The following is a 72,089-nucleotide window of genomic DNA, read 5'->3' as shown; positions in this document are numbered from 1 at the left end:
ATTATTATTAAAGCAGCAACATCAAACATTTAAAACTTCCCTAAACAGGGCTGCCTTCAGGTGTCTTCTAAAAGTCAGATAGTGTCCTGTTGTCCTTTTCCACAGGGCAGGCGCCACTACCAAGAAGGCCCCCAATGTCCATTGGGATGGGGCTCAGGGCCCCTCCCCCAATCTTGAGGGGGCAGAGGCCTGGTGATGTTGCCCCAATACAATGCAGCCTGGTGAGAAGTCACTAGGATAGGCATTCGATCCAAGAACTTCAAGCACCAAGAGGAGATCGCTGCCAGAACAGCAGGTGAAGCAGTGCCAGATTTGTGGTGAAAGACCAACTGGTTCACATAACATCTGTGAAAGAGCTGCAGCAAGCAAGTTACCTCTTGGTACGGTAGTCAAGCAGCAAAACATAATACAGGCCCAAGACTTGACTGAGGATTTCTCTGTGTGAGGCTCTGTAAGAGTCAAAACCATTTGTATGGACGACACTGTGAGCCTATTGTACTCACAACTGGCATTCCCCTCCCCTCAATCAGCCCCATTGTTGAAAGATATTTATTGGGTTTCTGATTTATAATGTAGTCTCTACAGAGAATGCATTAACTTTGCCTCATCCCAAAGTGAATGAAGTCAATGGGAAGACTGTGTTTTGGCATGTGTTTTTGGCACACCACTGCACACAAGGCTAGGTGGAGGAGAGAGAATGATTTGCATGCTAGTAGTAAGACACGGCCCTGGAAGGTCTGTTTGGTTATACTAAGAGAGAACAGAACAAGAAAAGCTCTGAGCCAACAAAGAGCTTGTAAGGAACCAACAACTGTCAGTTCATTTTCCCCAAGCAGCTATGGCCCTCCAGATGTTGGTGGACTACAGCTCCCATCATCCCTGACCCACCGGTCATACTGGCTGGGGCTGATGGGCATTGGAACCCAACAACATCTGGAGTGTCATAGGTCCCCCATAGGTCTTCTTTTTCTTCTTCTTCTTCTTCTTCTTCAATCACTCGTAGCCGAGTAAGATTGTCTTCCGTGAACACAGTTTTAACTGTGAGTCCGTAAGTATCTGTGGAGGCCAATTCTGGATCCACACGTCCTTCCACAGTGGGGACATAGGTTGGACGGGAGTTGATCACGGTGAGGGTTTGCCAAGCGTACCTTCCTCTTAGCACATTACTCCCTTTCGTCCTGAATTCAAGTGTCTTCAAAGCCCATGACACCTTTGGTAAAGGCTATTCTCCAATTGGAGCACTCACAGGCCAGTGTTTCCCAGTTATCAGTGTTTTTACTACCTACATTTGTAGGTAAGCATCAGCATCTTGAAGGCAACTCTGGAGTAGATGGGAAACCTGTGACACCAGTGAGGTATATTCCCAACAATTGGCCCCTGTTGGTCTCCTGGCAGTTGCATTCTGGATTAAGTGGACCATCTTCCAAGACTGCCACATACCGTATTTTTCGCCCTATAAGACGCACTTTTCCCCCTCCAAAAATGAAGGGGAAATGTGTGTGCATCCTATGGGGCGAATGCAGGCTTTCGCTGAAGCCTGGAGAGCGAGAGGGGTTGGTGCGCACCGACCCCTCTTGCTCTCCAGGCTTCAGGAAGCTATCCGCTAGCTGTGGGAGACCCAGCTCTCCCAGGGCTAGCAGAGAGCTTGCCTGTACCCAGAAGCTTGGGGCGCGCTGAGCTCCGCACGCCCCAAGCTTCAGGATTAGCACAGTGCTCCCCTAGCCCTGGGAGAGCCGCGCGGCTCTCCCACGGCTAGTGGAGACCTTGCCAGCACCCAGAAGCTTGGGGCGCACTGAGCTCCGCACGCCCAAGCTTTGGGATTAGTGCAGCACACCTGGGGGGAAAATAAATTTTTTTTCCCTTTATTTCCCCCCCAAAAAACTAGGTGCGTCCTATGGGCCGGTGCGTCCTATGGAGCGAAAAATATGGTATGTAACTCCTGTGGTAGTCTAAACATTTACACAATTGTACATTCTGGCATAGGGACACGGGTGGTGCTATGGGTTAAACCACAGAGCCTAGGACTTGCCGATCAGAAGGTCGGCGGTTTGAATCCCCGCAACAGGGTGAGCTCCCGTTGCTTGGTCCCTGCTCCTGCCAACCTAGCAGTTCGAAAGCACGTCAAAGTACAAGTAGATAAATAGGTACCGCTGCAGCAGGAAGGTAAACGGTGTTTCCGTGCACTGCTCTGGTTCGCCAGAAGCAGCTTAGTCATGCTGGCAGCATGACCCGGAAGCTGTACACTGGCTCCCTCAGCCAATAAAGTGAGATGAGCACCACAACCCCAGAGTCGGTCATGACTGGACCTAATGGTCAGGGGTTCCTTTACCTTTAAATTCTGGCATGGTCATTTTATCACACCCACATTGAGAGGGGGAGCTATTGACAAATAGAGCAGACTCCCTCAACTTCCCTAGCAAACAAGAAAATGTGTCCAGTACATTGCACAACAGCAGGAAACAGGTCAAACGGGCAGGTAGGAGGGCAGAAGAGCACATGTTTTGATCATTGCTCCATCAGCCCCACCTTCTATAACCAAAAGTTGCATTCTTGCTTGCTTCAGACCCAGAACAAGAAATAAAAATGATCCACCCGAGAGCAAGTCTGAGAACTAACGCAGATAGAATGTGAATTTTTCCATAAATTACTCAGATTCTCAAATATTTAGGCTGCAGCCCTAACCCCACACACCTTGGGCTCGGGGGGTAAGCCCTGCTGATTCCCAAGAGAGTTTAACTCACCTTCTGGAAGGCATAGAGACTCACCTTTCTAAAAAATAAAATAACAGAAGCTCAGATTCTGGGCCCCTTTACAGGTATGGGCCTTGAGACAATTCCTCAACTTGCACCATAGATGAACTGGCCTTGATTATAAATGTTCAATAAATCAGTTGTCTGGAAGTGACTGTTGTGTTTTATTTAATTCTGAGCAGAAGCAAGAATTCCCCAAAAGTTCTGGATCCCACGCAACGACTGCGTCTTTCTTATCTGAAAAAGCTGCATCTGGAAAGCCACCCGCCCGCCCCAAGCCAAATCTCCGTCTAAAATTTCCGTGCACAGTTAAAGGGATCAAATGTCCCTCCAGAAACAAGTCTCCTAAGTAACTTGGCTCACAGCGTTTTCATTCAGGTTGAATTAAAAGAGTGGTAAATCTTCTGCACACAGCCTGGGAACTTTGCTTCGCAAAGCATTCCCAGCGTATCCCATTCAGCTTGGGGAACTGCTACATTGGGTTGGGTCCCAAAATCTATTTCAGAAAACAGAACCGGTTGGTTTCGCACAGCAATCAGGTTTTTTTCCCCTCTAGTGGCAAAGCAAAGGGAAGCCATGGATCATTTTGATGTCCTGTCCTCAAACTACTGGTGTCAGAGAAGCCTGGAAGTAAATGTCGCCGTTCAGAAGACAGGTGAAACATCATTCCTTAAGGCAGACTTCCCCCAACCTGGTGGCTCTGTAAATGTTTTAGTAGTCCAGCAGTATCTGAAGAGCAGCACTGTCTTTCTATTTAAAGTAGAGTAATCAGTTCCAAGGGACGCGGCTGGCGCTGTGGTCTAAACCACTGAGCCTCTTGGACTTGCTAATCAGAAGGTCGGCGGTTCGAATCCCCATGACGGGGTGAGCACCTATAGCTCCATCCCAGCTCCTGCCAATCTAGCAGTTTGAAAGCACGCCAGTGGAAGTAGATAAATAGGTACTGCTCCGGCAGGAAGGTAAACGGCGTTTCCATGCGCTGCTCTGCTTCGCCAGAAGCGGCTTAGTCATGTTGGCCACACGACCCGGAAGCTGTACGCCGGCTCCCTCAGCCAATAAAGCAAGATGAGCGTGCAACCCCAGAGTCGGTCATGACTGGACCTAATGGTCAGGGGTCCCTTTACTTTACCTTTAATCAGTTCCAGACTTGTATCTGTGTGACAGAGACCTGGTTGAATGAGACAGATGGGCCCGTCCTTGCTGCCGCTTGCCCGCCAGGTTTCTCTTACGCACAGCAACCCAGGTCATGTGGGCGGGGAGGGGGGGTTGCAGTGATTTTTAGGAAGTCATTAGTCTGCACCAGGCGTCCTACTGGGAAGACCCAGTTTTCTGAGTGCATGTTCTGGAAGTTGGGCAATAGGGGCAGTACAGGATTCCTTTTGGTGTACCGACCTCCCCGCTGCACCAAGGATTCCCTGTCCGAGCTGCTTCAGGTCGTGGCGGATGTTCTCCTGGAGACACCTAGTTTGGTTGTCCTAGGGGATTTTAACATCCACGCCGACACGACCTTACAAGGGGCCGCTCGGGACTTCGTGGAAAGCATGGCCTCCATGGGGCTGTCCCTGAATAAGTTGGGCCCAACTCATAGTCATGGACATGCCTTAGACCTGGTATTCACCTCTAGCGACGTGGGTGATCTGACACTAAGTAAAAATGAAACCAAAGAAGTGCCATGGTCAGATCACTTCCTGGTGCAACTGGACTTCTCCGCGACCCTTCCCCTCTGCAGGGAGGTGGGACCAATTCGGATGGTCCGCCCCCGCCACTTAATGGATCCAAATGGTTTCCAGAGAGTGGTAGGGGATGCTTTATCCCGTGTTGATGGCCTTTCAGCTGACTCCCTGGTGGCCCGCTGGAATGCGGAGTTAACCAGGGCTATCGACTGTCTGGCTCCGAAGCGCCCTCTCCGATTGCATGGAGCCCGGACAGCCCCGTGGTTTTCTTCGGAGCTGAGGGCGATGAAACAATCGCTGAGACGGCTAGAGCGTCGGTGGCAGAAAACTCACTCCGAATCTGACCGGACACAGGTTAGAGCTCAACGTCGAGCCTACCAAGTGGCGATAGCGACGGCAAAGAAGACTTTCTTCGCCGCCTCTATTGCATCTGCAGAAAATAGTAGCAGGAGACTCTTTCAGGTGGTCCGCAATTTAACGGAACCACCTTTACCATCGGGGCCTTGTAAAGACCCCAAGATCTCCTGCAACGATTTTGCAAAGTTTTTTGCAGATAAAATCACTCATATTCGGAAGGAGCTAGACACCACCGTGGGAGCAGGGCTGGGGCGGGAGAGTGCTAGAGCCCTGTCTGGTCAAGTTGCATGGAATCAATTTCAATCCGTTACCCCCGAGGATGTGGACAGGCTGCTTGGACGAGTGAAACCAACCACCTGTCTCCTTGATCCTTGCCCATCCTGGCTTATAAAAGCTAGCCGGGAAGGGCTGGGCGATGGGCTCTGCGGGGTGGTGAATGCTTCCCTCTGTGAGGGAACATTCCCAGATCCGCTGAAAGAGGCGGTCATTAAACCGCTTCTTAAAAAACCATCTTTAGACCCGGCCAGTATGGCCAACTATCGCCCAGTTTCAAATCTTCCATTCTTGGGCAAGGTGATTGAGCGTGTGGTTGCTGAACAACTCCAGGCACGCCTGGAGGATGCGGACCATTTGGATCCCTTCCAATCAGGGTTCAGGCCTCATCATGGGACTGAAACTGCCTTGGTCGCACTGGTTGATGATCTCCGGCGAGCTAGGGACAAAGGTGAGAGTTGTTTCCTAGTTCTGCTGGATCTCTCAGCGGCCTTTGATACAATCGACCATAACATCCTTCTGGACCGTCTAGAGGGGTTGGGAGCTGGGGGCACTGTTATACAGTGGTTTCGCTCCTTTCTCCTGGGCCGTGTTCAGAAAGTGGTGGTGGGGGATGAGTGTTCAGACCCTTGGGCCCTCACTTGTGGGGTGCCTCAGGGTTCCGTCCTCTCCCCCATGCTTTTTAACATCTATATGAAGCCGCTGGGAGAGATCATCAGGGGGTTTGGACTGGGTGTCCATCAATATGCAGATGATACCCAGCTCTACCTTTCTTTCAAATCAGAACCAGTGAAGGCGGTGAAGGTCCTGTGTGAGTGCCTGGAGGCGGTTGGAGGATGGATGGCGGCTAATGGATTGAAGTTGAATCCTGACAAGACAGAAGTACTGTTTTTGGGGGACAGGGGGCGGGCTGGTGTGGAGAACTCCCTGGTCCTGAATGGGGTAACTGTGCCCCTGAAGGACCAGGTGCGTAGCCTTGGAGTCATTTTGGACTCACAGCTGTCCATGGAGGCGCAGGTCAATTCTGTATCCAAGGCAGCTGTCTACCAACTCCACCTGGTACGCAGGCTGAGACCCTACCTGCCCGCTGACTGTCTGGCCAGAGTGGTGCATGCTCTAGTTATCTCCCGCTTGGACTACTGCAATGCGCTCTACGTGGGGCTACCTTTGAAGGTGACTCGGAAACTACAACTAATCCAGAATGCGGCAGCTAGACTGGTGACTGGGGGCGGCCGCCGAGACCACATAACACCGGTCTTGAAAGACCTACATTGGCTCCCAGTACGTTTCCGAGCACAATTCAAAGTGTTGGTGTTGACCTTTAAAGCCCTAAACGGCTTCGGCCCAGTATACCTGAAGGAGCGTCTCCACCCCCATCGTTCTGCCCGGACACTGAGGTCCAGCGCCGAGGGCCTTCTGGCGGTTCCCTCATTGCGAGAAGCGAAGCTACAGGGAACCAGGCAGAGGGCCTTTTCGGTGGTGGCGCCCGCCCTGTGGAATGCCCTCCCATCGGATGTCAAGGTGATGGACAACTACCTGACATTCAGAAAACATCTTAAGGCGGCCCTATTCAGGGAAGCTTTTAATGTATGATATTTTAGTGTTTTTTGGTTTCTGTGGAAGCCGCCCAGAGTGGCTGGGGAAACCCAGCCAGATGGGCGGGGTACAAATAATAAATTATTATTATTATTATTATTATCTATTCATACGAACAAGCACATGCAAGTCTTATGCACCTCCTTTCTGTTCATCCATTTCTTCTTATGCAAGGTAGAGGTACCATCTTATTCACCGTAGGAAATCTTGTCGCTGAACGATTATTGTGAGTCTCCAAACTTAAGGGGTTAAGCAGTTAAATATGGCACTGCTCCTCTGACCCACAGCCTTGCTAGACCCCTCTGGTGTAACAAAGAGAGGTCCACTTCTGTTCTCAGCAGGCAGAGTGGGCAAGAGGATGAATAGGGCAGGATGAAGCTACATATGCGGCCTAGGACCCACGTACCTATGAGACCACCTCTGCTGGTATGCCCCACGGAGGAGGCTAGTTCACCAACACAGGAGCCAGATATATGGAGAAACGTGGCTCAAAGAAGTAGGAGGCCCAGGGTTCGCTCTGATTGTTTAGAAATACACAATCGCTTTGAGGTCCTCTCCCCTAGCATGGAAGACGAAGAGCAGACTCCATTTGAGGATCTCTCCCTCATTACAGTCGATCAGGTATATGAAGACGAGCAGCAAAGTCAGTCCTCAGGGAATGTGCAGGTGACCTTGGAACGGACAGCTCACAGAAGAACCCCGACCAAACCTAAGAGGAGGCGTGTAGTGGTGATAGGGGATTCCCTACTGAGGGGAACAGAAGCAGTGATCTGTGGGCCTGACAAGATGTCTCGGGAAGTGTGCTGTCTCCCCGGGGCTAAGATCCAAGATGTAACTGAACGACTGCAAGGAATCATAAAACCCACTGACAAATACCCCTTCCTCTTGGTTCATGTGGGAACCAATGACACTGCAAGCAATAGCCTCCAGAAGATCAAAAGAGACTACGAGGCTCTCGGCAGGAAATTGAAGCAACTAAATGCACAAATTGTCATCTCATCTGTCCTCCCAGTTGAACGACGTGGCCCAGGGAGAGAGGGAAAAATAGTGGAAGTGAACAGCTGGCTTCGCAAATGGTGTAAACAGGAACAGTTTGGATTCTTAGATCACGGACTGCAGTTTCTTGAAGATGGACTTCTGGCAAGCAATGGGCTGCACCTCACAACGGTTGGGAGAAATGTTTTTGCCAAAAATCTCAGAAATCTCATCAGGAGGGCTTTAAACTGACTAATGTGGGGGAGGGAGACAGTGCTCCTGAAGGTAGGAGTCTATCAATTGATGATGATCATCCAAATGTCATAGACCAAATGGAGCAAACAGCACGCAGACCTAGTGGTGGGAGGAAAAAATCCTTAAATAAGAGACACGGGGGAATGATTAATGGACTTCAATGTCTGTACACTAATGCGCAAAGCATGGGAAATAAAGAAGATGAGCTTGAGCTCTTGGTACAGCAAACTAAATATGACATAATAGGCATCACTGAAACCTGGTGGGATAAGTCCCACGATTGGAATGTAATAATGGGGGGATACAATCTATTTCAGAGAAACAGACCAGACAAGAAAGGAGGAGGAGTGGCATTATATGTCAGGGATGTGTATACCTGTGAAGAGATCCAAGATTTAGAACCTCAAAGCCAAAGTGAGAGCATTTGGGTCAAAATTAAGGGAGAAAAGAATAACAGAGATCTCATTGTGGGAGTTTACTATAGATCCCCAAGCCAAACGGAGGACATAGATGATGCCTTCCTGGAACAGATGGCCAAGCATGCAAAAGGAAGGGAGATAGTAGTAATGGGGGACTTCAATTACCCGGATATTTGTTGGATGTCAAACTCAGCCAAGAGCTTAAGGTCAAACAGATTCCTCACTGGCCTTGCAGACAACTTCATTGTCCAGAAAGTGGGAGAAGCAACAAGAGGAACAGCCATTTTAGATCTGGTCCTAACCAATGTTGATCACCTGGTTAGTGGGGTAGAAGTGGAAGGATCATTAGGCGCGAGTGATCATGCTCTTCTGAAGTTTACTATACAGCGGAAAGGAGCAGCCAAGCATACTAGGACTCAATTTCTTGACTTTAAGAAAGCCGACTTCATAAAACTTAGGGAAGTGCTGGGTGAGATCCCATGGACAGTAATACTAAAAGGAAAGGGAGTTCATGATGGCTGGGAGTTTGTTAAGAGGGAGATAGTAAAAGCACAACGTCAGGCAATACCAATGAGACGGAAACATGGAAGGTGCTTAAAGAAGCCAGGGTGGCTATCTAAAGAACTTTTAACTGAGTTAAGATTAAAAAAGGATGTGTACAAAAAATGGAAAAGGGGGGAAACCACCAAAGAGGAATTCAAACAAATAGCCAGCACGTGTAGACACAAAGTCAGAAAAGCTAAAGCACAGAATGAACTCAGGCTTGCTAGAGAGGTTAAAAGCAACAAAAAAGGCTTTTATGGGTATGTTCGTAGCAAAAGGAAGAACAAAGAAACAGTGGGGTCACTCAGAGGAGAAGATGGTGAAATGCAAACAGGGGACACAGAAAGGGCTGAACTCTTCAATGCCTTCTTTGCCTCAGTCTTCTCCGATAAAGAAAACAATGCCCAACCTGAAGAATTTGGAGCAAATGATTCAGCAAAGGAAACACACCCCAGAATAACTAAGGAGATAGTACAAGAATACTTGGCTAGTTTAGATGTATTCAAGTCTCCAGGGCCAGATGAACTGCATCCAAGAGTATTAAAAGAACTGGCAGATGTGATCTCAGAACCACTGGCAGTCATCTTTGAGAATTCCTGGAGAACAGGCGAAGTCCCGGCAGACTGGAGGAGGGCAAATGTTGTCCCTATTTTCAAAAAGGGGGAAAGAGAGGACCCAAATAATTACCGCCCAGTCAGTCTGACATCAATACCAGGGAAGATTCTGGAGCAGATCATTAAGCAAACAGTCTGTGAGCACCTAGAAAGGAATGCTGTGATCACCAATAGTCAGCATGGATTTCTGAAAAATAAGTCATGTCAGACTAACCTGATCTCGTTTTTTGACAGAATTACAAGCCTGGTAGATGAAGGGAACGCAGTGGATGTAGCCTACCTTGATTTCAGCAAGGCATTTGACAAGGTGCCCCATGATATTCTTGTAAAGAAGCTGGTAAAATGCGGTCTTGACTCTGCTACCACTCAGTGGATTTGTAACTGGCTGACTGACCGAACCCAAAGGGTGCTCATCAATGGTTCCTCTTCATCCTGGAGAAGAGTGACTAGTGGGGTGCCACAGGGTTCTGTCTTGGGCCCGGTCTTATTCAACATCTTTATCAACGACTTGGATGATGGACTCAAGGGCATCCTGATCAAATTTGCAGATGACACCAAACTGGGAGGGGTGGCTAACACCCCAGAGGACAGGATCACACTTCAAAACGACCTTGACAAATTAGAGAACTGGGCAAAAACAAACAAGATGAATTTTAACAGGGAGAAATGTAAAGTATTGCACTTGGGGGGGAAAAATGAGAGGCACAAATACAAGATAGGGGACACCTGGCTTGAGAGCAGTACATGTGAAAAGGATCTAGGAGTCTTGGTTGACCACAAACTTGACATGAGCCAACAGTGTGACGCGGCAGCTAAAAAAGCCAATGCAATTCTGGGCTGCATCAATAGGAGTATAGCATCTAGATCAAGGGAAATAATAGTGCCACTGTATTCTGCTCTGGTCAGACCTCACCTGGAGTACTGTGTCCAGTTCTGGGCACCACAATTCAAGAAGGACACTGACAAACTGGAACGTGTCCAGAGGAGGGCAACCAAAATGGTCAAAGGCCTGGAAACGATGCCTTATGAGGAACGGCTAAGGGAGCTGGGCATGTTTAGCCTGGAGAAGAGGAGGTTAAGGGGTGATATGATAGCCATGTTCAAATATATAAAAGGATGTCACATAGAGGAGGGAGAAAGGTTGTTTTCTGCTGCTCCAGAGAAGCGGACACGGAGCAATGGATCCAAACTACAAGAAAGAAGATTCCACCTAAACATTAGGAAGAACTTCCTGACAGTAAGAGCTGTTCGACAGTGGAATTTGCTGCCAAGGAGTGTGGTGGAGTCTCCTACTTTGGAGGTCTTTAAGCAGAGGCTTGACAACCATATGTCAGGAGTGCTCTGATGGTGTTTCCTGCTTGGCAGGGGGTTGGACTCGATGGCCCTTGTGGTCTCTTCCAACTCTATGATTCTATGATTCTATGACCTTAAGGTCCACAAATGACAACACTTTGGAGGTCCCAAGCCGCAAGGTGGTTAGACTGGTCTCAACTAGGGCCAGGGCCTTTTCAGTACTGGCCCCGACTTGCTGGAACGCTCTGTCGCAAGAGACTAGGGCCCTGCGGGACTTGACATCTTTCCAAAGGGCCTGAAAGACAGAGCTGTTCTGCCTGGCCTTTGGTTTGGACTCAGTCTGACCCTTATGTTTCCCTCCCCTTATGGTTTTGATCTATGGGCTACTATTAAAATGAGGCTGAATTTTAAATTGTATTTTAACCCGTATTTTAAATTGTTTTTTTCCCCCTATTATGTTTTTATTGTAATTTTACTGGTGTTAGCCGCCCTGAGCCTGGCTCTAGCCGGGGAGGGTGGGGTATAAATAAAATATTATTATTATTATTATTATTATTATTATTATTATTATTATTATTAGGGGTGGGGGAGGGAACAGGAGAGGAAGAGGAAACTCTGTTGTGTGAATAGTAGTCCCTTAGGCCAATGGAACTGCAGCGACGGATACATGGGCCAACCTAATTAGAGAACCAATGTGGTATAGGGTTTAGGGGGCTCCCCTCAAATCTATAACAATATACATATATGCAGTACATATGGAGGGGGCCCACACATATACATAAGAATATTGCACAGTTTAGTGTTTTGTGTTTTTTTTTTTATTGGTTTGTTTTTTTAGTGTTTTGTTTTTTTATTGGTATTTGTTTCTGCATACAGTGCATGCCACATTTCTGTAGTTTTTAGATATTTCTTTTCTTTTCTTTTTTCATTTTTTAAAAATATTTTTTATTAAGTTTCCATTTAAACACATATAATCACATCATTGTTATCCACTTTATTTCTTTGGCTTTTAAGAGCCTGTTGACTTCCTTCCCTCCCACCTCTTGGTTTTCAAAACTAACCTTTATAAGGTAAAGGTAAAGGGACCCCTGACCATTAGGTCCAGTCGTGACCGATTCTGGGGTTGCGGCGCTCATCTCGCTTTATTGGCGGAGGGAGCCAGCGTACAGCTTCCGGGTCATGTGGCCAGAATGACTAAGCTGCTTCTGGCGAACCAGAGCAGCGCACGGAAACGCCGTTTACCTTCCCACCGGAGCAGTACCTATTTATCTACTTGCACTTTGACGTGCTTTCGAACTGCTAGGTGGGCAGGAGCTGGGACCGAGCAATGGGAGCTCACCCCGTCGCAGGGATTCGAACCGCCGACCTTCTGATCAGCAAGTCCTAGGCTCTGTGGTTTAACCCACAGCGCCACCCACGTCCAAAGCTTTATATCACGGCATTTTATATATTTTCCAATTCTAATATAACTCATTACTAAATCCCTCAAAATTTAAATAAATATAGACAGGTAAAAAAATTCTTATTACAAGTCTTCAGATAACCCTATTAGTGTTGTTAGTTGCTCACAATGGTCTTTCAAATACACCGGTACCTTGGTACACAACCATAATCCGTTCCGGAGGTCCATTTGTAAACCAAAACAGGTTGTAACCCAAGGCGCGCTTTCGTCAATGGGGCCTCCCCCAAAAATTTGTTCGTAATCCAAAAAAAATGGGTTGTAATCCCAAAAAAAAGGTTGCAAACTTCCGGGTTTGACATGTTTGTGATCCAAAACATATGCAAACCAAGGTAGCACTGTATTGTATAATTTTACTCCAGTCTTTTTGATCGTGCTGGTTTCGGACTTTTCCCGTCAGCTTCACCAGCTCCGCAAAGTCCATCATTTTCACCTGCCACTCTTCCTTTGTTGGTAGTTTTTAGATACAGTGGTACCTCAGGTTACAAACTTAATTCATTACAGAGGTCTGTTCTTCCCCAAAACTGTTCTTAACATGAGGCGCGCTTGCACTAATGGGGCCTCCCACTGCTGCTGGGCTGCCAGCACGCAACTTCCACTCGCATCCTGGGGCAAAGTTTGCTACTGGGAGCATCTACTTCCGGGTTAGCGAAGCTTGTTACCTGAAGTGTTTGTAAGGAGGACGGTATGTAACCCAAGGTTCCACTGTATTTCTTATGTGTTCCAATATCTAAGAAGAAGATTGGTGGATAGTGGTCTTGTAGGAAGGTTAAAGCTTACTGGGAAATGCTATACAATGAATTGAAAAGGATGTTCAAAATAACTTTTACATAAAAAAAACCAACCCAAAATGGAAGCTTTTCTTTTGGGGAATTATAGGGACAGAACAACCTAAATTGTATAGAAATTTATTCATGTATGTGACTACAGCGGCAAGAATGTTACTTGCCCCAAAGTGGAAAGAAGCAGAAGTCCCAGCAAAGGAAGAATGGATACAAAAACGTACGGAATATGCAGAAATGGCAAAACTTACCAGAAGAATAAGAAATCAAGATAACAAACTTTTTATAAAGGAATGGAAATGGTTTATTGAATATTTACAGATAAATTGCAAACAGATAAAAACATTGGTTATTGTAATAACCCGCAGCTTCATAAGAGTATATTTAAAGTAGATAATTAAATGAGCAAATTAAATGAATTTGGATACGCAGAAGATCTTAAAAAATAAATTTACGGAACCACAGAAAGAGGGGGAAGGAAGTCAAACTTTGAAATGTTAAATTGATTATAAATCTAATAAAAGGTATAAACTTGAAAAGTATAAAAACTTTTTTGTTAAAAAAAAGAAGAAGATTGGTGGAACGAATGCTGTTCTCTGTTGCCAGGTAGTGTAGAATCACCATAAACAGCGACGATAGCAGCAAGCACCTCCCCTAGGGCATACCATGACCACTTTCCCATAATTGTTGACTCTGAAGTTCCTCCAAGCCATACCAGCATTCCTTCTGGATAAGCTTCAGCAAACAGGGAGCAAAAATTCAGAATTATGGTAATGGGCTCAGAGCAAGCCCATGGATCTCAGGTTATGTATCTCAGGTCAGGCATCAGCAAACTTTTTCAGCAGGAGGCCAGTCCACTGTCCCTCAGACCTTGGGGGGGGCGGACTATATTTGTGGAGGGGGGTGGAAATGAACAAATTCCTATGCCCCACAAACAACTCAGAGATGCATTTTAAATAAAAGCACAATTGTGCTCATGTAAAAACACCAGGCAGGCCCCACAAATAACCCAGAGATGCATTTTAAATAAAAGGACACATTCTACTCATGTAAAAACACACTGATTCCCAGACCGTCCGTGGGCTGGATTGAGAAGGCGATTGGGCCGGATCTGGCCCCTGGGCCTTAGGTTGCCTACCCATGTCTTAGGTTATACAGCATCAGTGACAGTGACAGCTATAGCAACTTTTTAAAAGGGGCTGGGATGGTGTCCAGGAAAGAGTGTGTCAGGGGGAAACCCATATCTTTTTTTATATATAATCATATTTATTAAAATTTCCAATAATAACAGGATAGAAAAAATAGAAAAGATAAAGAAAAGAAAGAAAAAGAAAGACCAATTTTAAACCCTTATTTTCATAACCTTCTTTCTGGGACTCCCTCCTTCCCCTCCCGACTGTATTCCCCTTTCCCTACGTTGGTTCCACAAGTTCTCATTCCCAATTTAAACCTAATATGTTGTACCTATTAGCCAATTTAAATTACCATCTTAACATCACTCCTCATCTTTAACAAAATAGAACAAAGATTTTTCCCCCAAGATCTGCCCCGTTTCCTTCCACGAATTCCCCCTTTTTTTTCCAAAACATGTTAAATCAAAATACCAAAGTTATATAGAAAGATAAAAAATAGAAGATAGAAGTAGATTCCAAAAGTTGGTTACATAGCCTTTGGATTCTAGAATTCCCCCTCCCTTCCCCGGTTTGGATTCCCCATGTCCATCAGTCTGTATGTTGTCGGCCTGGAGGTCTCAAGTCCACAGCCAAATTTTCCTCAATCCATCTTGCCGGTTTTCTTTGAATTTGCTTGTTTTGATAGTGTTTAATTTCAAAAATCCAGTCTAATAGAGGCCTTTAATTTCCCTTGGTCATTGTTGCTCCTCCCATTGTTCTTTCTGTGGCGTAGTTGGTCCTTTGCTCTTTTGTTTCTTACTTTCTCAGGTTTCTGTCTTGTTCAGCTGCAAAACCATTTTTATTCTGAAATCTAGTATCTCTACAGAGGTTTGTTATTCAGGAACAAAAACTTACGTCCAGTTCCTACCTTGCTTCAATAGAAAGATTCTATTGTGTTGTCACCTCTGTAGACAAAACAATATTTCAGTTTTGCTACTTTCCCAGGAGCTAAGACCAGTACACATCCCGGAGTAGTTTTCCACATACGCCACTTGTAATGTCCCAAAGCCCCTCTAGGGGGGTTGCAGTAACTTTGTGTCCTCTAATCCAAAAGTCAAGTTGTTGTTTCTTTTTTCCCCCGACATTTTTTATCCATATTTATATCCAATTGTAACAAAATTAACCAGCAAAATACTTGTAACAAAGTCCTCTTTGTATTCTCAAGATTTGACAGCTACTTTGACAGCTGTCAAACTCTCCATCTCTCTCTGCCAGGTTCTCCGAATCGCCCCGGTTCCCAGGGGGGGGGTTGCCTTTTCCCTCTCACCCTCGACTTTTCTCCTCCAGCACAATTCTTGTAGTATCCCATCGTGGATTTGATATTTTTTGTCAGCAATAAACTTCTGAATCGATCTTGGTTTCTCAGTCCTTGTTTTAGCATGTTTACAATCAGGGAGGGGATTGACTTCCTTTTTAGATCCCCCCCGCTCGTGCCGAATCCGAAAAAAATTCCTTTTTTTCTCCTTTTAAACCCGGTTACCCAATTACTCACGGGTTGTTGTTAAATGTCTGAATTTCCAATGGAAGAAGCCAGCGCTCTCCGACGAATGGCATGTGGCTGCGCTCGGCAGGGGAAGCGATAGACTCACAGTACCACGCCGCTCCCCGGCACCCGATCCGAAGCCTTTAAAAAGGCTCCTTCACGAGTCGGGAGGGCGCTGACGGTACCAGCCGAGTCCCCATGTCCACGGGCTCCGTGCCCATGGTTTTTGAGGGTCCCCGCGTTGCCGGCGCGGTAGGACCCAGCCCCTGTCGAGCAGACTCCCTCCGGAGCTCGGAGGGAGTCCGCCATTCGGCGATGGCGCCAACCCGGAAGTCTAGGGGGAAACCCATATCTTGACCCTTTGAGGCAGTTTCCTTCGAAGCCCCGTAGAAACAAGGGAAGATTATGCTTGGGAGAGCTCTTGCTCCTGCTTACGGGGACGCATAGCATTCTCCAGATTTCAAATGCTTGCAGCAACTGTACAGTTCATATTATGCTACTGAATACTCCCCGGAGACAATGAGAATGAAAAGAGATCCACTGTGTTCTCATCGCGCAGTCCCCATCTGTTGTCAGGAACAGGGGGAGTTATGGAAGCCTTCCCTCTGCCGTTACATCAGGAGGCTGTATTAATAAACTGCTAAAATGTAATGCAATCTGCTTCTCAGCACCTGCCTCGGAGCATCTGCTTCCTGACACTTTAATGGCAAGCAGGTTATTCATTAAGTGGCGCTTGCAGTATTGCCTTTGCTAATGAGGTTCTACTCTGGGGGTTCTTGGTTGGCTATTAAAAGCCCTCAAAATACTCACAGCCACTGGCTTGTAACCGATATCCAAAGAAGATCTGATGGCAAGTGTGTGGTTTTTTCCCTCCTGGAGAACCAGTCGAGGGAAGGGAGTCAAGTGACAAGCAGGTTTGGTCGCTGAAAACATCCCTCCTGCTCCAACTTTTCCAAACATGCATGCCGGCGCTGTAATTAATCTCAGTGAAATGGAATGTATCATCCTGACCAGTTCAGCTGGTGTGGGCCAAAGTGCAAAGGAACAAGCAAAAAGAAAAAGGAGTTCAGTCTCTCGCTTCAGAGGGCGCAGTTCGGTTTCCCTAAAGAGAAATTCTGACACAACTCCTCTTCGTGAAAGGAACGGGACCGTGGCAAGAGGCAATGATAGATTCCACGAGGCTGTAGAGAGTTCAAAGATGAGACGGGTTGCTGTTTTTTGAAATGCTATTCTGCTTGGCAGGATCTGCAATGTTTAGAATGTGTGGTGGGATTTGGGAACAGGCGCAAATGAAACTTTTAAACGCACACACACACAGTGCAGTTACTCACAAAGTGTGCAGAATAATTAAGTTGGTATGTGTGGGGCAGCCAACCCCCAAACCCAGAGACCCCATGCAGCACTGGTTCTGTGCCCCCTAACCAATATGTCGGAAGGGAAGGAAGGAAGGCATTATAAGAGAACAAGGAAGCGTTCGTGGTGAGTTCTAGCACCTCTTTTTCTAGAAAAACAGCACCACATGTGATTCCCAAGTAGCCTACCTCTCTTTTAAATCAGAACCAGTGAAGGCGGTGAAGGTCCTGTGTGAGTGTCTGGAGGCGGTTGGAGGATGGATGGCAGCTAACAGATTGAGGTTGAATCCTGACAAGACAGAAGTACTGTTTTTGGGGGACAGGAGGCGGGCAGGTGTGGAGGATTCCCTGGTCCTGAATGGGGTAACTGTGCCCCTGAAGGACCAGGTGCGCAGCCTGGGAGTCATTTTGGACTCACAGCTGTCCATGGAGGCGCAGGTCAAATCTGTATCCAGGGCAGCTGTTTACCAGCTCCATCTGGTACGTAGGCTGAGACCCTATCTGCCTGCAGACTGTCTCGCCAGAGTGGTTATCTCCCACTTGGTTATCTCCCGCTTGGACTACTGCAATGCGCTCTACGTGGGGCTACCTTTGAAGGTGACCCGGAAACTACAACTAATCCAGAATGCGGCAGCTAGACTGGTGACTGGGAGCGGCCGCCGAGACCATATAACACCGGTCTTGAAAGACCTACATTGGCTCCCAGTACGTTTCCGAGCACAATTCAAAGTGTTGGTGCTGACCTTTAAAGCCCTAAACGGCCTCGGTCCAGTATATCTGAAGGAGCGTCTCCACCCCCATCGTTCTGCCCGGACACTGAGGTCCAGCTCCGAGGGCCTTCTGGCGGTTCCCTCACTGCGAAAGGCCAAGTTACAGCGAACCAGGCAGAGGGCCTTCTCGGTAGTGGCACCCGCCCTGTGGAATGCCCTCCCATCAGATGTCAAAACGATAAATAACTACCTGACATTCAGAAGACATCTGAAGGCAGCCCTGTTCAGAGAAGTTTTTAATATGTGACATTTTAGTGTATTTTTCATCTTTGTTGGAAGCCGCCCAGAGTGGCTGGGGAAACCCAGCCAGATGGGCGGGGTACAAATAAATTATTATTATTATTATTATTATTATTATTATTATTATTATTATTAAGCCTCCCATTCAGAAACTGATGAGTGTCTGAGGTGTTTAGCTTCAGCAAGGCCTCAGTGCCTCAGGAGTCCTCAAGCCAGTCAGGAGAGGTGCTGGAACTGAGTTCAAGTGAGAAGTGAGTTCCAGCTGGAAAAAAAGCGCTGATCACATGTATGCTGCCTTGAGTTCCACAGCTGAAAAAAGGTAGTGTGTACTTTTCAATGTTTTTTTAAAAAAAATAAATCTGTTTTTTCTGTTTCTAGTTGTTTTATTAGACATCATCTTAAGATGGTTGGATAAAATGTGATTAATAAATCAGTGGTGGGAATGTTCTTAATAATAAATTTACTAAATAAATAGCCCATTCACTTGTTTTTTCTCATAGCCTTTAGTATCTAGCTTCCCTTGCCTCTATGACTACCACACAGCTGTTTTCCTTGACACTGACCTTTGCTTGTGTCTTTTGACCATGGGATATCTCTCTGACTCCCATCAACCCAACCCAGCTGCTGGCTTCTGCATCACAGCCAGCTGGGTTCTGCTTGTCATTCTGACCATTAGTCTTCTCTTAGACAGCTCTTTGCGCTGTCTGTTTCAAGGATCTATGTAAAAGCCCTTAATACGAAAGCTGAGTATCCAGTTTTCGAGTGCCGGTGCTTGCTTGATGCGAAACTGACAGCAGCAGCATGTTTTTGACCCATAAACATATTAACGGAAGACTTTGTAGCACGTCTTGGTAGGTTTCCACAAGCTGCATGAATATTCAGCACCAATGGGAGATTATTCATCCATTGTAGAGAATGAATATATATTTCCAAACTCCTCACTTGAGAATCAAGAAATTCCCATCTCAAGGTCTTCCAGATCAGCCAAAGTTCAAGTTCTTATTTCTTCACCTTGACAAATATACGAGGCAGACGAGTGTGATACACAGTTCAGAGCATCGCTGGGTGATTCAGTAGCAAAGTCAAGAGGAGGCGAAGGATGAGCAATATTATGTAAATGCAGCCGTGCTGATTTACAGCGCAAATGGTGTTAGATTTCAAGGAATAAAAATATAAAACCAAATTCCTACAATTGGATTTTAGGACGGTTAGTCATCCACATAAATAGAATAATGACGTGCCTGTCATTGAAAGGACCTTTTTATGAGAAGAGTAACTTTGGACTCCTGTTGAATGCTGATTTCCTCATTGAAACTCACCGGCAGGATGGAATAAGAGGGCAGACAAAACAGCAGTCACCTGTGGAATGAGCATCCCACCTGTTCACTGGCTTACATTGGGGTTCAGACATCTATTGCATTAGACGCTTTGGATGCAGGGTGAGGGTGTATCCATGGGTGTAGCGTGGGTTGACAGTACCCGGGGCAGTGCAGAAGGGGATGGGTGGGAAACAGACAGAGTACACATGCACATTCAATTGCCCAGAGTCCATGTCACCCAGGAAATTACAGCCGCAGAGATAAGAAAAGAAGAGTCATTCCGTAGTCTGGAGAGGTCATTTCCTGGTTTGTGTGAAGAAGCTGTTTGCAACGGAAGTGAGCAGCTGCATTGAGGCAGCACCAGGGGTTGAAATTTCGTGCCCTTAACAATTTTGCGCCCGGGGAAACAACCCCTGTGGGCCCCTCAAACTACTCCACTGAGGGTATCAACACTAGGGTGACCCCCACCATGTGACCAGTGCAACCAACAGGACAAGGTACATGTGCACACATGTGTGTCATGAGCCCCACAGTGCTGCTGGGGTTGGGCTTGGATTGACAGGCTATGACACAGGAGGAGGAGGAACAAGAAACAGGGGGTGGGGACTCGATGGTGGATGGAGGAGGTGGATATCTCCTCTTTCCATACTGACTTCATGCCAGCTCTCTCCTCCAACCTTCCTGCAAAGCAATGTGGGCTGGGGAGGACTTTGGTCAACTGAGGAGGGAAGCTGGAGGTTGCAGTATCTGAACAAGTGTCTAAACCGGAGGGTGCAAGTTTGTTGCCTAGAACCAATTGCCACCTTCTCAGATGGGTTCAGACCTTCTCACCCCAACAGAGCATGCATTTGTAATCTCAGTATTCCCGCAAGGCGAGAGAGCCTCGTGAGTGACTGCAACATGCCTCATCTTCAAAAGCTTGGCAGGAGGGACAGGGAAACTTATTGGGACATCTTTGTTATCTCCATCCAGTTCCAAACTACTTGCCCTCCCCAGCACCCGACTCACGATTCCTTAACACAGTGTTTATTGCCAGACCTGTACCACGACTTGCCTGAATAAAGAACTCCTTTTTACTTACAAGTAAGAGCCTCTGTCTGCTTGTGTTTGGGGTGGGATCCAGGACAACCTCTATAATTTATTCCCCCCTTTTAAGTGGGAGAGGATCCCATGCAATCTGTGCCACATGGTACACATGTGGTACTGTAGCATGACCTGGGAAGAGTGGGAAACAGCCCTCTGAATTTCATTCTGATAGCATTTTTAAAATTGCATTGATGCCCGTACATTCTCATGTTATCCATTAATACAATGGGATGGTGTCCATTTCATATTATACCAGCAAAATGCCCATGGATGGCAGGCTTCTATGTCACAAAAACTGTGCATCTTTGAGTGTTACATGACTAGGATAGGGTCTCAAACCTGGAGTCAAAGGTAGAGTGCATTTTTCTTTCTACAGCAACGTTGTTCCAAGTGCCACATTTTACTATCCTCTAAAGCAATGAATGGGACACAGGTGGCACTGTGGGTTAAACCACAGAGCCTAGGGCTTGTCAATCAGAAGGTCGGCGGTTCGAATCCCCGCGACGGGGTGAGCTCCCGTTGCTCGGTCCCAGCTCCTGCCCACGTAGCAGTTCGAAAGCACGTCAAAGTAGATAAATAGGTACCGCTCTGGCGGGAAGGTAAACGGCATTTCCGTGCGCTGCTCTGGTTCGCCAGAAGCGGCTTAGTCATGCTGGCTGTACACCGGATCCCTCAGCCAATAAAGCGAGATGAGTGCCGCAACCCCAGAGTCGGCCACAACTGGACCTAATGGTCAGGGGTCCCTTTACCTTTACTAAAGCAGTGAATGGTATCCATTTATATGGATGTTTTGATATGAGTGCTCAAGAATACCATGCACACTGGGACTAAACTGACTTCCTGCCCTTGGTGTCTGCATCCAATTAAGTGTTCGGTAATTTGCATAGCCCCACCCCTTTCTCTGCCCAGCACAACACTAGGTTTGGTTTCTTGGTCATACCACAGTGAACTCAGTTTTATGTCCCTCTCTAGGCACCAAATGAGAGAAGGAACAGCAATGGAAGGGACCACCAAGATATATACAGGAATATTAAGACCTGCTTCCTTATATCCTAGTGGGGAGTTATAGCTATGTAAGCATCCAGCCTACACTGTATTTTTCCTTTAAACGTTTTTTAAGTGCTTCCTAAAATTCTGAAATCTTTTCGGTTCTCTTTAGCATCAATTAAGCTGACCAGGTTTTAAACAATCTGCTTCTGTGTGTTGCTGCACAGCTGACAGCTTCAAAGGGAAGATTATCACTTCCCCAGATTGACATTTGCCTCGTTTACATTGTTACTTTGCAAATCATTAAGTCCTGGCAGCCTACGGTGGTGTTTAGTTACCTTGTGGGGGTAATCAGCACTTTGGAGAGCTCCTGTTACATTGCAAAGAAGGTTGGAATGCCCCTAAAATGAAATGTATATGTTGGTGCATGAAATGAGCAAAGAAACTCACCCTTTGATTTTGAAATTATCTATTGGTCTTGGAGGTGTGAAGGACTGGGGTGGGGGGAGGGAATGGAAAAATAGGGAGAGGGCCACCCCACTCCCAAATTTCTGGCTTTTTTTACCCGGCCTTTACATCTCTAATTGCCCTGCACAGATTTGACTGTTCTGTAATCACAGGGCTCTCCTCAAAAGGACACCCAAGGTCTCAACTTAGTTTACATACATCAATTTACTATTTATTATCTTACATTATGTTTCACCTTTCTTCCAGCATGGAACACAAGGTAGCGTACACATGGATAAGGTCCAGTCTATGACCAGATCCATGCCTGCTCAGTTGCTACAAGGTGGTAGCCTCGTGAGTCTTCAGAAGTCATACGTTGCATTATTTCTACAGTTCACAAGTGAAAGAAGTTATATCAGCAACTGGAGGAGGAGGAGAGGTCAGAGGTTGGAGAAAAAACTATAAGTGGAGGTGTCCATTATTATTATTATTATTATTATTATTATTATTATTATTATTATTATTTCTACGCTGCCCATCTGGCTGGATTTCCCCAGCTGCTCTGGGCAGCTCCCAACAGAATATTAAAAACACAATAAAACATCAAACATTAAAAACTTCCCTAAACAGGGCTGCCTTCAGATATCTTCTAAAAGTCAGATAGTTGTTTATTTCCTTGACATCTGGTGGGAGGGCGTTCCACAGGGAGGGTGCCACTAGCGAGAAGGCCCTCTGCCTGGCTCCCTGTAACCTGGCTTCTCGCAGCGAGGGAACTGCCAAAAGGCCTTCGGAGCTGGATCACAGTGTCCGGGCAGAACGGTGGGGGTGGAGATGCTCCTTCAGGTATACAGGACCAGGGATCTTTAGGGCTTTACCCATCCTTGGGGACCCCTAGGATACTCCCCACACCTACTGCACATGGAAATGGGTGTGGAAAGTGCAGTTGACTGGGACATAGCTGGGCAGTTTAAGGAAGCTCCATTCACCTTGGGTCTGCCCATCAAACCAAGCCTAGAGTGAGAAACCAGAGAGATGCCAACAGTTTCCAGGAACCCTTCCCTTTGTAAGACATTTGTCGGTGAGTTGAGAGTTCTTTTAGAGCCTGGATAAGAGCCAGCAGGCTGAGATGGAGGGTGTGGCTAAAAGAGAAGGAATCAATAGTCAGTTTTTATTTATTAGTAAATAATAAATATTTTTATTTGTGTTTTTCTTGTATCTATGTACTTACGTAATATAGTCGTACCTTGGTTTTCAAACAGCTTAGTTCTCGAACATTTTGGCTCCCAAATGCGGCAAACCCAAAAGTGACTGTTCCGGTTTGCAAACTATTTTTGGAAGCTGAATGTCTGATAGGTCTTCTGCAGCTTCCAATTGGCTGCAGGAGCTTCCTGCATCCAATCAGAAGCTGCCCTTTGGTTTCTGATCGTTTTGGAAGTTGAACGGACTTCTGGAATGGAATCCGCTTGACTTCCGAGGTACGACTGTAATTCCAATATTTTGTTATAAGTTGTCAGTTGTGGCTTCAGTTTTCTGTACACCACTTAGGGGTATTTTTAATATATTAAGCAGTTTGGAAAGGATGTAAATAAATAAATAATTTCAAACCCCTGTTAGGGAGTGGGTGGCACTGTGACCTAAATCACTGAGCCCCTTGGGCTTGCCAATCGGAAGGTCGGCAGTTCGAATCCCCGCAACGGGGCGAGCTCCCATTGCTCCTTCCCAGCTCCTGCCAGCCTAGCAGTTCGAAAGCACACCAGTGCAAGTAGATAAATAGGTACCACTGCGGTGGAAAAGTAAACAGCGTTTCCGTGTGCTCTGGTTTCCGTCATAGTGTTCCATTGCGGCAGAAGCAGTTTAGTCATGCTGGCCTCATGACCCAGAAAGCTGTCTGTGGACAAATGCCAGCTCCCTCAGCCTGAAGCAAGATGAGCACCGCAACCCCATTGTCAAGTTTGACTAGACTTAACCATCCAGGGGTCCTTTACCTTTACTTTACCTTTATCAAACCCTTGTGTACACTATCAGTCAGGGACAGTTACAGCTATGCATACAGCAAGCGATCACACCTTTTGAAGCTGCAGCTCATTTTGGGTTCCCATTCTGGGTATATATGGTAAAATACAGGTGTGGATTCCCACGGGTTTTGTACTGCATTGCAGCCAGCAAAGGCGCTCCCATTCAGACAAGGACTTCCATTTGTGCAATGGAATTTCCCCTTCTGCTACTCTCATTTCATGCCCCCCCCCAATTCTGTTCTGTTCTTGCTTTGGGGGAGCAAAGGGGACAGGTGAGGTAGGAGCAGAATTTTCGTTGAGCAAACAGATGAGAGATGACTGCAAGCAATTAACCCGACATTGTGAAATATCCTGTTCTGTACCAGTAATGTTGTTGTTGTTTAGTCGTTTACTCGTGTCCGACTCTTTGTGACCCCATGAACCAGAGCATGCCAGGCACTCCTGTCTTCCACTGCCTCCCGCAGTTGGGTCAGACTCATGTTTGTAGCTTCGAGAACACTGTCCAACCATCTCGTCCTCTGTCGTCCCCTTCTCCTTGTGCCCTCCATCTTTCCCAGCATCAGGGTCTTTTCCAGGGAGTCTTCTCTTCTCATGAGGTGGCCAAAGTATTGGAGCCTCAACTTCAGGATCTGTCCTTCCAGTGAGCACTCAGGGCTGATTTCCTTAAGAATGAATAGGTTTGATCTTCTTGCAGTCCATGGGACTCTCAAGAGTCTCCTCCAGCACCACAATTCAAAAGCATCAATTCTTCGGCGATCAGCCTTCTTTATGGTCCAGCTCTCGCTTCCATACATCACTACTGGGAATATCATAGCTTTAACTATACAGACCTTTGTCAGCAAGGTGATGTCTCTGCTTTTTAAGATGCTGTCTAGGTTTGCCATCGCCTTTCTCCCAAGGAGCAGGCGTCTTTTAATTTCGTGACTGCTGTCACCATCTGCAGTGATCATGGAGCCCAAGAAAGTAAAGTCTCAATATTTGGCTTGTTTACAGGGGGTGAGAATGCCACCACATATATTGACATGAAGCAGCATCTATATGGTATAGTGAACTGTCCATAGTGTTGCTCAGTCCTTTTCCATCAGAAGTAAATTCCACTGAGTTCAGTGGAACTTACTCCTGGGGAGTGAGTAGCAAGCAAGGGTGCAGAAGGCTGCAGAAGTACAGTTACAACAGTGTGGTCCTATTTTTTAAAAATTAACAAAAGGAGGCCAGGAAAGGCATTCTCCAAAAATGTGATCCTGCAAATAAAAGTCTCCTGGCCCTGATTAACCCACATAATTGATGCTTTTAAAAAAATTATTTTTATTGAATTTTACAAGAAGAGAAAGAGAAAGAGAGACAAAGAACAATACATAACACTGTAAACACATTTATATACATCTTTTCCAAAATACAAACTAAAAAAAAAAGTCAAAAGAAAAGGAAAGAATATACTTTTCATAACCAATAATATTACCAAATTCATGCTTCAAACCTTACAATATATAAATCCTAATTAAAGTATTATAAAAGACTTCCACCGCATTCACCGCACGTCTCTTAGTTATCTTGCTCGCCTTTACATCTGTTCTTCAATCATTTCCCTTCCTTAGGTTCTTTCATAATCTGTCAAATCTTTATGTTCTCTATATTCTCCACAAGGTTAGTCTAAGCACAACCAAACTTTCATATTTGAGCCCTGCTTGTATAAATATTCATTTAAGCATTCCCATTGTTTCTGAATTGTAGTTTTGGATTTATGCCTTATTAAATCCGTCAATTTTGCTAACTCCAGGTACTCACATAGTTTACTTAACCATTCCCCTTTTGTTGAGATATAATTTCCTTTCCAATGACTGGCTACCAACATTCTCGCTGCTGTTGTTGCATACAGAAAGATGTTAATTTTGTCTTTGGGGATATCCTTACTCAAGATTCCTAGCAAATATGCTTCTGCCCTTTTGATATATGATACTTTTAAATTGATGCTGTATTTTTAACACAGAGGAGAAGTGCAATACAGACACACAAAGGTGCACTACACTACAAAGTACCAGCAGATGCCTAAAACTCAAACAAGTGAGCCACACTACTACCCTGCCGTGGTTTTTAATGTGTTTCTCTGTTTAAATCCCCATGGGAAGGGAAACAGCTTGGGTTGTATAAAGGGTTATGTGCCCCTCCCTGGCCATCATCTCTCTGTTGCTGATCATTCCGCCAGAGGTGGCATTTCTGCTTCAAAATGTGTTATCGTTTTGTGGAGTGACTGGGAATGGCGCTTTCTACATGAAAAATGTTGTGAGATCAGCTCTCATGCTGAAAACAAATTCCTGGGACCAAGAATGTCTCAGACGACCCTATTCATTAATTCTCACAGTGCAATCCTAAGTATGTTTTCTCAGAAGCAAATGCCTCTTCGCTCAATAGATCTTACCCATACAAGTGTGCAACCCTATTGGAACACAGTGGGGCTCACTTTTAAGTACAGTCTAACTGTATTTTGCTTAATTATTTAAAATATTTTCACGCCAACTTTAAGGGGGGGGGGAGAGACGCTCCTAAGGCAGTGCACCATTAAAATACAGCCATGATATTCAAACCCATAAAAGCCAGTAGAAATAAAATGTAAGCATGCAGCCCAGACAATAGAAAAATGCAGTACGTAGCTACAAAAATGATGATGATGATGATGATGATGATGATAATAATAATAATAATAATAATAATAATAATAATAATAATAATAATAATAAACAACTGTCAGCAGAACACAACTCAAGAAAAAAGCAGACAAATACAATGGGGTCTTCAGAGCTTCTTCTTTTTTTAAAAAAAATATTATTAAACAATTCCAACATAACAAATTGTCAATCCATATAATCACATACGTTATTTTTTCCCCTTTCCCCCCCTTCAATCCCTCCCTCCCCCCCCCAAAGAATTCCCTCAGCTCCTCTCTCTGATTTCTCTGCACATATTGTTCTCTGCATGTTATAAAATTATATATATCCTTGCCTTATCTATCATGTAATCAACCAATACATTTGTGTATGTTTATTCAAAACCTGCCAAGGAGTCTAGTACATTTTGTTGTCTTTTTAGATAATTTGTAAAAAGTTCCCATTGTCCTTCAAAGTCACAGTTGTCCTTATCAGGCAGTTTATATGTCAATTTAGCCAATTCTGCATAACTCATCCATTTTTCTTGCTACAGGTCTTCGGAGCTTTGATAAAGACCTGAAGCGACTGGGACTGCTGGAGCACAGCTGGTAAAGTGTTCCTAGCAAACATCCACGTCTGCTCCCCTGAGTCACTGTTTTGCACGGGGCTCCAGCTAATACACCTGAGCTGAATAAATCTGGTCTGCATAGCACTGCTGTGCAGGATTAGCAAACATGCTGCATAGCTCCATTTCAGCAAACCGTACTTTGCTCTACGACAGGAAACCTGGCTCTATTTGGTGCAGTTAGCTTTTTTTATTTTTATTTTTTAACCATGATTTGAGAGCTTTGAGGATTCATATTTATTTAGCCTCCTGAGCCATGGAAACTAGGAAGCGCCTGAAAGCCGAGAGATTTTTTTCGCATGACTCAGTGAACTGGGCTCCAACAAGGGAAAACCATGAATGATATTATGAGACTCGCGACGGGCCTTGGCAACCTGGCTATCTGCACGACTCAGATTCGCAGCCTTAACATCTGGCCTATCAAAGGGGGAAGCGTGCAAATGTCCCCTTTAAGGGGAGCTGGGATGCCGCTGCAGCATTTCTGGGAACTGGGAGCTGGGATGCGAACTGCTAATTTATTCCAGAGGTCCCTCTCTGCTCTCTTTAACAGTGCAGCTCAGCAGCATCCAGATCAAGTCGTGTTGCATAATAAGGGCTTGGGGTCAGCTCGGCATATCTCACTTTTACTGTGCCAGGTTTTCGGCTTGTTATTTGTACAGGGAAAGGTGCTACATCTACTGAATGACACCATTGGAGGGCCGTCCGCTTCCATTCCCAAAGGCTGCATAAATGACAGTACAGGAATGCTTGGCTTAGTCAGATTTAGTAAGGAACAGCCAGCCCCTTCAGAGTTCTTCTGGCAAATAGCAGCAAACCTTGGCTATTTCTCCTTGTTCGCTGAGAAAAATAATGAATCCTGGGGAAACCCATTAAAGGTGCCATTTTTTAATGTTATTATTAAATTGTCACTGATCCATTTACATTTTATTTTGCCAATCAACTGTGGTGTGCTTTAACTCTTCCATGGATCCACTGGTTGACTTAAACCAGGGGTCAGCAAACTTTTTCAGCAGGGGGCCGGTCCACTGTCCCTCAGACCTTGTGGGGGGCCAGATTATTTTTTTTTGGGGGGGGAATGAATGAATTTCTATGCCCCACAAAAAACCAGAGATGCATTTTAAATAAAAGCACACATTCTACTCATGTAAAAACACCAGGCAGGCCCCACAAGTAACCCAGAGATGCATTTTAAATAAAAGGACACATTCCACTCATGTAAAAACACGCTGATTCCTGGACCGTCTGAGGGCTGGATTTAGAAGGCAATTGGGCCAGATCCAGCCCCCGGGCCTTAGTTTGCCTACCATGACTTAAACCCTCACTAGCTACAGAATCTTAATATACTGTTATGCTTGAACCACTTTTCCCAGCAGTGAGAGATTCCTGGGGTCCAGCTCTGTCTCAGGTTTAATTTCTTTGGAAAGAAGTTGCCAGAGCACTATTCTGCAACCATCTTGGGCATCCCCTTATGAGGATCTTGGCTCAGAAGCCTGCATTTCCTCCGGAAAAGTTAATTAGTCTAGAAAGGATCTAACAAACAGAGACAAAATGCACTTTGAATGTTTCCTGTCCAAACTGTGAAGCACTGGACCTCCTGAAAGCGTTAATGTCCAGTCTTCTTACAGTTCCTCATCTGATCAAAGCAATTATATATCAATTGTCTATGGAGAGTCCTGATATTTTGAGAGTCTTTCTCAATACAGTGGTAGTAAAGTAAAGGTAAAGGTACCCCTGCCCGTACGGGCCAGTCTTGACAGAGTCTAGGGTTGTGCGCCCATCTCACTCGAGAGGCCGGGGGCCAGCGCTGTCCAGAGACACTTCCGGGTCACGTGGCCAGCGTGACAAGCTGCATCTGGCGAGCCAGCACAGCACATGGAAACGCCGTTTACCTTCCCGCTAGTAAGCGGTCCCTATTTATCTACTTGCACCCGGGGGTGCTTTCGAACTGCTAGGTTGGCAGGCACTGGGACCGAGCAACTGGAGCGCACCCCGCCGCGGGGATTCAAACCGCCGACCTGACGATCGGCAAGTCCTAGGCGCTGAGGTTTTACCCACAGCGCCACCCGCGTCCCTCAATACAGTGGTACCTCGGGTTAAGTACTTAATTCGTTCTGGAGGTCCGTTCTTAACCTGAAGCACCACTTTAGCTAATGGGGCCTCCTGCTGCCGCCTCACCACCGGAGCACAATTTCTGTTCTCATCCTGAAGCAAAGTTATTAACCTGAAGCACTATTTTTGGGTTAGCGGAGTCTGTAACCTGGAGCATATGTAACCTGAAGCGTATGTAACCCGAGGTACCACTGTAGACCCAGAACTCCTGAGCTCAGAGTCTCCCTTGAGGCGTCCACTACTCTCTTTCCCCCAAGTTTCCCCCACGTGTCCTTTGTTTGCTGGCACACACTCGGCCTAAAGTTTTGGACTTTCTGGCTGGGTACCTGTTCTTGCATCTCTGAACCCCCAAACTGATTCTGGAAAGCTCTTGCCGGGATCAACTCAGCCAGACTGACTTTACACCCCTGGCTCTGAGGGCTACATTTTGCATTCCCACTTCCAATGAACTGCACTTGATAATACTCTCAGAAACCAATGGGCTTGGTTGATTGATTGATTGATTGATTGATTGATTGATTGATCTCTAGGACAGCCTTTGCAGTTACCTATCAAATTGCTGTTTTGTTATTCATTCTCAATAAAACTCCATTTGTCGGGAAGCAGTGGTCTCACTCTGCTGCTCCCTGAATACTTTACAAGGACACTCCAATACTTGACTAAATGATCTGAAGTCACTCATGCTGTGCTCCTTTGATATTGGAAGGGGTGCCAGTTTGTGGGCGAGATCCTGTGCTCCAGGAGAACAGAGCCAAGGGTACAGTGGGGAATGGTTCCCATTGCTCCCATTGCTCCCATTGAGCTAAATTCCCACCAGCCAGCTGTGTTCCAGAACATGGGTGGCGCTGTGGTCTCTTGGGCTTGCCAATCAAAAGGTCAGCAGTTCGAATCCCCGCAATGGAGTGAGTTCCCATTGCTCTGTCCCAGTTCCTGCCAACCTAGCAGTTTGAAAGCATGCCAGTGCAAGTAGATAAATAGGTACCACTGCAGCGGGAAGGTAAACGGCATTTCCGTGCACTCTGGTTTCCGTCACGGTGTCCCGTTGCAGCAGAAGCAGTTTAGTCATGTTGGCCACGTGACCTGGAAAGCTGTCTGTGGACAAACACTGACTCCCTCGGCCTGAAAGCGAGATGAGCACCGCAACCCCATAGTCACCTTTGACTGGACTTAACTATTCAGGGGTCCTTTGCCTTTGATTTCTGCTGTGGGAGAAATAGCTTGCATGATAACAGAATATTCAGATGACCTGATGAAGATTCAACTATTGAGACCTATCAGCCAATCTCCTAAAGAAAAGAAGTACTTGGCAACTTTACCAGAACTATAAAGGGAATCTTAATACATATTAATACAGCAGTACATCTGGCTCTGTTAACTGTCTTTGTACAGACCCCTCCCAGTCTTATGCTACCAATAAGCACTTCGTACTATGAACTTGCACATTCCAAAGCAGATGAATTAAATTTAATAGGAGATGCAAGGCTGTAGCCAAAAAAAACATTCCTGCATCTCCTTTTCCTTTCTCTCGTATAGAATCTAAGGATACTGAATGCAAGATAATATAGCATGAAGCTGTAAATTTCCCCATTACTCCTTCTTTCTTCCTTGGCTGACACTTGCACAGTTTTCTATTCCAATTCAAAACTGTTGCAGTTCCCAAAGGGAAGAGGCTCCAATACCTTAATCATTTTAGTCATCCTTTTCCATGATCTCTTCTAAATCCTCAACATCCATGTTGAGACGGTCATCCAGCTGACCGCAATATTCTAAATCTGTAGGCACACCATAGGCTAATGTAATAGCATGGTGATACCTGTAACTATATATAATGCACAGTATATAACTATATTGGGTAATAGTCATAAAGGAAGTTAACACCAATGGGTGCTACCTACTCAATTTGCATGTAGACAATTAGATATATAGATGACTCATTAAGCTGTCATGTTAGCAACCAGATCATACTAGGAGGGCGAAAGCTCACCTTATTTTATAAATATCCACATTACAGAGCTGTTTCATATGCTAAATACATTGGTACCTCTGGTTACGGATTTAATCCATTCTGGGGTGCTGTGTGCACCCAGAAAAATCCGTAACTAGAGGCGCTGCTTCTGTGCATGCGTTTGGCGTGATAGAGTGCTTCTATGCGCACACGCGGCATCCAGAGCGCTTCTGTGCATGTGCATGATGCGCAGAGCGCTTCTGCGCATGCGGCAAAACCTGGAAGTATACACTTCTGGGTTTGCTGTGGCCACAACCTGAAGATTCTGTAACCTGGAAGTTACGCAACACGAGGTACCACTGTAAATGGCATGCATAGTTGCGCAACTTTTTGTTTCTCTGCCTCGCTTATAAATCCCTGGAGCGGAGCGGAGTGAAGCCGACTCATTTTCGGTCCTCTCACCTGGCCTTGCCCCCAGCGGTGCCACGGATTGGCTCATTTGAATGGGGGTTTGGCGGGAACCCCAATGGTCTGTGGCACTGGGAAGGCAGGCCAGCTCCAACAAACCTGGCATGTCACAAGGGGCATCGGAGGAGCTGTGCGCTGGTTCGCAAATGGTGCCCACAGTCAGAGGTGTGAGCGGTTATTGTCTACTTTCACATAAACAAATTCTGTTAGGTTTACCACTGAAGGAATTTTACTATTAATCCGTTCCTTTTATGTTGGTGTGCTAGATATTTTATTTATTTCTATTTATTAAATGCATTTATAGACAAGCCTTAATTTAAAAAAAATCCCCAGAGTGATTCAGCAATCACACCAGTTCATAACAGACAAAAAGAAAACCATAAAACCGTCTTCAATTGTAAAACAGCAACAAGGGAACAATTCCATAGACTGCTCTACAGATCAAATCTGGTGACAACCTCAAGAAGGTCTGAAGGCCAGAATGAAAAGATATATTGGTGGCTGTAACAATTTTTGCCCCATTTGGTGGCTATAAACAGTTTTGCTGCCATTAAAGGTCTTACCCAGAGGCTTTGTAATTTTAAGGACATGTTGTGTCTAAATAAAATCTAGTGTTTTCTCTCAGCTGAAAGGTCCTCTAAATTCAAAGCATCTTCTAAGCCTTAGACAGAAATTCAAGAAAATCAACCGGTGGTGATTCCGGTTTCTAACTGCATTAGTTGAAGAACTGAATAAGCTACAACGGTGCAGAGACTGTTGAAATCCTTGGATATTTCCAAAGATTGATGGATCTGTCCGATGCAGTAATTCTAGGGAATTTCCAGTTATTACTGCATTGCATAACACGGGTGACATACAGCATCCTCAGTGTGTGGATATATGTGGTCAATAGTTCAAATTTCATATGAACTTTGGAAAGCAAAGATTTCATCACGAGTGTGTCACTTAATGCTTGATGCAGCAGCTAGAATAATAATAAAATAATAATAATAATAATAATAAAATAATAATAATAATAATAATAATAATAATAATAATAATAATAATAATAATAATATCTTTATTGTCATTGCCCCCTTCGGGGACAACGAAATTACTTGACTGCTCCATAAAAACACTAATTAAACAATACAGTATAATACAGCAAGGGAGATTAGATGACTTTCAAAGTCCGGGCTTCCCATTCAGGGCCGAGATCGCTCTGGAGAAGAAGCTGTTCTTAAGACGGCTCGTTCTTGTCTTCATCGTCCTGTATCTCCGTCCCGACGGCAAGAGCTCGAAGAGACAGTGACCAGGATGCGATGGATCTTTTACTATGTCCAGTGCCTTCCTATGGCACCTTGTGGCATAAATCTGCTCTAAGGTGGAGCCAACAATGCTCTCTGCTGCCTTAACAACCCTGCACAACCCCATCCTGTCCTGGGTAGTACAGCTTCCTTACCACACACATAAGCCATAAGTGAGCACGCTCTCAATGGCACAGTGATAGAAGGCAAGCAGCAGTTTCTGCGGAAGATGGTTTTTCCTTAGTATTCTCAAAAAGTACAGTCTCTGCTGCGCCTTCTTCACAAGCCCCCTTGTGTTGACACTCCAGGACAGATCCTCTTGTAATTCAATGCCCAAAAATCCGAACGTTGTTACCCTCTCCACACAGACCCCATCAATCAAAAGTGGCTGGACGTTGCTCTTCTGTCTCCTGAAGTCCACCACAAGCTCCTTTGTCTTCCTTGTATTTATGAGCAAGTTGTTAGCTCTGCACCACTCTGTCAGCCGCTCCACCTCATCTCTATAATCCGTTTCACCCTCCCTTTCAGGGATGAGCCCAATCACAGTTGTGTCATCTGCAAATTTGACAACCCTATTACTAGGGTGAGTAGCGACACAATCGTACGTGTAGAGAATATAAAGGAGCGGACTGAGTAGAAGCAGCAAATATAGTGCAATCGTAGAATGTGGCTTGCACAGATGGGCTCATCCTCCTTTATCTTTGCTTCTAGGCATAGAACAGCACTTTAAAGCTCTCTGTCTGAGCACTTTTCTTTTTCTGCCCTGGTGCTTTCCCCACAAAACCTAGCTCTTTACTGCTGAATCACAGCCAACAGCAATCTGTTGAAACTCAAATTGCCCTTTGTGCCAATAAAATTGGTATAATAAAAGATTGGATCCAAAAGCTAACAGAATATGCCGAATTAGACGGTCTATCAGAAAAAATAAAGAACAAATCAAAACAGGAATTTGTTTCAAAATGGGAGGTTTTCAAAGATTATTTGAAAAATAAATATAGCAGTTTAAATTCTGTTGCAGCATTCGAGGAACTTCAGTAATAGTTGCAAGAAATTAGATATATTAATAAATTAGATATATAAGAAATTAGATATATTAAGAAAAAGTTTAATTATGATAAAAGTGTGTATTGGCGATAAGTAATATGAAATCGAAATATGGAATAGACGGGAGGTTGGGTCTTTAGTGTTAAGACCAATATATGTTTTATTGTTTGTTAAGAAAATTATGTGTCTATGGTTATTCCTGTGTGTAATTTGGTATTTGTGTTTTTTTGTTTTTTCTTGCTTTTTTTAAAAAAAAGGTATAATAATACAATATTCCATATTCAGCTCTAAAGGCTACTAGGGTTAATTTTTAATCTTTTATTTCAAAGAACAAAGGAATAGAAACCAAAGAGAAGGCGCGGGGAGAAGGGGGGATGTGTCAAATGGAAAAGCAGTGTAATCTTTTCTCTTTTTTTCCGGTAGAGATGGCAATAAAAGGAGAGAAGCAAACAATAAGGAATTTTTTTTTAATAACATTGGCATACCTGTAAGAATAGCAACACTTCCTTGCCAATGTCTCTCTAATATATACCGTATTTTTCGCTCTATAGGACGCACTTTTCCCCCTTCAAAAATGAAGGGGAAATGTGTGTGCGTCCTATGGAGCGAAGACGCCATAGCCCCGCGACCCTCTCCCGACTGGAGAGGTGACATGCGGCTATGGCAGGAACCTCTACAGCCCCGTGTCACCTCTCCAGCCGGAAGAGCGCGTGCGGGGAGTGTCTGCAAGCCTCGCGCACCTGGCAGGAGGTCCCACCGGGTGCGCGAGGCTTGGGGCGGCAGCCTGTCGCCCGAAGCACGGGGAGCCCTCGGGAGGGCTCCTCCTGCTTCGGGCGAGTGTCTGCAAGCCTCGCGCACCCGGCAGGAGGTCCCACCGGGTGCGCGAGGCTTGGGGCGGCAGCGGACTGCTTGCACGCACCTAGAAGCTTGGGGCGCGCTGAGCTCAGCACGCCCCAAGCTCCTGGTGTAGCGCAGCGATCCGCTAGCCCTGGGAGAGCCCCGCGGCTCTCCCAGGGCTAGCGGACTGCTTGCCGGCACGCAGAAGCTTGGGGCGCGCTGACCTCAGCCTGCCCCAAGCTTCTGGATTAGCGCAGGGGTCCGCTAGCCCTGGGAGAGGCGCCCGGCTCTCCCACGCTAGCGGAGACCTTGCCAGCACGCAGAAGCTTGGGGCGCGCTGAGCTCCGCACGCCCCAAGCTCCTGGGGTAGCGCAGCGCACCTGGGGGGGGAAATAAAAAATTTTCCCTTTATTTCCCCCCAAAAAATCTAGGTGCGTCTTATGGGCCGGTGCGTCTTATGGGGCGAAAAATACGGTATATTAAAAAAATCATAAGGTTGTCGCCACACTGCAGTTCGCTTGGCCACAGACAGGTGGCACTGTGAGCTATCGCGTGATTAGCTGCTGAGCCAGTGGGCAGCCAAGCAGTCCAGGTGAGTAGAGGACAGGAGGAAGTATCCAACGCAGAGAGATGCAGGAGAGAACCAGAGGATGGAGACCAAGTCAAACATATTGCTCAGTTTAACAGCTTGCTATTACTATCCTACAGTACTATCCTACAGTACTACCCTACAGTAGCCACTTAATGTATCTCCCAAAAGGAGGACCATGATTTACATGAAATCTGCATACAGTGGTACCTCGTGTTACAGATGGGACCCCGTTCCAGAGGCCAGTCCATAACGTGAAATGCCCGTAACTCAAAGCGCAGTGTCTGCGCAGGTGCATGGCGCGATTTAGCACTTCTGCACATGCGCGAGCGGTGAAACCCAAAAGTAACCCGTTCCGGGACTTCCGGGTTGCCGCAGGACGTAACGCGAAAAGACGCAACATGAAGCAGACGCAACGCAAGGTATGACTGTACGCTAATTTCCATGTACAACTACAAATGAAGAAATAATTTAATTGCTATCTATCATTGCAGTGGAAATATTGCACATCTCAGCTTAACAGAAAGACTTTGACTCGATAACTTGTGCACCCATTCAGTCTGCTGTTCATTCATGTGATAACCGTCAATGGGCAACTTCAAGACCCTTCCTGGTCTGGCTTGAAGGAATCATAGAACTGGGGTGGGACCACGAGGGTCATCTAGTCTAACCCCCTGCAATGCAGGAATCTTTTGCCCAAGGTGGGGCTTGAGAGCACAACTCTGAGATCTCATGCTCTACCAACTGAGCTATACCAGCACCATCCAGATTAAAGGTAAAATCTGGACTTGGACTGGACAGACCTTCAAACAGAGGGCATCTTCAAACAGAGGATTGTCCTCTATAAGGTGGGGCACATGGCGACCTGGTGTACCCCAATCCCAGCTTCTACTTTCAGCAGTCCCCATTTCCTGCATTCCACTGCTGGCTCATTACCATCATGCTAAAGTAAAGGTAAAGGGATCCCTGACCATTAGGTCCAGTCGTGACCGACTCTGGGGTTGCGGCGCTCATCTCGCTTTATTGGCTGAGGGAGCCAACTTACAGCTTCTGGGTCATGTGGCCAGCATGACTAAGCTGCTTCTGGTGAACCAGAGCAGTGCACGGAAACGCCGTTTACCTTCCCACCGGAGCGGTACCTATTTATCTACTTGCACTTTGACGTGCTTTCGTACTGCTAGGTTGGCAGGAGCAGGGACCGAGCAATGGGAGCTCACCCCGTCACGGGGATTCAAACCACCGACATTCTGATAGGCAAGTCCTAGGCTCTGTGGTTTGACCCACAGTGCCACCCGCGTCCCTAGACCACGTGCTAGAAACACTCTTAAAGGCTTTATACCCAAGTGGCCACTTCACGGCTCACAACTCATATGCAGCCCCCAAGCAAGGTCACATCCAGTGTTCGAGTAGTTCTATAAAAATGAAAAATCAGGTTTTTTTTAAACCTGATTTTATTTTACTAAATAAAAACACTTTATACGGCACAAATAAACCAAAAATTCAGATTCTCTGGTCACAGAAATCCAGACTCCCCCTATGCGAAAGGAATGAAGGATGCCAGAAAACAGACACGCCCAAACGCTGCAATGTGAGTGTGCAATAAATCTTGTGACTCCAAAGGTGCAGAAGGTCAATGCATGCAAAAACAGAAGGGGTGGGAATACATGTGCATGAAGAGGAGCTGTGTTCTTTCTTGCTGACTCATCAAGGCCTAAAGCCAACAGGCAAACCAGATCGGGGGGGCGTTTCTTCGTGGAAGCGGCACTGCTATCTAATCGGTGCCAGAACTGTTTATCTGCATGGATTAAGAGTATGCAGAGCTTGTCAGGAGTTTTTAAGAAGGTCATCTGACTAATCCCACTGCAACAGTTTGGATACATTTGGGGTTTATTTTAGAGGATCAGTGACCAAAGCATTTTCTAGATGGTGTGGGAGGCTTCTTTCACCTGGGGGGGGGGGAGAGAGAGAGAGAGAGAGAGAGAGAGAGAGAGAGAGAGAGAGAGAGAGAGAGATGAGAAACGTGTGCTGTTTATGCACTAGAAAATTGGTAGAAGTGAAAACTGGTTTAATAGTAATTTAAGGTAAAAGGACCCCTGGGTGGTTAAGTCCAGTCAAAGGAGACCACAGTCATACCTCATGTTGCGTCCGCTTCAAGTTACGTCTTTCAAGTTGCATCCCACGACAACCCGGAAGTACCCGAATGTTACTTCCGGGTTTCACCGCTCGCGCATGCGCAAAAGCACTAAATAGCGCTGCACACGTGCGCAGACGCATTGCTTCTGGATGTGAACACTTTGAGTTGCGAACATGCCTCTGGGATGGATTACGTCCGCAACTCAAGGTTCCACTGTATGGGCTTGCGGCGCTCATCTTGCTTTCAGGCCAAGGGAGCCAGCGTTTGTCCACAGACAGCTTTCCAGGTCATGCGACCAGCATGACTAAACCACTACTGGTGCAACGAAACACCATGATGGAAACCAGAGCACACAGAAATGCCATTTACCTTCCCACCACAGCAGTACGCATTCATCTACTTGCACTGGTGTGCTTTTGAACTGCTAGGTTGGCAGGAGGTGGGACAGAGCAATGGGAGCTCACCCCGTCACGGGGATTCGAACCGCCGACCTTCTGACTGGCAAGCCCAAGAGGCTCAATGGTTTAGACCACAGCGCTACCCGCTAAGCTACTGAAATTTGCCCCACACATACAGGTCTTACTCTGCGCATGCCCAGATTGGTGCCAAATTGGTTGTGGCCTGCGCGTCACCACAGAGCACTGTGAGGTGTTGTTATGCAGGCTGTGAAACAATTTGTATGAAATATGGTGAATGTTTGCTCAGGACTGCCCTTTGCAGTGTAGCTTTCTATGCTAGGGAAAAAGGAAGGAAGGAAGGAAGGAAGGAAGGAAGGAAGGAAGGAAGGAAGGAAGGAAGGAAGGAAGGAAGGAAGGTGAAATTGCAGGAGTCCTGGTGCCAAAGACTGAGAGCTTAGGCCCCTGTAACAATGCCGTTGCATCAGATCTCAGCTTAGTTTTTCTACATTTTTCCCAACACAGCACAGAACATTGCTCTTCCACAGAACACCACAGAAAAATAACAGATGTTATAGGATACTCTTGACATCCCAACAGTTCTCCATTGGGAAAACCCCTGCCACTGTTGACTCTTTGCCAACAGTGAATCATCAGAAATGGAATACCTGAGGTAAGCTTTGACTAAAAAATGTGGCTTAGCAAAGACTAATGGATAAGTCAAGGCCTGATTATTAACTAGCTGCACTGTTATTCTTGCCTGGCCACCGGCATGTTTCCTCCGCAGCTGTTGGGTTTCGCACATCTTTTCCATGCCGTGCCTTCATGCATCTCTGCCTGCGCTCTGTGTCCCCCTGTGAGACTCACTACGGTGTAGCAGATGCATTAATATTTTTCCCCCTTGCGGAGTCTAGACAGTTGTCTGCACACGATCAGACAATGTGACCGTACAGAGAAGTCTAGGGGTGCGGGGAGGCTCTGTGAACAGCAGACAACTGCAAAAACAAAGCCAGCGAGTGCAAAATGCCCACATCTCCTGACAAGCAACCGTCTCTCCACACATGAGGACTACAGGGGAGGATACTGATTATTAAAAAATAAAAAATCCCAAAGCCTCCTCACAGAATCAGTTTTGTTACAGCTCCATTGGAGAGCTGTTTTCACTGCCAGAGAGCATTCAGGGAGGAGTCATAAACATGCGTGCTGTACCTGAAATGTCATTCCTTGCCACTGCATGCTCCATGCTGTTCAGGCACATCAGCAAAACAACAACAAACCTATGATTACGTGAAACATACTCAATAAATACACAAGACGTAACTGGCTGTACTTCTGAATAAATAAGGTATACTATTCATTGTATCAGATTGTCGATTTCAACAGAAGTCTCATAAAGTTCAACAAAAAAAGCAGAAGACCCAGTGGATCAGTTCATTCTCTAGTCAGTTCATGCATAAGGTCCATACATGTATAAGTATCTATTCCACCTGTCTGTTCGTAGAGTCCAATAATCCACATGAAGTGTTGTTACAGTTCCACAGAATCTTTTCACAGAGTCTAAGACAAGGATTTCCGGAATATTAGCCTTGTTTCGCCATCCTAGGCTTCATCAGTTATACAGGCTCTAGGTAATGCAAATAAATACAATATCGTAATCTCACACATTTTTCAGCAAAAATGATATTTAAAAAACCTTAAACTACTGTACATACCATATGTAATGTTACAGGATAGTGGATCTTATAGCATAATAGTGGGCTGGCATTTTGATGATGGGTGTGAAAAACTCACGTATATGAGTAGCACTGATTCCACAACAAACATTCGTCTGGAAGCATCCACATACAGTGGTACCTCGGGTTAAGTACTTAATTCGTTCCAGAGGTCCGTTCTTAACCTGAAACTGTTCTTAACCTGAAGCACCCTTTAGCTAATGGGGCCTCTTGCTGCCGCCGCGCCGCTGGAGCACAATTTCTGTTCTCATCCTGAAGCAAAGTTCTTAACCTGAAGCACTATTTCTGGGTTAGTGGAGTCTGTAACCTGAAGCGTATGTAACCTGAATCATATGTAACCTGAGGTACCACTGTACAACTTTATCTTCTAATGGGTAGAGAATGCACCTTGCTCCTTGTTGTTTATGTCTTGGTATTATGAGGAGCATTGCTAGGAAATTAGTCCCGTTCCCCCCCCCTTCATGGAACACCACTGGCTTTCCCAGCATGCAACCTGGAAGGGGAGCCCTAGATGGGGAGTCCTCTGTGGATAAGCTTCTGACTTCACCAGCTGTTCCCATTATGTCAAGAGACACGTCCCCAGGAAAACAGCTGGCATGGACAACATCTTCAATGCCTGAGTAGGCATGGGAGAAATGCTGCTAATTATTATTCCTAGGATTCCCAAGAACATGTGAAACACTCGCTCTACACTCTAACAGAATACATAGGATCTCGTCTGCTGCTTTTGGCCTCAGCCTCATATGTCTGAAAAAGTCCAGTGACATATGAGAGACATGTTGTCTCCAATTAAACTATCTCCGGCCCCCGCTGCAAGTCACCACCCACCTTCCAGCAGTGAATTGGCTGCTAACTTCCTTCTAAGAAGCTGGGGTCTCAGCAAGCAAACACCACCCCTGATGTGGGAATTATCCAGGCAAGAGTTGTGAGCTCAGCGAAGCCTGTAACCTAAACCTTCCACCAAGGTCTGACATCACCATGTTAAGAAGCTGTCCGGCTTCCTAGCAGAGGGCTGGTCTGAAGACTAACTCCTTGCAGAATGACTCCACTGGCTACTGCTCACTCTTCTGAGTAAACATAGGTAGGATCAGGGCCAGATGACACATATTCAGAAGTTAAGATAACCCTTCCTTTCTGTCTCCCTCTTTCTAGTTGTTTTTTTTACCCAGAAAGAGTCAGGATACATTTAAAAAATAAATGAAACTTCCCACTCAGCATGGTCTAAGTAAAATATTTAGAATCTGCTGGGTGGTAAATTATAAAAAGGGACAACTTGTGATTTGTTATGTGTCGTAAATATAGCAGGGCGGGGATTAAAAATTTAATTGCATTTATACTTTGGGATAAATAAGTGTGCCACAATGATTCCCTAATTAACATCATTTTTCTTAGCTCTATTTGAGACCTCACATAATTTTTAACTAGTGCTTTTGTACTGAAATAATTTCTGATTAAGAACATATGGAGATGGCTCCTGGGAGCCAGAAAAACTAAGTTCTATTCCAGACTTTCCTACAAGCTCACTGTGACTTAGTTTACATTTCTCTTGCAACTATATTCGTGCAACAACATAGGTTTAGTGCATGTTTTATCCAGACTTCAAGGTGGTATAGGTAGCTCAGGCCTCTGGCTAACCATTCCATTGCTTGGCAAATTTCTGGTCAATAGTCTAGACTAGGTGGCTTTCATTTCCTTAATGGTTCAGGTGTAGTTGGCAGGGACGCCAACCATCAGGGGCTCTGGGTGGCCAAGCACTATGGCTTTTTTTGGCAGGAAGTCACCTGAACTCAGTTCCGGCACTTCTCAGGTGGGCACTGTTGCCATTATATGAGAACAAAGGAAGCGTTAATGGTGAGTTCTGGCACCTCTTTTTTATATAGATTAGATGATAGAGATGATAGATGATAGATAGATAGATGATAGATAGATAGATAGATAGATAGATAGATAGATAGATGATAGATGATAGATGATAGATAGATAGATATAGATAGATAGATAGATAGATAGATAGATAGATAGATAGATAGATAGATGATAGATGATAGAGATGCGGGTGGCGCTGTGGGTTAAACCACAGAGCCTAGGACTTGCCGATCAGAAGGTCGGTGGTTCAAATCCCCGCGATGGGGTGAGCTCCCGTTGCTCGGTCCCTGCTCCTGCCAACCTAGCAGTTCGAAAGCACATCAAAGTGCAAGTAGATAAATAGGTACCGCCCCGGCGGGAAGGTAAACGGCATTTCCGTGCGCTGCTCTGGTTCGCCAGAAGCAGCTTAGTCATGCTGGCCACATGACCCGGAAGCTGTACGCCGGCTCCCTCGGCCAATAAAGCGAGATGAGTGCCGCAACCCCAGAGTCGGTCACGACTGGACCTAATGGTCAGGGGTCTCTTTACCTTTAAGATAGATAAATTGAGATAGATAGATGATAGATAGATAGATAGATAGATAGATAGATAGATGATAGATAGATGATAGATAGATAGATAGATAGATGATAGATAGATAGATAGATAGATATAGATAGATAGATAGATGATAGATAGATAGATAGATAGATAGATGATAGATAGATAGATAGATAGATAGATAGATAGATATAGATAGATGATAGATAGATAGATAGATAGATAGATAGATAGATAGATAGATAGATGATAGATAGATAGATAGATAGATAGATAGATAGATAGATAGATGATAGATAGATAGATAGATAGATAGATAGATGATAGATAGATAGATAGATAGATAGATAGATAGATGATAGATAGATAGATAGATAGATAGATAGATAGATAGATAGATAGATGATAGATAGATAGATAGATAGATGATAGATAGATAGATAGATAGATAGATAGATAGATAGATACCAAGCGCCCACACAAAAAATGTTGTGGGTGCTCAGCACCCATACCACAGGGTCCCCATGCAACTTCAGAGACCCTGGAACCCAACTCCTGGTTTGATTGTTTTGTCAGTGCAGACAAAGGTTACAACAGTAACCTCTCAGGCTGGAGTTTGCGAACAAGCCCTCAAAAGATATTTGCCGGCTTTTCCTTGTGTATATCGATGACCACCACTGCCTTACAGCAACCAAGCTAAACCAAGCTAAATGAGGTGGAATGCCCATATTTCAGCGCTACACACCCAGCCCGCCTGACTCTCTCTTTCTCTCATTCTCAATTTCAGAGGCCGTCCCCCCACCCAGCTCCTCTCTCTCTGTCTCGTACATCTGTGTTTGTTATTTTTTGGCCCGCAAAGCTGACAACGTGCAATGCTGTTCCGAGTCTTCTCTAAAAGAGAGCACAGTTTGTTTAGCTGTCAGCTCTAGGTGCCAACATTTAATGTGTACAGGGTGAAAGGAAAATAAATGGAGCTATTATGCCGCATTTAGCCTTCCCATCCCATAACTTTGCATTTGTCTTTATTGCTGTCCTAAAAGTGGAGCTACAGAACACATGTTGTGCTGTGTTTCACAATCAAGCTTTGCTTTTCCTCTCTTTAGCAAACCCTATTTTTCAACGTGTTGAATGTCCCTTAATTTTGCCCTGGCTGTTTCTGCAGCAGAAACCCCATTACACATCGTTATGGAGGATAAATGGGGGTTTTTTGCTTGAGGAATGGGAAGAGTAAAAGCAAAGAACTGCATTCAGGTGGGATTACCATTCAAATACATGGTCATTTTCCTCCTCTACGTGACATAGACTGTGATCCGATTCTACGATTCTATGATCCTAAGCATGTTTACTAAACACTAAGTCCTGCTGTGATCAATGGGGCTTACTCCAAAGTCAGGATGGTTCCAGACAACGAGTTTAGTTAGCATTGATCATGAACTGTTTTCAGGGAGATTAGAGGCTACATCGCAGCAGAGCAAGTGTTATCCTAAAACTTTCCATTTTCCTGTCACTTCCCTTCTTGCAACAAGTCCAATCTTTGGGTGAAAAAGGGTCGCTCTGCTAGAGTTCCAAATCCACTTTAATTGTGCAACAGGAATTTGCCTGTATGTGATTGAATTCCACCCCAAAATACGTGCCCTGCCAGCAGTGCAAGCGTATACTCTAGTTCAGGTGTGCTCAGAATGTCAGTACAGTGGTACCTTGGGTTAAGTACTTAATTCGTTCTGGAGGTCCATACTTAACCTGAAAATATTCTTAACCTGAAGCACCACTTTAGCTAATGGGGCCTCCTGCTGCTGCCACACTGCTGGAGCACGATTTCTGTTCTCATCCTGAAGCAAAGTTCTTAACCTGAAGCACTATTTCTGGGTTAGCGGAGTCTGTAACCTGAAGCGTATGTAACCTGAAGCGTATGTAACCCGAGGTACCACTGTATTTAAATTGCCAGGGCACGAGAGAGAGGGGGCAGAGAGAGAGGGGGGAGAGAGGGGGGGAGAGAGACTGTTTTGGTCCTTTTGGAAACAGCACAAAATACGGTGAATCACTGGCAATAGAGAAGAGTGGAATCAAGGGGAGGTGGAATCAGGGGTGCCAACTTTAATAAAATATGGGGGGGTTAAGCTTTGCCCCGGGACACGGGTGGCACTGTGGGTTAAACCACAGAGCCTAGGACTTGCCGATCAGAAGGTCGGCGGTTTGAATCCCCGCAACGGGGTGAGCTCCCGTTGCTCGGTCCCTGCTCCTGCCAACCTAGCAGTTTGAAAGCACGTCAAAGTGCAAGTAGATAAATAGGTACCGCTCCGGCGGGAAGGTAAACGGCGTTTCTGTGCACTGCTCTGGTTCGCCAGAAGCAGCTTGGTCATGCTGGCCACATGACCAGGAAGCTGTACGCCGGCTCCCTTGGCCAATAAAGCGAGATGAGCGCCGCAACCCCAGAGTCGGTCACAACTGGACCTAATGGTCAGGGGTCCCTTTACCTTTAAGGTTTGCCCCACATAATCGATCACATGATGTGGCACATGCACACAATTTTAATGGCAGTGCCTATCTATTTTAGAGAGGCCTAGCCCCCTCAAATATTTTATTGGGAGGTCTAAGGGACCTCAGCTCCTAGGAGTTGGTGCCTGTGGGTGGAATCAAAGTGGCTAGAATCCTGGAAAGCAGAACTTCACACTGCAACTTCTTGTTATATATTATATATACTTCCTGGTATATATTTGCCTCATCCTTTGGCATGCTCAAGTGCAACATATATTCAGACTCATTTACGCTGGGAGCAATTTGGGTGTGTACCTGCTCTGTTCTTAAGAACATAACAGCTGTGCCACAATCAAATCAAAGGTCCACTAAAGACTGCAGATGTTCGATGTGCTAAACTTTACCGAATACGAGTGTGTGTGTGTGTATTGTGTGTGTACATATAGCTGCTGCCAATGGGTGGATCCAGATATGACTACTTCTCCCTTAAAGGCAGATTAAACTTTGTAAAGAGCTATTCATGTTTTGTTACTAAGAATACACTCAGGCTGTTTTTGGAGGACGGCCGTGAAAGACAGTCAAGCTCTGGCTCCTGTTCAACGGCAGAGCCATGGCATGCTAAGCAGGTTCTGGTGCTACGTCCTGTTGGGTCCTGATTCAAATTAAATCCCTTCTTCTTGGTTTAGCAAAAATCACAGGTTATTGCAGGGGGAGGGGAGGGTAGAATCATTTAACTTAGGCGAATATATTGATTTAACATTTAAATAAGTCAAAGCAGATTCCAGGGCGCTTTGCAAAATAGAAAGGGGTAAAATTGGGTTGTTGGAAATAGTGGTTATAGCTAGGCGAGGAGGGAATGGCATTCTGCACAAGCCTTCCTCCCTCTTTTTAGCACTGGTTAAAACATGCCAATAAGTGCCTGCAGACATTCTCAGACAAAAGGATTTGAGGTCCAGGTCTGCATGTAACCTTGAACACACCCAAACCATGCTGTATTAGATAGGCCAGTGGTTTTTAACCAGTGTGCCATGGCACCCTGGGGTGCCATGAAAGATAGTCTCAGTCTCAGTCAGCTTTATTGCACATCGCCAAAGGCTGCCGCAATGTACACAGAATTATTTGACAATTAAAAGAAAATATACTGAATTGGTAAAAAAAGACTTAAAACATTTATATTATTAAAATATTACATACTCTAAACAAAGCTATAAAAGTACCCCAATGTACAAATAAAAACATTAAATGGTAAAATTCATAAGCTAAAATCATCACATGGTCACTAATGTTAAAAACAATATCAATTAATACAGTGTGCAATTTATACTCAGAGTTGGGGACAAAGAGCATAGCCTGAGGTAGATAGATAGGATCAAATAAATTCATCTCCTTTACAGTTAATGGCTACCTTGGCTATATAATTTGCTCTAATTTTCCTAGCAGCAGTTGCAAAGAGTGCTACCCGCCAGGTCACATACTTATCTGTGTCTGCAAGGAGATATAACATCATATCAAGGGGGTTCTGGCCAGGGGACCCTGTCATTATAGGTACCAAAAATCTTTTTCTTGCATCATTATATAATGGATAGTGCAAGATATAATGCATAAGGTCCTCTACTTCAGAACATCCCCTAATGCAAACACGTTCGTTTTTTGGTATGCCTCTATGTCTCCCATCTCTATAAGCAGAGCTTATTGTATTTAGTCGTAGCTCTGTAAAAGCTTTTCGAAGCTGTGCAAAAGTCAATTCATTAAAATAAGATATGTGTTCATTGACCTCTCTAAGTTTAAAATACAATGGGGCGCATGTAGATGTGCACATAGAGTTTAGATCGTTTTTAGTTGCCACTGCCCTTATGGTTCGTTTAAAAATATTTTTCTGTGAATATAAGGGGAGTGCTTTAATCTCAGTCACTGAGAGGTTTGCATGTAACCTTGAACACACCCAAACCATGCTGTATTAGATAGGCCAGTGGTTTTTAACCAGTGTGCCACGGCACCCTTGGGTGCCTTGAATGATAGTCAGGGGTGCCCCAGGCAACACTGGCCTCTGTCCCTCTTTCCTTCCCTCCCTCCTCTCATGCACTCTTGCGTCTCTGCCTCCCAAAGGCTTGCACAGTGGTTTGTTGCAGCAGCCCTGGCTACAAGCTCCCCAGGTGAAGGTGCCTCTGGGGCTGGCTAGTGGGTGCTTCCCAGGCCCCTGTGGGGCAGTGTGAGGAGGCACCTCTCTTTGGGGCAGGGGACCGGGGTGGCAGCTGTGGCTGCCCTGAGAACTCCCAATGAGAGAGGAGAGGAGAGAAGGCTGAGAGAACGCTCCACAAGAGGTGAGAGGCTGCCGGTTCTGTAGGCAAGGGGTGACCTAACTGGACTCCTGAGCCCCACAGGGGTGCCACAGAAATAATGTAGTTGGTGAAGGGAGCTATGGACTCAAAAAGGTTGAAAACCTCAGGTTTTCAAAGGTTGAAAACCTTTCTTAGTTATTAAACGTGGATGGCGCTGTGGGTTAAACCACAGAGCCTAGGACTTGCCGATCAGAAGGTCGGCAGGTTCAAATCCCCGCGACGGGGTGAGCTCCTGTTGCTTGGTCCCTGCTCCTTCCAACCTAGCAGTTCGAAAGCACATCAAAGTGCAAGTAGATAAATAGGTACCGCTCCAGCGGGAAGGTAAACGGCGTTTCCGCGCGCTGCTCTGGTTCGCCAGGAGCAGCTTAGTCATGCTGGCCACATGACCCGGAAGCTGTACGCCGGCTCCCTCAGCCTATAGAGCGAGATGAGTGCCGCAACCCCAGAGTCGGCCATGACTGGACCTAATGGTCAGGGGTCCCTTTACCTTTACCTTTAACTAATCATAGCCAGTGAACAGGTATTCTATTCCATCCACTTTCAAAAGAGAGCTTTTCCAAGTAGGAAATGAGAACAGCATCTTTTATAACACTGTACATATTTTAATATATGTTTCCATCCACCATTGCACTGCATAATGGATCTTGTAGTCTTAAATCGACATAGGGATTGTATTGAATAGCAACTTCCCTTTCCCCCTAGAATCTTAGGAGTCATGATTCTTTGAAGGCAACTCTCTCAGATAATTAGCACTGAACTACAATTCCCAGAATTCTCTGGGGGGGAGCAAGCTGTGAGAGTTAAGCTGATGGAAAACCTGCTTAGGTTTACAGTACAGCTATCCCTTTAACAAAGCTGATAAGAAAGATCAGCATCCAGGACCAGCAGTACCTGGATATGATTGCGCTGCTCTGCATTTTTGCTGACTTCTTAGCCTAGCAGCTCATAAAAGTAGCATCAGAGATGAGACCCAGGGCTCTGCCCTGTAGCCCCATTCCTGACCCCTCATTAACAAAAAATAAAATAAAATCCTGAGAGGCTTCAAAGCATCACACTAATTGCTTAGCCTGTGATGTGCGTGTTTCTTTTGTGTGTGTTTCTTTCCTTTTTCTCTCCGCTAACTGGGTTTTTCTTCCAGACGTGAATTTGCAGTGATGTCAAATCCCATGAGCCCCACACTCAATAAAGCACAATGATGGTTTGCTTGCACACTGTAGCTCAGCCCTTTGATAAACACTGGAAATAGCTTTTTTTTTCCCCTCCCTTCCTTCTTCACCCCATCTGGAAGTAGGAAAGCCACATGGAATGGAGGGAATGGCTTTTAGCAAGTCTGACTGATTGCTCAGCGATGACCCAGCAGCCTGCAGGGTGGAGGGGAAGCAGAACAAAGAAGAAGATGGTGCTTCGTCAGCAGCATTGCTACAACAAAAGAAAGCAATGGGAAGAAAAGTCTCCAGTCAAACGTCCAAGCCGATGAGACGAATCTGAGCTCCATGTGGGCAGGGCTCACCTCACCTGCAAGGCCGAAGGTGGGGATGCAACTTCAGAGTGCCCTTTGCCATCATCAGAAAAGGTGGGTTAGGTACAAGATTGATTTCAACAGGCCCTTGTAAGAAAAAAATTAAGGTCTTATATATATATAATAAATGTCCATAAATGTACCAAGCAAACACGTACATAAATATATAAACTACATGTCTGAAGCAGTGCAGGAAGACCGTCCTGAAACCATTTTGACTCCCAAACTGACCAAATGTTTCTCTGGAAGGAGGGAGGGGGTGAGGGAACCTTCCCATTGTCTCAGGAATTAAGTAATTACCATCTCAAAGGAATGGCCAGACTACCAGAAAAGGCAATCAAATAAGGCATTATCAGATAACCTGGCAGACAGGAAAAACAACAACATTCAAATTTCTGTTGTAGACCACCTCTTCTGTGATGTATGTATGTATGATGTATGAAGGGGTGGTCTTGAGCTCCAGGGCAGGGAATTTCAAAATGTCTACATACGTACAGTGGCGTAGCGTGGGGGGTGCGGGGGGGGCGCAACATCTGGGGGGCGCACTCGCACTCGCAGCTCTCTGCCCCTACCTGGCTCACTCACTCTCTCCACGGGTTAGGGGGCGCAAATTACTTGCCTTGCCCCGGGTGCTGACAACCCACGCTACGCCACTGCATACGTAAAGGCGGGCACACCTTTGTGCTGGGTCCTCCTCCGCTCTTCTGTGTGAGGGCAGCACCCTGTTGCAACAGCTTTAATAAAGATCAGGCTTACTAGCTGCTTTGCTTCTCAATATTCTCTGGTTGGCCTCTGTTATTTTCTCCTACCGATGGAGAACCTACAAAAGACTCTATAAGGGCAGGTTTTGTTTACAACACCCTCTGGTGGGAAACAGGAGGAAAGGAAGTAGCCCCATCAAGCAGAGGAGGTTGTCCACATCAATTCTAAGAGGTTGACAAGATTAAATGTGAGCCAAGACTCCGCCATGAGACCAGTTTGTAGTTGCAGACCCCGGCACTGGAAGAGAGACTTTGTGCTGGACAAGCAATGACTTTTTCCACCTGCCTTGCCCTACCCTCCACCCCTAGGAGACTTTCCCAGACCATGGCTTTAGGAACAGCAGAAGCAGCTGGGAAGAGAGGACTTCAGGGATTTTTATTATTATTAATAATAAGAATGTAAGTTGTGTGCCCTTGTTTCTCAGTTTGACAACCTTTTACATGGATTTGTATGTTTTGTGGTACAGTTGTACCTCGGAAGTCAAACGCTTTGCAACTCAAACGTTTTGGCTCCAAAACGCCGGAAACCCGGAAGTGAGTGTTCTGGTTTGCAAACGTTCTTTGGAAGCTGAATGTCCAATGCGGGTTCCGATTGGCTGCAGGAGCTTCCTGCAGCCAATCGGAAGCTGCGCCTTCATTTATGAATGTTTTGGAAGTCAAACGGTCTTCCGGAACGGATTCCGTTCAACTTCCAAGATACAACTGTATTTTACACATTTTGACTTGCCGTTATTTTTATTGATTGTAGTTTAGTAATTCTTTATTGCAATTGTTAAGTGGAAACTGTTTAATTATTATTTGCTGGTATTTTACGGTTTGCTATTACATTCTAATGGGTTATTGAATATTGCTTTATCTGATATGTTTATTTTAAAGTTACATTTTTATTACGACTTCTTTGTATTAGATCAGATTATTCGGTGTGAGGTCTCTGCTATTTTGTTGTCTCCTCAGCTTGTAAACCGCCTTGCGTGTAGCAATATAGAAAGGCTGCATTCAAATTAAAAGTGAAATGAATATATGAAAAAAGAAGAATGTGCTGTTCCTCAGCCCTGAGAAATTGCCAGCGGTAAGCACACAGGTGGGAGAAGGAATAAGAGTGCCAGTTGGAGTATTGAATCTCCTGGCAAGGCTGAGCCCTGCCATGTCATTTTAGAAACTAAGTGCTTCAACCTTGGGTCCCCATATGTTGTACAACTACACCCATCACCCCTGCTATTGGCTAACCTGACAGGGGATGATAGGAGTTGTAGTCCATCAAATATCTAGGGACCCATGATTGAAGAGCTCTGCAAGTCTACACTATGGTGCTCCATACATGTCTATCAAACCTATTTTAAGGCTGCCCATCCTCTAGAGTAGGCTGGCAAAGTAACCTGTGCTGGAATCTGAGGAGCTGGGGAAACTGTGAAGGAGACACCGGGGGCAAACAACAGGGAATGGTTGTCTCTACTATCCTCTCCAGATGGCTGCCCACTGTTGGTGACAGAATACTAGGCTAGATGGACTTCTGGTCTGATCTCCCTCCTTCTATTCTCTTATGAGCTGCAGCTTCTCTGTGGACTAAAGGACAAGTGGAAACTTGATGAGTGAGGAAGGCAGAAGTGAAATTCTCAACAACATGAGAAAACAGACACTGTGAACTTAAAGACAAAACTCATTAGAAACCACCCCGAGGGCAAACACTCTTGACTAATGCGTTGCTAACTCCCGCTCTCTAATTATCTGCAGCCCCAAAGAGAAAGCGAGAGAGAGTCAAGCTCTTTAGACCTGTTTTTAAGACATTCATCCTTATGGTGCAACTTGTTTATGGCCCGGTTGACTGGCAGATGAAACAGTCCAACCTGGAGGGGGGGAACCAAAAAAGCTTAGAGCAGACAGATCCTAATCTACAAATTTATTCTGAGGGAAACCAATTTAAGCAGAGATAGAAATTCTACCTAAGAATGACCAATCGGTGCATGATAACAGGCAGTAAGGCCTGCTCAGTTGCTGAAAAATCTACAGGGTGAAAATTTAAGGTGTTTATTGCAAACTGAACATCCCAAAAAGTGAAAAAAGCAAAGCTAAGCAGTTGTCTCCTTACCTCTCTCGCCCTGACCTAGCCACTGTGATCCACACAACGGTCACCTCCAGACGGGATTATTGTAACTTGCTCAACGTGGACTGCCCTTGAAGCTGACCCAGAAACTCCAGCAGGTGCAGAATGCCAAGGCGAGACTCCTTACGGGGTCCTCGCTGCGGGATCACGTTCACCCAGTGCTATATCAGCTGCACTGGCTCCCAGTGGAGTACAGGATCAGGTTTAAGGTGCTGGTTTTAACCTTTAAAGCCCTATACGGCCTAGGACCCTTGTAACTACGGGACCGCCTCTCCTGGTATGTCCCATGGAGGACCTTACGGTCTTCAAACAAAAACACCTTGGAGGTCCCGGGCCACAGAGGTTAGGCTGGCCTCAACCAGAGCCAGGGCTTTTTTGGCTGTGGCTCTGATCTGGTGGAACACTCTGTCACAAGAGACTAGGGCCCTGCGGGACTTGACATCTTTCCACAGGGCCTGCAAGACAGAGCTGTTCCACCAGGCCTTTGGCCAGGCCTTTGGCAATCCTCATGGAACTCTAGCCCAATGGTTGCCATTAATCTGATTTGAATTGATTTTATAATGAAATGATTTTAGAATGTTGTATCATTTTACTGTTGTTAGCTGCTCTGAGCCCAGCTTCGGCTGGGGAGGGCAAGATATAAATCTAAAAAAAATATTATTATTATTCACTTCACTGTCATTTTTCGTGTGAATAGAAATAGGAAATTACTTATCTCTCACATTGACTCAGCTAATGACTCTTGAGCCAGTTATGTGAGGATTGACCTCTTGGACTGTAACTGAATCACAGAGCAAGCTCCCTGGGGTGCTTAGTCAACAACCTTGTAATAAGCGTTCCAAATTTGCTTTTCTTGTGGAATGAATAGTTGGGTGAATTGATGTCTATGCCTGCCTGGACTTCCACATCAGCCTTGACCACCAAACACATTTATTTGTGAGGTTCTGGAGCAGGAGGAGAGAGCAATCGGCAGCTGATCAAGGTTTACTTTCGTAACCAGGCAAGGGTATGGTCAAATAGATTGAGAAAATTTTATTTTTTTGCAACAAGGGAGAGTGGGCGGGTGCCAAATAGAATGAAGGCCTTAAGATCTAAGCTCATGAGGTGAGGGACTCTGGGAAAAGAGTGAATCACTGCTTTTCCAACCAACTGGTTGTGGGTCATCTCTAGGTTCCCACTTGAAAATTACATGAAGACAGCAGAAAAGTTAGAATGTGCCCATTGTTTCTGTGCAAAGGGGGAAGATTGGGTGAAAACCAAAACAGGTATAGGCTACAGAAACCTTTGCAACTGCAACGACAGGGACCCCCTACCCTCCAACATTTCCCTGATGAAAGCAGAGGTGTCCTAAATAATAATAATAATAATAATAATAATAATAATAATAATACTCTGCCATCTGACTGCGTTGCCCCAGCCACATTAAATGTCTATATCTCATACCCTCCAACATTTCTCCAATGAACATAGGAACATCCTATTCCATAATAATCTGACTGGGTTGCCCCAACCACTCTGGGCAGCTTCCAACATATATAAAAACGTCAAAAAACATTTTTTTAAAAAAATCTTCCCACTACAGGGCTGCCTTCAGATGTCTTCTAAAGGTTGCATGGTTACTTATCTGCTTGGCTCAGGAGTCGCGTAACTCCATCCCCTCCAACATTTCTCCAAAGAAGATAGGGATGTCCTACCGAACCCGTCAACATTTCTCTGATGAAAATAGGGATGTCCAATGGAAAAGCGGGACATTCCAGGATCCAATCAGAAACCAGGATGGCTTCTGTAAATCCGGGGCTGTCCCTGGAAAATAGGGACACTTGCGAGGGTCTGGACCCCTTCTGGAAAAACACTTTTCAGTTTAGTTGAAAGATTGCAATGCTTAAGTGCCAATGGTAGCTTTGCAAGGGAGGAAGATGGGGGAGGAGCCAGATCTTGGCCACACCCCTGTGACCCCTTGTTCGCCATGGCCCTGTGACCTCCGAGCTGCGCACCAGGTCTAGTTAGCACCAGCCACCACTGATGCCTAAGAAATGCACTAAGAAGCTCCCTGTGCATCAGGCAGAAGGTGGATCCATAGAAAGACATTATTTGGGGGCTTCTGGTAAGTGAGAGCTGGACCATAAAGAAGACTGATCACCGAAGAATTGATGCTTTTGAATTATGGTGCTGGAGGAGACTCTTGAGAGTCCCATGGACTGCAAGAAGATCAAACCTATCCATTCTGAAGGAAATCAGCCCTGAGTGCTCACTGGAAGGACAGATCCTGAAGCTGAGACTCCAATACTTTGGCCACCTCATGAGAAGAGAAGACTCCCTGGAAAAGACCCCAATGCTGGGAAAGATGGAGGGCACAAGGAGAAGGGGACGACAGAGGACGAGATGGTTGGATACTGTTCTCGAAGCTACCAGCATGAGTTTGACCAAACTGCGGGAGGCAGTGGAAGACAGAAGTGCCTGGCGTGCTCTGGTCCATGGGGTCATGAAGAGTCGGACACGACTAAATGACTAAACAACAACAGCAAAGAACAAATGGACACCAGTCATACACACGCACCCCCCCCAAAAAAACCCCAGAATATTTTCATTATGAAATTTTCGTGCTGCTCTAAAGCTACTGTCGAACGCACATCCGGATTGGTGAATAATTCATGTTGACATCCATCAGAAGCTGCTTGTAGCAGACTACTTTTTGTGTCTGTGTCATGTCTGGTATAACCACTGCCCATTACTCTGTTTGGGCCTATCAATCAAGCGGCCTCCATCTTCCAAGCCCTGGGGCATACCAGGAAGTGAGGCTTGCTTAGCCTCCGAGACAAAAGAATCAATTTAAGGTAGGAGGAAAAGAAGGAATCTTCCTTCTCCTTCCCCTCTCCTGGTTGCACTGAGACCAATTACCATGGAGAAAGGATGAGGAAGCCTGCTCCCTCCAGTAATCATGGGCAAATATGGAGGGGGGGAAACAGGCTGCAGATGATTATCGAGTTCAAAGAAGAATCCAAGAGTTGCAATAAGCAAGTGTATTGCCGCGACGGCTTTTGGAAATGTGGCTCCTCACACGGGAGACTTCTGCGTTGCGGACACCAAGCAAGGCATGCTGTCTATAATCGTAACCAGATGTCCTCTCTAAGTACAAAACACAAAGAAAGAAAATAATATTTAAAAAGCACACCATAGCGATTGAAGAACTCAATTGGTATTGTTCTAGATGACCAGAAAGTCAACACCCTTCATGTGTGAACTGCATGATTCCTGGTTGTTGTTTTTATTATTATTATTATTAAATTTTTATACCACCTTTCATTAAAGGGTGGTTCACAATATAAAAATTCAAGATAATAATAATTATTATTTATTTATACCCCACCCTTCCCGGTTCAAAAACCGGCCTCAGGGCAGCTAACAACAAATTTAAAACACTTAATTATAAAAGCAGCATAAAATACAGTATGAAAACATGAATAACAAAAAAATTCAAAACTCAAAAATCAGTTTAGGGGAAATAAGCTTTAGATAATCCCCAGGGCTAGCTAAAGATAAAAAAAAACAGCATACATAATAAAAACAAGGACAAACCAATCACCCCCAACCCCTCCCGCAAACACATTTTAAAAGGTATCACCCAAAGGCCTGGTTGAAATTTTTCGCCTAAAGATGTATAATGAAGGCACCAGGCGAGCCTTCCTGGGGAGAGCATTCCACCAATGGAGAGCCACTGCAGAAAAGGTTCTTTCTTGTGTTGCCACCCTCCAGACTTCTTGTGGAGGGGGCACACAAAGACGGGCTTCAAGATGATGATCTCAGGGTCTGGGAAGGTTCATATGGAGAGAGGCAGTCCTTGAGGCATTGCTGTCCTGATTAAAAGGTAAAGGGAACCCTGACCATTAGGTCCAGTCGCAGACAACTCTGGGGTTGGGGCGCTCATCTCGCTTTATTGGCCGAGGGAGCCGGCGTACAGCTTCCAGGTCATGTGGCCAGCATGATTAAGCCGCTTCTGGTGAACCAGAGCAGCGCACGGAAACGCCATTAACCTTCCCACCCGAGTGGTACCTATTTATCTACTTGCACTTCATGCTTTCGAACTGCTAGGTTGGCAGGAGCAGGGACTGAGCAAAGGGAGCTCACCCCGTCACGGGGATTCAAAGCGCCAACCTTCTGATCGGCAAGCCCTAGGCTCTGTGGTTTAGACCACAACGCCACCCGCGTCCTGCTGTCCTGATTAGATGTGACTAATATAGAGAGCATGGCCTTTCTCCTCAAATGACTTGGCTTGCCCATTCTGATTGGCTACACAGCACTGTGACATCATGTTTTTCACTGTGTGATCTGTGATTGACTAGAATCAGCCAGAGGGAAGAAACATCAGCTAGATTTTAAAAAGCGATCCTAGTGAAACTAGAAAAAAATAAAACAAGCCACTTTCACAACTACTAAGCCTAACAATTTCAATTTCAATTTAGACAATTATAAACTTAAAGAACACTAGGCAGCCACGCTAAGCAGCCGACATATCAATATTAGGTCAATCTTATTAGGAAAGGATATTGCAGAAATCTTTTAGTCAGTTTGCATTCAAAATGAACATGGCAGACTTTGTATGTGAACTCAAACACAGCTTTCAAAATGTTTCTGGATTTTGCAAAATGTTTATATCAGGAAAAATTTAAGACAGCAATGTGTGTCTTAGGAGAAATTCACACTAACATGCTGAACAATTTTCCTGAAGACTTCCTGAAGAAATTGAGAGTGGGGCAGAGAAAGTGGAAGAAGGCAACTGGGTGAGAAGGCCAGTCTACCCAGGCCAGAACTTCTAAATAGCTAAAAGCAAATGGAGGACCATAGAAGAGGCTGATAAACTCCTGCTCCCAAGAGCCATCACTGGCATCTACTTCATTTCTGTCTCCGGCTTGGTTATCACTGTATGTTAACAGCTCAGACTAGCTAAAAATTCATTTGCCTTTTGAGATGCTTGTGTGCAGTGCTATTTTTCTACAAAAAGAGGTGCCAGAACTCAGTTCCGGCAAGTTACGGCTGGAAAAAAGCCCTGCTCTCTGTGTGGGTGGGTGTGATTGTTGGTTTGGTTTGGCTTGGTTTGGCTTGGCTTGGCTTGGCTTTTCAGATGCTGTTCTCATTTCCTACTTGGAAATACAGTGGTACCTCAGGTTACATACGCTTCAGGTTACATACGCGTCAGGTTACAGACTCCGCTAACCCAGAAATAGTGCTTCAGGTTAAGAACTTTGCTTCAGGATGAGAACAGAAATTGTGCTCACGCGGCACGGCAGCAGCAGGAGGCCCCATTAGCTAAAGTGGTGCCTCAGGTTAAGAACAGTTTCAGGTTAAGTACGGACCTCCGGAACGAATTAAGTACTTAACCTGAGGTACCACTGTACTCTCATTTGAAAGTTGCTGGGACACAATACCTGTTCACTGGGCTTGAAAAACAAATCAAGGCTAGAACACTACCCATTGCTACCCACTGTTGTATGTGCTTAGAAAACCCAGAGTTCAAAGGAAGGAAAAGACAAGGAAAGAATGTTGAAAACTGAATTTAAGACTGGGAAGATGAGAAACCGAGAGAACCAAAAGTGACAGGTCCTTCCATCCCTTATTCTGACTATGCTGCATGAACTGAGAAAACCTGATCTGTTTACCCTTTTATACGTGATCTAAAAATGTTTGAAGTCACAAGAAACATTCCCTCACAGTAGCATCATGGACACCAATCAGATATTGTGATATAAACACTCCAAGCAGAAGAAATTGTGTGCGTCCCTTAAGAACAGTAAAAATACTGCTGAGAGGTTACAAACATAGTGTTTCAAGAAAGAGGTCTGCTTCACCTGTGCCTTCCTCTCAGGTTAGGGGAAAGGTTTATATTGTGTGAAGTATATCAAGCCAGTTTGGAAATTTAACAGAAATTCGTGGGGTGGGGTGCGAACAAACAGACACATTCAACACACACACAAATCACACAAAAAATGGGAGATGGGGGAGTGGGATGCAATGAAAAAAGTAGGGATAAAATACAAAAACTAAGAATTGTAGTAAATCTTTAAAAAAAGTGACTGCTTTGGAAATAATATAGATTTAATAAAGCCAGAGCCTTTTGGAAAGGAAATGGGGAAACTCAATATTTAGAATATTAAGTGTTTTTAAATTAGTTTAAATGCAGCACAATGCCTGTGCGTCGCAAAGGAAAACTGCTTGGCAAAATGTCCAGAGGAGGGCAGCCAAAATGGTCAAAGGCCTGGAAACGATGCCTTATGAGGAACGGCAAAGGGAGCTGGGCATGTTTAGCCAGGAGAAGAGGAGGTTAAGGGGTGATATGATAGCCATGTTCAAATATATAAAAGGATGTCACATAGAGGAGGGAGAAAGGTTGTTTTCTGCTGCTCCAGAGAAGCGGACACGGAGCAATGGATCCAAACTACAAGAAAGAAGATTCCACCTAAACATTAGGAAGAACTTCCTGACAGTAAGAGCTGTTCGACAGTGGAATTTGCTGCCAAGGAGTGTGGTGGAGTCTCCTTCTTTGGAGGTCTTTAAGCAGAGGCTTGACAACCATATGTCAGGAGTGCTCTGAAGGTGTTTCCTGCTTGGCAGGGGGTTGGACTCGATGGCCCTTGTGGTCTATTCCAACTCTATGATTCTATGAAAATCTACAGCCCTAAAAAGTGCGTGCCAAGTTATTTTGTCATAATGAGTTGTTGGATGAGGTTCTGCCTGAGAGGTCCTGGTATCTGAATGGTGTCCAATGCTATTTAGCGGACATCCGCATGGGAGCTTTCTGGGCGTCTTGGTGCTTTGGCATAAAACTGGAGAAACGAGAAGCGTCCTAAAAAGTGGTACCTGTTGTGCAGAATTTTGAATATCCATCTACCTGTGTTGTGCTCAGTGCCACCTGCACTCTGAAGCAAGTTATCCAGTCTGCCTTACGGCAAGCTCAGCTTGGGAATCAGTTCTGAGTCACACCTGGGCACTTGCTTACTATAATTTCAAAGCTTTCCCGTCTGTGGTGAGCTAGACATATGGTCCCAACAACACATGCAGGATTTGGCTTCCAGGCAATGCCCAAAGCCAGGATGAGTACATGGCGGCAGAAACTCATAATGAAGTCACAGCAAGATGCAGATGCCACCTCAATTTAAAGTACATGAGGTTTCCAGCATCCTTTCAAGATGTCGATCCAAAACTGTTTGTCAATGTAAACATCAAGACTGCTACACGATTATTTTTACTGTATTCTTCACGTTTTTACTTAGCTTTTTAACATTCAGAGAGAACCCAAAGTGGAAGCTCCTTTTTAGCTCCTTTCACCTTCAATTTCAGGGGTGAAACAATCCACAGAAAACAGGACCAAATAAAAAAACAAAATTTCAAGGCGCTTGTATTCTATTTTAATTGCTTTTAATCTTGAATTCTGAGATTGCTCTGGGACCTGTTGGTGGAGGGTGAATAATAATAATAATAATAATAATAATAATAATAATAATAATAATAATTGTTTATTGTTTATACCCCGCCCATCTGGCAAGGTTTCCTCAGCCACTCTGGGCAGCTCCCAACAGAATAATAATAAAAAAAATGTGATAAAACATCAAACATTAAAACTTCCCTAAACAGGGCTGCCTTCAGATGCCTTCTAAAATACAGTGGAACCTCCACTGTAAGATACAGTGGAAACTTGTGTTACGTACCACCCTCCTTACGAATGCTTCAGGTTACGAGCTCTGCTAACCCGGAAGTAGATGCTCCTTGTTACAAACTTTGCCCCTGGATGCGATCAGATGTCGCGCACCGGCAGCGCAGCAGCAGCGGGAGACGCCATTAGCAAAAGCGCGCCTCATGTTAAGAACAGTTTCAGGTTACAAACGGACCTCTGGAACCAGAGGTACCACTGTAGTTGTTTATTTCCTTGACTATCAAGAAGGCCCTCTGCCTGGTTCCCTGTAACCTCACTTCTCACAATGAGGGAACTGCCAGAAGGCCCTCAGAGCTGGACCTCAGTGTCTAGGCTGAACAATAGGGGTGGAGACGCTCCTTCAGGTACACTGGGTTGAGGCTGTTTAGGGCTTTAGAGGTCAGCACCAACACTTTGAATTGTGCTCAGAAACATACTGGGAGCCAATGTAGGTCTTTCAAGACCGGTGTTATGTGGTCTTGGCGGCCACTCCCAGTCACCAGTCTGGCTGCCACATTCTGGCTTAGTTGTAGTTTCCAAGTCACCTTCCAAGAGTGCATTGCAGCAGTTCAAGTGGGAGATAACCAGAGTATGCACCACTCTGGAGAGACAGTCCGTGAGCAGGTAGGGTCTCAGCCTACGTACCAGATGGAGCTGGTAGACAGCTGCCCTGGACACAGAACTGACCTGCGCCTCCATGGACAGCTGTAATTATAGCAATAACAACAATAATAGAAACGTATCAGAAAACCAAACTCTTATCTTAAAATGTATGTTGGAACAAGATAGTCTTAGTCATTCACCTGAAGTTTGCCTGTCTAATCTCAGTTGGGAGAGTGTTCCACATGTTTGGGCCCACTACACTGAACGCACAATGTTGGGGTTGTACAACTGTTCGGGGTAGGAAGGAAGGGTGGAAAAGAAAGAGAAGAAGAGACTGATCAGGGTCTGTGCCTCACCCTGTTGTGGCATCTCAAAATAAGATGCAAGTAGAAAACTGTCTCCAACTACACATTGAATGAAGCCATCTGTCTGCAGTCTTCCCCGTCCGGGCTGGCATACGGGAAAATGATTCTTTAAGGTGGCGGTGGAGGGAAGAGTGATATGCCATGACTGTAGCTGCTGTTCTGTCCACTCTCACCCAGCTGATAATTATTTATGGCTTGTATACAAGGCAGGAAAACTTAAAGGAGTCCCAACATGTTCTCCCTAAATAGCTGCTTGAACAAACAGAAGCTCTTCACGCCTGCTAGGAGACTGGGGCTGTGTACACATTCGTGGTTAATCTGGCTCCAGTACAGTTCCCACCTTCGTTTTTTGACTCCGCATACACAGCTGGAATCCACAGGCATCTCAGAGTTCCTTCTTTCAAAACCATGTTTTGATGCAGCTTCCCTTAACACAACTTCACTACCATATTCTAGTCAGTTTTTAACATGGTGGATTAAACCCAAGTTGGTTGGTTGGCCAACTGGATTTTTATACCGCCAGTCAACCATTTTTTCTAAGTGAGGTGAACGCCAAGATGGTCTCTCCACACAGTAGGTGAATTCTCCAGCCTGGACACTAAGATTTAGCACCAACTACCTTCTGGATAGGTGGCGCTGTGGGTTAAACCACAGAGCCTAGGACTTGCCAATCAGAAGGTCGGCGGTTCGAATCCCTATGACGGGGTGAGCTCCCATTGCTCGGTCCCTGCTCCTGCCAACCTAGCAGTTCGAAAGCACGTCAATGTGCAAGTAGATAAATAGGTACCGCTCCGGCGGGAAGGTAAACGGTGTTTCTGTGTGATGCTCTGGTTCACCAGAAATGGCTTAGTCATGCTGGCCACATGACCCGGAAGCTGTATGCCGGCTCCCTCGGCCAATAAAGCGAGATGAGCACCGCAACCCCAGAGTCAGCCACGACTGGACCTAATGGTCAGGGGTCCCTTTACCTTTAACTTTACCTTTACCTTCTGGTAGTCCAAGCAGGAAATAACCAGAGCATGTACCATTCTGGCAAAACAATGCGCAGGCAGGTAGGGTCTCAGCCCGTGTACCAGCACGTGAAGCTGGTAGACAGCTGCCCCAGACACAGAACTGACCTGTGCCTCCATGGACAGCTGTGAGTCCAAAATGACTCCCAGGCTGTGCACTGGTCCTTTAGATTATAGTTACCCTATTCAGGAAAAGGGAATCCCCCACAACCGGCTGCCCCCTGTCCCCCAGAAACAGTATTCCGTCTTGTCAGGATTCAACCTCAGTCTGTTGACAAACAGCGCTCTGCAAGAAAGGGGGAAGGTATTAAGCTGTTAATGCTAGAGTATTATGCAATAATTCTAAAATAAAAGGGGGATGAGAATTTACGACAGATGAATATGAAGTATGCCTGTTTTGATAACCTGTGTACATTCAATCATATGCACTGTTTGGAACACACTTGGGGCTTTTTTTCCAGGGGGAACGCACAGGAGCTCAGTTCCGACACCTCTCAGGTGGGCACCATTCCCATTTTAAGAGAATGAGGGAGGTGTTCATAGTGAGTTCTGGCACCTCTTTTTCTAGAAAAATAGCACTGGGCACACTAATTTCCACAGAGCAGAGAACAGAAAGCCTACCACAGTAAAGATGAACAGGGATCAAAAAATGAAGAGATTGTTTAAACAACCTAACTGAGTGAACACCAGCTGCCTCCGTGTTCTGAAAGGACCTCTAGCATTATTGAAAAATAAAACTAAAATAGTGATGTTCTGTAATTGGCTGCTGCCAAAGACCCAAAGATTTTTTTTTGGGGGGGAGAGACATTCAGCATCTTAAATGAATCTTTTCATCCAACATAACGATGAGCAACGAAGTGGGAGCAATTCTGATTGATTTTTCTTCGGGGGGTGAGAAGTACCAGGGGGGCAGAGCATTCATAGGATTGCTTCCTTAGTAGATTAGTAAATTTGGTAATAAATTGCTGCATGGCTTTCTTATCTTTTATAAGCATTTTTCTCCCTTGTCTGCATTTGCTTGCCCAGTAATACCACCTACCAGTGTTACGCTAATTATCTCTTGCAAATGCCAGGCCAGCGTCAAGTTACAAATATTATGAGCAGATAGAGATGTGGCTGAATGAAATTCTGAAGCTCTCTTCTATGGAGGATTATCAAAGGCTAAGCCTTGGCATTTTTCAGGTGTGATGTAATGGGAATAAATGCTGAGGGAGGGCAGCATTTAGTATTTTTCATTCATTTTACTGCGGCTGGTTTGTCCCTACAGTGGTACTTCGGTTTTTTAACAGCTAGCTTAGTTCATGAACAACTTGGAACCCGAACGTTGCAAAACCGGAAGTAGGTGTTCCGGTTTTCGAACTTTTTTTCAGAAGCTGAACATGCTCCATTTTGAGTCCCCCTGCGTTTCCTGTTGCGCTGCTGATTTGTGTTTCCCCCCATTGTAATTCAAGCCTTCCACTTCCAATTGCTGTGTTCTGGGGTGATACTTGGAGCTTATATTTGGTGCTTTTGTTTTTGCTTTTTACTGATTGAGTGAGTGAGTGACTGCAGAAATGGATAATGACTATCATCAGTGCAGGTAAGAATTTTTTTAAAAAAATTATCATCTACAATACTGTTTTATTTATTTTATAGTACAGTACAATAATTATTCTTTCATTTTATGGTCTCATTAGATAGTAAAATTCACGTTAAATTGCTGTTTTAGGGGTTGTTTTTAAAAGTCTGGAATGGATTAATCCGTTTTGCATTACAGTGGTACCTCGGGTTACATACGCTTCAGTTTACATACGCTTCAGGTTACATACACTTCAGGTTACAGACACTGCTAACCCAGAAATAATGCTTCAGGTTAAGAACTTTGCTTGAAAACTGAAATCATGCTCTGGCGGCCCCGCAGCAGCAGGAAGCCCCATTAGCTAAAGTGGTGCTTCAGGTTAAGAACAGTTTCAGGTTAAGTACGGACCTCTGGAATGAATTAAGTACTTAACCCGAGGTACTACTGTACTTTCTATGGGAAAGCGCACCTTGGTTTTGGAACGCTTTGGTTTTGGAACAGACTTCCAGAACGGATTAAGTTTGAGAACCAAGGTACCACTGTGTTCCTAGGTTCACTTTTCAAGATACAGCACTGAAATGTTTTTTCAAGTTACTCTAAAGACAGCTCACACAAAAGAGTGATTTTTTTGAGAATCCTGGAGTGGTTTTACAGACAACACATTGTAGTTGCTTCTAGGCAATGAGTTGTATTTCACCTTGATTTATTTGCACAAAGTTTGCTATGAGTTTATACAACATTGGCTGTTATATTGAGTATTTGTTCTGATTTCTTTTCAGGTTGTATTTTTCCAGAGACTTTTTGTCTTCTTCTTTTCTTTTTGAAATGTATTGTTTCATAAAACTGGTTACTAAAAAGGGACAGATAAACCTGGCAATTTCCATTTCTCATTTTTCAGATCATCCAAACTTATCCCACATCTAGAAAGCATGGGTCTGTGAGGACTTCCACTTGGGCCATGACGCAACATAGCCAGCATAAATCCAGCTAAAAAACACTTAGTGAATTCATAAGCTTTGAACCACCACCACAGCCCCAGGTCCCAGCTTGATCTCTTAGCCGCCATGTTAAACGTTTTAGCTTGGCGTTGTGCAAGCACTACAAACCCAAGCAGGCATTGTTTTTAAATAAACTCTTGAAAAAGAGGCTGAGTGGATATGTCTTCATAACTACCGTATTTTTTGCTCTATAAGACTCACTTTTTCCCTCCTAAAAAGTAAGGGGAAATGTGTGTGAGTCTTATGGAGCGAATGCAGGCTGTGTGGCTATCACAGAAGCCAGAACAGCAAGAAGGATTGCTGCTTTCACTGCGATTCCTCTTGCTGTTCTGGCTTCTGAGATTCAGAATATATTTTTTTTCTTGTTTTCCTCCTCCAAAAACTAGGTGCGTCTTGTGGTCTGGTGCATCTTACAGAGCGAAAAATACGGTAATCGCCACAGAATTACCACCACACACACACAAACTGTGGCCTTGGTAAGCCCAGCTCATGTTATTTGGCATGAAAATGAGAAACAACTGCTTGATTAAACAAGGGGATGTACTTTGCCAATTCTTCAGTTGTGCAGCAATAATACATTAAGATGACACATCATTTGTGCTTGTGTGTAACTGCCGCTGCTTCAGATTTAAATGCAGAGGATAATTGTGTGCTTCCCGATTCTCTCTACCTGATTTATTACCCAGACTCCCCCTGCCTAATCTTTCCAGCAATATACTTTTGTGTATTCCCCCGGAGCTGAACTTAAACATTTTTGGATGATTGATCCCTCTCGTCCCCCTTGCTACAGCTATCACCTTGTTGTACTCCAATCGCTCTCGGCCAAAGGGGAACAGAGTGTGCTGGAAGCTGCAGATGATCCAGTTCTTTGTGCCACTCCCAGCGTCATAAATCGCATGAGCAAATCACATTGAGACAGCTTTTTCGCCATGCCAGCTTTAACACTGCTTTGTTTATGTGCTCCCAGACCTCATGATATTTGTTCGTGCTTTTGGCATGAGATTTGCTGATGTTTCTGAAACCCTTTTTTTCCCCTTTCCTTTTTTTAAAGAAGAAGAGAGGAATCAGTGTGCTTGCCAACCCAATATGCTCCATAACACGTCAGATATCATCAGATCATCATGAGATGCTTACAATTTTTAAAACGAAGAGCACAGCAGTTATGGGAAAGGGGAAGGAGATTATATCTTTTGATGTTGGGCTGCCATTATTCAATGATGATGGCAACTATTATTATTATTATTATTATATTATTATTATTATTATTACTACCCCAGCCACTCTAGGCAGCTGCCAACAGAATATTAAAAACACAATAAAACATTAAACATTAAAAACTTCCCTATACAGTGGACCCTCTGGTTACGGATTTAATTCATTCCAGGGGTCCATGCGCATCCTGAAAAATCCGTACCCAGAAGCCCACTGTGCTTTCTGTGCTGCCACCTTATCTGCTCTCCTTGACCTTGGGCTAAGTGGATGGACACTTTCCAGCAAAAGAGAGTCTGTTAACTCCCCCCCCCCAGTTCTTCTTCTTCTAGCTGTTCACCACCCAGTTCTTCCCAACTTCAGCCTTCTGAACTATGCTCCTCTGCAAACCCCTGTTCCAAATCTATACTGTCCTACTGCTCCTAGGAAGATTCAGGGTCCTGATCAGGAGCAGGAGGAGGGGGAGACTCCCATCATTCCTCCTCAGTGCAGCTTTCCTCAGCATGATCCCTGACGTGCCAGCTACTTAGTTGCCAGAAGTGTGTGTCTGTGTGTGTTCTGTGCACCTTAGGAGCTCCTGTAAGTGCATGCTTTGTCAAGAAAAGAATTAAACTACTGGATGTTTGTCCTCCTTGGATTGGGCATGTTCCGGGCACATAGGCACAGATGTACTATCACCTTTAGCTGTTCTGGATGCTCAATAAACCAAAGAGTGGATATGAATATTTACTCATTGTCATCATTATAATTCTGCATGCTGTGTCAAACCCTAGCACTGAAAACATGTCCTGGACTGACATAAATTAAAGCTTTGGTAGGCCATACCATTTGCAAGAAACCATAAATAAATATTGCATCGAGAACCCTGGGGTTCTGTATACGGGAACAAAAACCAAGCACAGAGACAGATTCTGCACAACTCATATTTGTGCATGGTTTAGCTAGCAGGGTCGAACCACAGATTCTGAATAATGCATATGACACTTCATAATATTCCAGTGAATTAAACTAGGGGGTCCAAGGAACATAAGAGCATTAAGCCAGGAAGCAGAGGAGATCTACCTTTTTACAGTGTGCATTTAAATAGTAAAATCCCCAATTGCATAAGTGCCAATTGTCACCATGCTCCCCTCCATAAATTACCACTCCAGACAGATCAACCCTAGCTCAGTGAACGGTGGAAATATATCATCCTTTGCAATCAAGTCAATTTCCCCCTGCAAGTTGCTTGCTTGTACGCAGGCAGCCTGGGCAAGAATCAAACTAGGTACAGCGTACCTAGTGAAATATCATAATTGCTTGCTAAAGAAAGATGTAATTGTCTCTAAATCATGCTTTCCTTCTTGTCCCTGACATGATGTACACAAATAGGTACTTGCTTTCCAATGAAAGGTCTATCCAGAGTTCATCCAAGACAGATGTCTCCTGCCTCAATTGTTCTAACAACCATCCCTGGCAGGCATCCACAAATAGGAGGCTGTGATTACCCACACTTACAACCAGATTATGGGACACCTGGGAGTGGCGATTAGGCTTCTTCTTCCTTTCTTTTTTTTACAGAAGATGGAATAGGGATTGGGAGAGGGAAGGGAAGGGCCTAGTCAGGTTTGCTGCAGTTAATGTTTAATCTGGAAACAGAGAGACGGTTTTCTATTGAAGGGGCTGTTTTGGATACTGGACTCTGAACATTGGGAGCAAGAGGCTATAGAAAGGAAAATTAAAAAGGAACCAAATAATCAACAGGCCCAAACTGTATTCGGCTGCACAGCAGCAAACCAGAGGATTCAGCACAAAGTTCTCTGCATCTTGTTGCCTCTTGGGACAGAAAAGGATCTTAGCCATGGAGTTTTGGAACAGAGGGAGAGTAGAGGGGGGCAAGCAGATCTGTATTGCTGAAGATCATCTGAGAGCTCCTGTCAACTCCACAGCAATGCAGCTTGAGACAAGGGTTCCCAACTTTTGAAACACAAAATTCTGCTCCCTGGCATGGGCCAGGGAGGGGGAGTCCAAAGGGTCCATGGGAGGAAACTGGTGGGTAAGGATGGAAGAGATATTTGATTCAGTACACATTTAAAGATGATTGCATCAAATTCACACTTTCTGAAACAATATACAAACCAAAACAGGACTATCCTTCAAAATTCGAGCTTATCTGAATTTTGCAGTGCTGCCCTCCGACCAAGCAATTTTTACAAGAATGTATATACCACATAAGAGTATGCATAAAAATTAATATATTTATGAAAATAACATTAAAGTTTTTTCTACATTGGGGAAATTGCTTGCAGCAAATGTGTAAAACTGCAGAAAAAATGCTGAATAATTTCCATAAGGTTGTGTGTTTTTTTAATCTGCAAATTACTGCAACATGTGGAGAACTGAATTTAAGATTGGAAAATGAGAAACCAATTTTGAGAGAGCCCCCCAAACTAACAGATCTATTCATCCCTACTGGTGGCTCAAAAGAACCATGGAGCAGAGCCCAGAGATGTATATTTAAGATGTCCTCTGCTACTGGTCAAGACAAGTATTAGGCCACCACAGTGGCCGTCAAATTTCTGGGATCAAACATCTCACAAAATATATGTGATAATTGGGAGGGAAACACCAGAATAGGCATTCCTGAATTTATTCATGAGAGAAAGTCAGGAAATTTCAGGTTTCTCATGCACCACTGTCAGGGAACTGCCATTGGAGCCAAGAGTGGAGGTAAGGCTCTCCGACGATGCAGGAGAAGGGACCAGCAGAGGGAGAGAAAACACTTCCCTTGGGGAAGGAAATCAGCGTGACACCTGGGAGGAAGGGGAGCAGGGAAGGACTTCGGAGAGAGGGCTCCAGGACTCTTCCACAGAGGCCAGCGGGGAGAGTCCAGGACCTCCACTGGCCACGCCCACTCTGCGCAGAAGACTTCCGCGCAGGGAGTCTAGGCGGAGACTTGGTGTCAAGGAGTTTTTATGTTGGAAGAAGTTCAGGAAACGCCCACTGACGGATTCTGCCAGCAACTGACACAGCCATGGAGAAAGGGCTGTCCAGCCAGGGAAAGGTTTAGCCAGGGAACGTTGCCTAGAGCATCAGCACCATCTACGCACAAGCAACCCCAATTCCCTTTACAACCACACATGTGCATGAGGCCTGCTCCTGACCCCAGCACATGCACATGTGCAACACATGTCCTTAATAAAGTAAAAAAAAGTCAAAGAAGGAAAATAAGGAAAATAAGGAAAATAAGCAAGAGCAGGAAATACAGATTTTCCCTTCTTTCCCAGAATGTGGGAAAGAATCAGGTAGGCTGACTGTTTTCCTATCACTTGCCACCCTAATTCCACTGAGGGTAATGACAGATTTAGTATTCTGTGTAAGCACAGGTACAGCAAGTTTGTCACTAATGATGGAAAGTTTTTCTAAAGACAACATACATAACAGCAAATGCTGTCAAATGCTGCATCAGCAAACTGCGTCACACACCAAAAGTGTGTGTGTGTGTGTGTGTGTGTGTGTGTGTGTGTGTTTGTGTTTGTGTGTGTGTGAAGTCTTCAGTTTTATCCCAACAACAGGTGAACTGATCAGTTTGCATTTCTTAGTACAGATAGTATTGATCTGATGTGTAGAGATCTTTCCTATTCTAATTAATTCAAGAGGGTTCTGGAAGCTTCTCTGTGTGAAAGAAACTTCATGATGTTTGGGTTATACCTTCAGAGAAGCTGAGTACAGCTGGTTTAAACTAGTTCTCTTATCTCGTCTGTCAAGGTCATGATGACTATAAAAATATTCCAGAAGGAGCCTGAGTTTCACTTTCTCTTTCTATCTCCAGGGCCGTCTTTCCCCAGGGGTGCAAGGGGTGTGGTGCACCCGTGTGCCAAACTATGGGGGACGCCAAATGCATACCAGTCCCTCTCAATTGGTGGCAGTGAAAGCAGTGGAGCGGAATTCCCACCCCCTCCTCTGTTGCTCTGTTACTCCGTAGTGTCAAACAAAAGCAGTTTTTTCAACTGTATCATTGTTACCCTTTTGAATTATGGTGCTGGAGGAGACTCTTGAGAGTCCCATGGACTGCAAGAAGATCAAACCTCTCCATTCTGAAGGAAATCAGCCCTGAGTGCTCACTGGAAGGACAGATCCTGAAGCTGAGGCTCCAATACTTCGGCCATCTCATGAGAAGAGAAGACTCCCTGGAAAAGACCCTGATGTTGGGAAAGATGGAGGGCACAAGGAGAAGGGGACGACAGAGGACGAGATGGTTGGACAGTGTTCTCGAAGCTACCAGCATGAGTTTGACCAAACTGCAGGAGGCAGCGGAAGACAGGAGTGCCTGGCGTGCTCTGGTCCACGGGGTCATGAAGAGTCGGACACGACTAAATGACTAAACAACAAAAATCTCTCTTCCTTCTGGTGTGCTGTTCTGTATATAGTGTTAAGGTTTACACTTATTATAAGTTATTGTAAGTTTGAGTTAAGTCTGCTGCAACTGGATTTCTTATGGACAGTGCCAGTCCTGAATGTATTGGATTTGTGACCATTGTGCTCATCTGCCTTCAGTAGCAGTAAAGCTCTGCTGGATGAAATACAATTGCCTCTGGTCTTATTTGGCGGGGGGGAATCCTGCAGTGTGTGGGATTTGAACTGAGGACTTTATAGATCACGCAGTTTAGGCGCTAGGCTACGCCAGCTCTCTGGTGCATATTACAATAATAAAAAAACATGTGTGTGGAATTATGAGAGGCGTTGCACATGGCAAAGCAATTGCACTCTCCTTTTGCCATTTAGAAGACTTGTACGGAGCCCCTCGCATTCACCTTCTCAGGTTAGCAGTTTGGTCAAATCAATGCTTTGACTGCCCTGTGTTTCCAAAAGTGTGCGTTGCATTTGTGCTAGAAGCCACTCAGCAGCGTAATATTATATCCCTTGATCCAGGGCCTGGAGATTCTGTAATCCTCCAGTTCTGGCTTGCGTGGAATCGCAGTTGTTCGAAAAGCATAGCTGTTCCTCCCAATTGTCCTTAAAAATTAAATGCCACAGGAATCAGAGCGTATCAAACACCTGTAGAGATAATTTTCTGGAACACTGTCAGGGGTCCTTTCTACCAAGAACTCAGTTATCACTGGATCCATTGTATTGTCAGGAAACTGTCATCTAAGGGGTTCCTCACAGGCATATTCTAGATATGGAAATGATATATAATGAACTGGAAATAACTTTTATTTTTTAAAAAAACAAACCAGAAGGCTTTTTATTAGGAATTGTAGGTACCAGCAAACCAAAAGAGCAGAAAATACTTTTTATGTATGTGACAACAGCTGCACGGATGCCACTAGCCCAAAGATGGAAAGAAGAGTCCCCACCAGAGAGGAATGGCAAACTAAGCTTGTTGGACTATGCCGAAATGGCAAAACTGACAGGAAAGCTCAGGAACCAAGAGGACAAAAACTTCGAGAAAGAATGGGGAAAGTTATAATTTATCTAGGAGACCACTGTAAGCAGATGAAAACATTAGCAGGATTCTAATAACACTTGTAGTAGTAGTAGTAGTAGTAATAATACTTTATTTATTTATTTATTTATTTATTTATTCATTCATTCATTCATTCATTCATTCATTCATTCATTCCCCGCCCATCTGGCTGAGTTTCCCCAGGCACTCTGGGCAGCTCCCAATCGAGTGTTAAAAACAATACAACATTAAATATTAAAAACTTCCCTAAACAGGGCTGCCTTCAGATGTCTTTTAAAGATATGATAGCTACTTATTTCCTTCACATCTGAAGGGAGGGCTTTCCACAGGGCGGGCGCCACTACCGAGAAGGCCCTCTGTCTGGTTACACCTGTAATGTAACAATTACTATGGACAATGTGGAGAGATATAAAATATGGATTATGAAATAATATGCAGCTGAAAATGTTGACAATAGGACCCATAAAGAGGATGGGGGGAAGTCTCGAGATTCAGAGAAATCTATCTAGATGGATATGTATTTGATATTGTTGTATACGCTTGTAAAATAAAATAAAAATTATATATATAGACCCTTTCCCTGAAAATGAATTTCTCCTAATAAACACATTTTTGCATTCCGTTTTGACCGATGTGCATATTTTTGCAAGTAATTTCCCCAATGTAATGCATTTTTCTTTGTTATTTTCACTGATATATTCATTTTTATGCACACTGTTACCAAATATAGGCCTATTTGTAAACCTTGATTGGAGAACTGGATCGTAAAAATTTGGAGAAGTGTGGATTTTTAAGGGTGGCTGTATTTCACTTTGCACGGTGTTTCGGAATGTGTGACTGATTTGCCTTCAACTGAAGCAGCTTGCGTGGAAATAATAAAATAAAAAATAATGCCACACTAAGAACCGCAACATCACACCTCTAAAACCCACTGGCAGGAGAACAGCAGCAGCAGTGGTAATAAAACAGTCAGTGATAAATTGCTTGCAGAAGTCAACCTGCTACAAGCAAAAAGAGGAGCAGGAAGTATAAGCCTTGATTGTTCAGCAGCTGAGAATGTCCTGATGGAGTCTGAGAACTTTTGCATTGTAATATTTATTTTCTAGGCAGCTAGTTTTTTGCAAAAAAATAAAAAGTATCAGCATTCTAAATTTGAATCTTTTGCACTATGGGCAGTGTCCCAGAGACTGTCCCATATTCACATTCCTGCACATACTGGGAACTGAATTGCAAATGCTAAATAGTTTGTCTCCCTTATTTCCAACCACCAGATGTAAAGAGCCAGGCCTTCAGTCTGTGTTAACTGGTGTAGCCACTAGTCAGATGTCTGATTCATAAATTTAGCTTAAATGTCTTCCTTCTCTCTCTCTCTCTCTCCACCATGATCTGGAACTGATAGCTGGAAACTTCTTTTTATTGGCCACTTGTCAGCTCAAGATTATATATCACAAGGCCATGCTCTATTAATGGGCCAGAAACCTGACATCTAAATCACAGGCATTTCCTCATACTAAGACATGTAGAGGGGAAGCCTTAATCTTTGCTCGCAGTAAAAAGCGTCGGTTCTGTCGTGATTGCTTCCTAAGGGTGGGGCAGGGAGGCAAAGACGTAGAAAATGCAAGGAGAAGCCTTCTGCGGAAGAAGGTGGAAACACCACTTGCGCGGGATAGAAGAGCAGGGGATCAGCTGCACAAGGGCCTCTCCAGACGGACATTTTGACACATCGTAAATGTGCCATTGTAAATATGCTGCTGCTGTTGGGTGATAACACTGAGGCCTGGTACCTCCCCCCAACGCAGCGTCACCCGGGATTCATCACTCCGGTCTCCCGTCACGCTGATGTGGCCATATCCAGGGACATGAGCACATGACAAGCAGAAGCTCAGCTTTGAGGTGTAACATCTAAGCCCAATTTATTGCAAATTTTAAATCAAACGTAACAGAA

The 72,089-nt window shown here is 45.0% G+C and overlaps 1 long non-coding RNA gene across 1 annotated transcript; it reads left to right on the top strand.

Annotated features, from left to right (window-relative positions):
* Window positions 1-18,147: 18,147 nt before the first annotated feature.
* LOC308580269 lies at window positions 18,148-50,125 on the top strand. The gene is made up of 5 exons (XR_014004768.1): window positions 18,148-18,325; window positions 27,056-27,110; window positions 38,460-38,607; window positions 48,179-48,460; window positions 49,477-50,125. It is a non-coding gene; the product is annotated as an uncharacterized lncRNA (long non-coding RNA).
* Window positions 50,126-72,089: the final 21,964 nt, after the last annotated feature.

The sequence above is a fragment of the Podarcis bocagei genome (genome assembly GCF_964188305.1).
Source record: "Podarcis bocagei genome assembly, chromosome: 2".
NCBI classification, from domain to species: domain Eukaryota; kingdom Metazoa; phylum Chordata; class Lepidosauria; order Squamata; family Lacertidae; genus Podarcis; species Podarcis bocagei.
This window is presented reverse-complemented; position numbering and strand designations above follow the sequence as displayed.